Consider the following 58,173-nt stretch of genomic DNA (forward strand, 5'->3'; position numbering starts at 1 on the left):
CATCTGCTGAGTTCCTGTGAGCCCAACTGCTCTGCTACAAAAACTGAAGAGAAGACAACCTTCAATTTCAGTGAAATCAGGAACAGATCAGTCCTGGGGAAGGTTATGCTTCCAATATACTGAATTGCAGTCGTTTCTTGGGTGCTGCTTTTACTTGGTCCTGAACAAATTCCTTGCCAGGTTCTCTAGGATCTTCTGGTCTAGCAGTCCTTTCTTTCCTTAGAAAAAAGAGAATTCAGTAAGTTTAACTCAGAAGTGGTACGGTAAAGGGAGGACATGGTATTTTTTCAGATACAAACAGTATGATACTTAAGTAGTAAATATAATCCTGGTATACATCATACACATTGTAATATCTCGCTAAGATAGGAAAAAGGAATGTAATAGTTCAAGCAGTAGCTGGAATAATGATAGATGGGTTGTAATTCTTGAGCTGGTCCCCACCATTGTACAAGTTGAAGTCAGACTATTTCAACACTAGGTCTACTCTTTCCCCCTTCTTACCTAATACTTACTTACACTTTTAGGTTTACATTTCACAGATGTAACAACTTCCAGAAATAGAGACTTCTTGTGTGAAGGACTACTTAGTGGTCATTAAGTTACTTCTTGCCAAATTCTCAAATGTTTCTGTAAGGTAAAATATATTTGGCATGCATAATTGAAAGAGACAACATAAACCATACATTGCATTCTTTAAATAAACAATTAAAGTAGTATTGGTTTACACAAGACTACATAAAGAAGTATGCAACACTTTGCTGGCAGACCTGTCTGGCCGGGTCATTAAAACAATTCTACTTTCATGCTTCTACCCTTCACTGGGAATCAAGACTTTTTTTTTAATTTAAAATGACTACTGTTATTCTTGCAGATAAAAACCTGCCCCAGCATACTGATGTCTGACATGAATGTCACAGTAACAAGCTTCTTTTAAACGACTCTTGCAACATTCTGTACAGTCCCTAGTTTACATTTTAAAAGCGCCTTCAAGCTTTTCACCTCCTAATGAAGTTCAAATAGTAAAACACAGGAAAACAAAGATGACTGACAGTCAAGCATGATATCAGAGAGTAAGCACACAGTAAACAGATTTTTAGTGATTCTAGATTAGTTGATGCTTGTAATTCTTCAAAGAATCTTAGATCATAGTTTATTTACTGAGAAAATATTATTTCCTTGGATGGGTAAGAAAAAAATGTGTATCTGATAGTTTTGCCTTCTGCTGGGATAGTACACTTTACAAGAGTGACTCTTGTATTAGTATTGTTCTACCAAGATTTTCAGCATTAAAAAGAGCTGCATCGTTAACTCTGACTTGTACCATACGAACCAAGACGAATTCTGGCAGCGGGACCTACCACATGTAGTTCGAGAAGAGTGTGGCTGTACATTCAGCAGCCAGGACTACACCAGTCCTTCTCTAACCTAGCAGAAGTATAGACTCTCTTTGGGGGGAAAAGATGCCTGCTACTTCAGTAGTTTTCCTAAAGCACCTATATTTGTAAAATAAACTGGGAACTAAGGGTCCAGTGTAAAGACGACCACAGCATATAACCATAACTACTAGAGAAAGTCACTGTAAATTTCAGATGTGATTTCAGACCAATTTAGTTAGCAGTACACTAAGCTGCACGAAACATTCATTTCAGTGAGCATGACAGCAACGTTTACAAAAAAAAAATGAGTGTCTCATGGAGGTCTGTAGATTAGTCTAATCAAAATAAATGAACCAACCTAAACTTTGATTTTAAGTACAATTTTCTCATGAAGACAAGCCCACTTTCTTGGAGCACTGCCCACACTTCTCACATTTGGACATTTTGTTCAGAGCAGACATAACATTTTTGATAATACACAGTATGTAGGATAAAGCCGCAGCAGTTTGTCATGGGTGGGCTGATCTTCGCCCACTTGAGTTAGACAGGTTTTGGAGGACTTGTGAGAACAGCAGAGAGCTTCTCTCGTGATTAATAAGCACGCAGCATTATTCGATCTCCCAGGAAACGCTGTTTGATTTGGGCATGCTGTAATAAAATGGCAGTTGTATCAGCCCTGTCCTTTGTTCCACTGTCTCCTATCAGATGTTTAGGAACCACCACCATTTCTTCTGTCCTTATATGATTATCATTACATTCACTCTCACTGCACCACGCAGACCTTCAAGATAAGCAGCAGCCCTGATGCCTTTTTCTCCAGAAGAATAAGTGCTTGAGATTTATGATTCCTCAGTGGTAACAGTCTTCAGTTTCTCCTCTAATAGTCATCTTGCCTAGCGTCTGCAGTCAGCAATTAGGGATCTAGCTCAGAGAACAATAGGGAACACAGTGTTAAGCAGCCTACCAATATCAGCATTTGGTGGCTTGTCATACTCCACATCCACAACGAGCCTGTTTTACAGACTGTAGGAAAGAGAAGCAGCAGTCTCTTTCCCAGTATAACTTCAGTTAGCTCAGTTGGTCACAGGAATGAAGAATTTTGTCCTTCACTCCTGGAAGTCGAGGTGGCCATACTGTATAGAGCTAGTAGCAAATTTAAGAACTGCGTAAACACTTGTCTCAGTCAAGCAGTAAGAAGTGAATAAACTCTTCTAGGCATTAAAAACACAGAAACATTCTTCACTTGTGTTTACCTTTGATTACCAGACCTGTTCAAGGCAGTAATTTAACATGAAGACATTTTAAAACATACAGTTGGAAAATCTGATATTGGAATTCAGGGACAAAATGAGCACTACTTTACACGTTTAAACTGTATGCCTCTTGCTTACAGGGTCTCTTTGCGCATGGCTAAGGGTGCCCAAAAAGTGACACAGAGAGTTACAGTTTGCCAACCCCATATATTCCCTAGCTGCCCTTCATCTGCCACCCCATCCTCCTCCTGTATTAAGTGTTCTTTGATATTGTCAGTAATACAACTGGGTTTTTATCTCATAAGCCCACCAAAATACTTCTTTAATGCAGAAAAATCCTTTTTGCTTTTTTTTGCAAGCATCTCATTTTATTTTAGCTTCATCCATAAACTAAGAAAAAAATATTTTAAAATTGGAGCCCTCATTTTTAAATAAGTAATTGCCTTCAGTGTTTATAACATACTGATTACTGGTAGCAAACATGAGTGGGATTTCTTAATTTAATCACAGGATTAAATCATTAATCATACCTCTGGTTGACATACTATACAATGCAGAAATAACAATAACTATTCTCCCTCATGATCTATTATATCAACTAATTGCAAACAAAAAAGTTTTTCCAAACACTGTAATAATGCTCTATGTATGCGCTTTTCTTTTTTCTCTCTTTATGTTTATGAAATAGACATCAAAATCATTACACAAAGGTGTATATTAAATACAAAGCAAAAACACTGGAAAAATCAGATGAGGGTAAAGAATACAAAAATTAGTTTAAGAGAAAATATATTTATTTTTAAAACGTATCTTGCCGTTTACCCTCCTATAATTCAAGTTTGAATTGTGCTACATTGAAACTACAAGGTATTGGTCAAATAAGTCTCTGTAAGGAATACAGTTCTGGTCTTTCCTATGTATTGGCATTTATAAAGAACTGGAACTTCAATGCAAGATTTGTGGAACCTGCTTTCTTCTCCTTTCAGAAGTCATCTTTTGTAACAGATACCACAGATCTAAAAAAAGGCAGACATTTCTCTGTCCTTTCCTTACTTTTTCTGTGTTCCCATCTCTGTGATCCTTCATGGGTATTCTCAGTATTTCAGAAAAATAACCTGAATGACTATGAATATGGCAACCAAATAATGGCCAACCTAGCAGAGTATCTTACTGGACTTCACTGTGACTTCATTCATCACCTACTACAACTCTTGAGGGAGACTGCTCCCTCCCATGGGATCACAATAAACACCCCTCACTGTAGCTACTACTCAATCACGGTAAGGTGCATTCAACACTGGGCAAAAACCTGGACAGTTCACTTCTGGGGACAGGTCAATGCTAGCACCTGGAAAGCTGTTCCCAGGGCTTTTTTCTGCAGGATCATTCAATGGCCTCTGAAATGTTGCATTCATGAGGTGGATCTTGTACCCCTGCCACACATGTAGTCAACTCACTTCCCTATGACCACTGCTCCCTCCTCATCTTCCCTGGACTATGAATGTTTGAGTTTAACAGAGAGTTTTCCTTTCTATCATTCAGGAAGTCTAAAAGCACAGGAGAACATAGTGGTTTTCCCTTTCAATACAGCTAGTATGAACCTTAACAGGTATACAAAGCAGACTTGGCCTCGTTCCAGATATCTGTCTTTTCCTCCAAAACATAATAAGCTCTAGTGTGTTCCATTAAACACCGCAGAAGTAAATCTTTGCCCATTGGTAAAAAGCAAGATTATTATTTGACTGTTTCAAGACTTATCAGTTCTCATTCTCTGGTTCCCATGGAAACCATCCCCAGTGAAGTTTGAGAGGGGCTACGTGTGCAGCAGAAATGCCGCTAATAATGGAGAGAATGAAGTTTCTGCAGGGAAAAATCTTAAGTAATTTTCAAATTTTGTCCAGGCCTTGGATGGCAAATCATGCGCTAGTTTCATTTCTGCCAAATAAAAAAGTAGAAATTAATATTTTGCCACACTGATTTTTAGTTCATAACATTTTTAGGGAAAAAGGTACTGGAATAAGGAAGTGTACTTTCTCTGAACAGAGACCAATGTAATCAGCATAAAACAGAGTACACTATTAAGCCGAAATTAGTCCAGTAATAAGTGTTTTCTGAGAAATTTTGTATCTAAATGTATGGATAAAATTCTGTTAGCAGAGGTACATCTACAGTCTCCCTTGAAACAGTGAGACTGTTTCACTGAACCTGTACTATAAATTAATTTGACAGAGTAAGAAAGTAATACATTACAGTTGGAACTGACCCAGCATCCTCAACAGAAAAACACAGAGGTAAGGGCATACAGTAAAAAAGTGAGAGGAGAAAAACTGTTCACTTAAATACAAAATTTTGTAAAATGTATAAGCGCTATTAAATTCTGATCCTTAATGAATGAAAAGCAGTAGGTTCAATAATGACAGTACTTAATAAAAAAAATCCTATGCTTAAAATTAAATCTAATTATCTTCTGTAGAAAGAAGTTATACAGATTTAAAACAAGCTGGATGATTGAAAGTAGTAGTTATAATGATGAGCAATATTACAGAAACATGATTATCAGGTAAAGTATTACAGAAATTACAATTAGTAACTTTTTTTTTTTTTTTAAACACAGATTTGTAAATAGAATAAGCAAAGAGACAGGAAAACGAGCAAGGGCACTAACATGAGGCCCTACTCAGTTAAGGCTACACATTCAACAGAGAACTTGAACACCTACATAACTGTACAGTGATTCCAAAACCATAAACTAGGCAGCAGGAGCCCAGAGTACTTCACAGAATGAAGAGGTGAACATGTTCTATTAAAACACAACCAGAGAGGAAGACATTTTTACAAGTGTTCATTTTCACACAGTATCCTGCTGGTTAGAACACTCAGTGGAAAAAAACAGGAGACACTTGGGTTAAAGGTCTTTTCAGCTAGAGGAGGTTCCACTCCAGCCGCCTGCCTCTGTCTCCTGCTTCAAAAACTTGCTTAAATACCAGGCTGGAAGCAGGACTGATAAGGGGGAGTGGAACAGAAGACATGAAGGAAAGTATGTTTACCCTTGACAGTTAGGACTGTCACCTGAATGACAAAAATACAGATTGCACCCCTTGGACTAGTTTTGGCATTGCATTTAAAATGCACAAACAAGACTGGAAGCTGGGAGTGGAGTCCAGAAGTTACCCCTCCCTGACAGAAAAGCCAGGCCAGGAGTCATTCTTCTCCAGGCCCCAGGACTCCTGCATTCCTCCCAGCCTACTCACACAGCCTTGGCAGCACTGCTCCCTCCCCAGTTCCAGCCTCCCAGGCAGCGCGCGCTGTTGGGCACTCCCCCAGGACCTGGGAGATGCAACCTCAACATGCCCAAGTGAGCAGCAAGCCCTCATAAACTTCTCAGGTTAATGCTTAAACTACTGATTCAGGTGTAAAGGGCACGAAGGAAGAGGGAAACCACCATGGGTTTGCTGGTTTTTGGTGTGTTTTTTTATTTAAAAACAAAACAAAACAAAAGGCATAGAAGGATAAAAGCATGGACCAGAGCTCGGAAAACAAGCCTTGCATGCACTGGCAGGAGAGGCAGTGTGCCAAGGGAAGGAGGTGCCTATTGCCCACAGAAAGCTAAATGCCAAAGCTGCAGAAGGAAGCAGGGTTTCAGAGACATCCCCGTTCTCGCTAATTGGCTCAGAGTGGCTTCCTGCTGAGAATGCCAACTCTTTCAGATCACCCTTCCCCATATGCCACATCCATCACCCCAACTGTTTAACAGAGGTAATTAGGGTGCCAAGCACCTGAAAGTTATGTATGGGTCCCGTTCCATTTCTTCACTCTATTTCTCTAGCCTTCAGCCTCTGTGGACCACTGTTTTCCATCTGTTAAAAGCAAATAGAAAATAAGCTTTCTATTCCACAGGGATGGCAAGGATAAGTGTACTGAACACTGAGATGCTCAGACACTACAGTAATGAGGGTTGTAGCACAGGATAAACCTCATAGAGATAAGATCCCTGTCTGAAATCTTAGCTATGCAGGCAACCTAACTGAGAAAAGTAATATGAAGTGAAACAAAACGACTAGGGTATTGAGTTGGTTAAAAAAGATGACCAACTGATATTGTGGGAGGGAAATATCCCTGCAGGCTACACTAACATCACAGAGCTTTCTGCATAAAAGCAAAAAGCAGCAAAATCACCCTCAAAATTCCCTCCCAGTTCTGCTGCCTACATGAAGACAGTAGCCTAGGCCACTACTTATCCCTCCATAGCGGTGCAGCACAAGTAAGAAAGGGGAAATCATAAGGAACTGGCACAACCAAAATGAGATAGAAATTTTTATCCCTGGACTGGGGAGGGGAAGAAGCAGGTGAACAACTGCAGAAGTGAAAAGCCCTGGCATAAAAGAGAGCGGGGCTCAGACTTTGACCCTGCTGCTAGGGCTGCCTGGCAAAAGACATTTCTGCTTCACGAAAGCTGAGCTTTCAAAATCTGGCTTTAAGCCAAACCAAGATGGAATTTTCCAACCTAATGGTTTCCAAATATGACTTTTGGAAAATAAGCAAGATGCTTGATTTTCCATCAAGTCATGATCCTGTAATGCAAAAGCAGCATTTGTTATAACAACTCAGAATTTAGACTTTAGTATCAGAATTCTCTATTTTTGTCAATGCAACTTCTGTCAAATCTACTTGATTTGATAAAACATTCTAAAATAACTGCATTTTTTTATTAAATGGTCTGTGAAGTTTCTGTCCCTACCTACTCACAAGTAAAATTCATGCTGAAAACAAAACCACAAAAAAAGCAGGGACTGGACACAAAGATCAAATCAGAAAATAAGTACTAAACAAGAAAACAGATGGATTTTTGAAGACAGGAGAATGAATGTAGTATGAAGAGGCTGTGTACCTTATCATGTCTGAAGTGAAGGAGTATATCTATCCAGAGTTACACAGGGTTTCAAAATGGTAGTGATGTCCTTTTAAAGTACACTGATATGGACAAGACTAGTGGGCTGTGTGTATAAATCCTGAATAATTCATCAAGACAAGGGCAAGAACACTACAGTTCATCAAATTAAACAGTTCCTTTCTCATGCTTTTTCTGAACTGTCTCTGCTTTATCACTGTGACACAGGAGCATCATTTCAACACAGATTGATAGCAGAGCCTCACTCCTGTAGATAACAGAAGTCACAGACTGAAACCCAGAGATAGTAGATCTAAGGTCTCCTATCCTCCCCTTCCTTTAGGCACAGAAATACATTTTGGAAGTTGACCATTTTTTAACTGAGGCACATAAATTCTGCTTTATATGTAGGAAAATATGGAAAATAGGATAGATGGATAAAAATAAGCTCAGTTTGGGAGAACCCAGAATTTTCTAACATTTACCACTGTGCACTGTTAAAAGCTGCAGAGCTGTTCAGCAGAGGCCCTAGTTTGGTAGCCTAAGGTTGCCATCTTTTGGAATTACATGTGAAGTGTGTAGCTCCCACGCAGTGCCATTTCATGAGGTCAGGAAACAGCAGTTAGCTTAGTGAAAGAAATTTTGCATCAGACAAATCGCATATACTGCTAAAAAGTCTTTACCTCGAAGTGTTTTAATCACTAGTAGCATCCAATTTCAGAAGAAATTTCCATGCTTTTCTTGTCATCAATACTTACATCAGCTAGATAGGTTCAGGTCAGTGTGAAGGACCCAAAATTAGACTGTGCCTTACATGGAAATGCCACATCATCTACTTTTTGAAGGGAGCACATGGAAAGGCTTTTCATTCTAACTTCCACTCAGTTCCCCCACCTTTTCCCATGCTCCTTTAAAGCCTCCTCCTCATCATCCCGGAGGCAAGCTGTCCCAGTGCTTACCCAGGAGCTTTCCCATCTCCCTCCTCGTATGGGGTTCCTGCTACCACCCTTACTCCCTCCCTCGCATGTCCCACACCACACTGCAGCCTCCCCTCATTGTGCAACTTGCGTTGCTCTCACAGAAAGTGAGAGCCATCTTCGCTCTCCCTCATCCAGTGTGCAGCAGATGCGACAACACACAGCCTGTTTTCCTCTCCTAGTCAAGATGCCCCCTTTCCAGCTCAGGATCCACAAACTGTCAGCAGATTAACTAAACTATTTTCCAGATACATGAGACTCAGTTCTGCTTCTCAACTTCAACAGGAGTTGTTTCTGAGCTTAATAAAATTTTCATTTGAAGACACTATAAAAAAAGTCATATTCACGACCCTACTGAGGGAAATGATATCTGTGTAAAGCAGCTTTTCTTACTAACACCTCACAGTGGGTATGCCTGGTACTGGTGGTGACTGAGCAAATTGGATTACAAATGACATGGGGACAATACCATCCAAAGTTCACTATGTTCATACTCTAATTCAGTTCTCTGGCTTCTGTCAGGTCAAACTTTGTAAGATGTTGGCAAAGACAGCCAACATCCTTCTGAGCTGCATTAAGATCTTTGCCAGCAGGCTGAACAAGGTGATCCTTCCCCTCTACTCAGCACTGGTGAAACACATCTGGAGTGCTGAGTCGAGTTCTGGGCTCCCCAGTGCAAGATTAATGTGGACAAACTGGAGCAAATCCAGCAAAGGGCCACAAAGGTGACTGAGGAGCATCTTTCATAGGAAGAGAGGCTGGGAGAGGTGGGGCTGTTCAGCCTGAAGAATAGAAAGCTCAGGGGGATCTTGTCAGTGTGTATAAATATTGGATGGAAGGGTGTAAAGAAGATGGAGCCAGGCTCTTTTCAGTGGTACCCAGTAACAGGATAAAAGGCAATGGGCACATATTGAAATACAAGAAATTCCACTTAAAGGTAAAAAAACACTTTTTGACTGCGAGGGTATCCAAACACTCAAACAGATTGGCCACAGAGGCTGAAGTCTCCATCATTTCAGATACTCAAAACAGATCTGGACATGGTCTAAGCATCCTACTGTAGGTGACCCTCCTCTAAACCAGTGTCTAAGCTTCCCATCAGTTCACAGCAGCCACGTATTTGCTTTCCAAACATATGTCACCATGCCTCTTACCCCTCAGAGGCACTCCTCTGAAAACATCCTCAAAGTTACCATCCTATCTAACCTCCAGTTCACTCTGAAAAGCTCTTTTGCTATGATGTCTGCAAAATTTGATGACTATTACTGGGTTTTGATGGGTTATGACTACTAGTAAGCCAGGCACTCTCACTGCCTCTTTTAATCCTTCTGTGTTATTGCATTCTTTTGTCATCTTGTTTTATACTTAGGGTATAAACTCTTGCAGTTAGGACTGGCTTTTCATTCTGCGATTATACAGCCTCAAGCACCCTATGCATAACTAGAGATCCTAGATACTATGGCAAAAGCAAACAGTAGTAAAACCGATCTGTTGATTTAAGTTTAAGAAAGTACATTATTTATCACTTTCATTTTTAGACACTTGTTCAAGAAGATTTTCATCATGGAAGACATTAATTTCACTTAAGTTCAGCCATTTAACTGTCAGAGACCTCATGGAAAGACAGATAAGCATCATCAGCAAGGCATTCATCTCACTTATCTCAAGAGACCTATCTCAGCCTGGTATGATCTGCCTCTCTCCCTTCATTAATTAGAAAAGGAGCATAGAGACATAAAATTTAGCCAGATGAGATTATGCAAAAAGACAACCTTTTGACTAGACATGAATCTACATACTCATCAGTAAGGATCTAGCTTTGAATTTTTTATTTAGATGGCCTGGACAAAATCCCATCTTTTCTTTTTTCCCAAAGAATGGCAGGGAGAAGTAAAAGATCTCTTATATTACATCATTCATGCAATTTAGGTACAAGATTATGCTTTACTACTTGCAGTCTTTCTTCACAGAAACTGAGAGGAGATTCCAGTGTGCGTCTACTTCTTGTTCACTGATCCCACTTTTTGAGAAAACAACTATTTTTCTCATCACAGACTGTAAAGCTGCTATGAAAACACAAAAATTCACTCAAACTGAGCTGTCAAGTTTCAGTTAAACATGCTTAAGATGTGGCTTAGGCATTCCTAAAAGGTACTTAAATGCCCTGTAACTTAGACAATATTGGAGTAGCACCAGTAACCTAAAATTCTGTTGAGGACTCAAAGTACTGCTAGAGTAACTCCAATAGTTCTGGTAATTAAGTGTTCCTCTAAATGGCGTTCAGTATTCTGACATTTATGTTTGGGTGAGGAAACAGCCTGCTAGAAATAATAACGGATGTCTGTTGTGATAGGGAAAATACTGTTAATAGCAACTTCTACAGCCATGCAATTAATATCCTTCCTTTTCAGTATAACTTAAGTTACACAATAAGAGTGAGAGAAATTAGTTTTTTCCCCAACAAGCTAACCAAGGCTATGCAGTGTCTGATACAATTTACAGCTAATATCAAGTAAAAGAGGTTGAGAGAGAGAACTTTTTGTTTCTTTGTTGTCAAATTCAGTCATGCAGAGAAAGAACAAGTGTTTACTATTCTTTCATAAAAAAGAAGCATCTGTGATGACTGCCAAGAAGGACTCGCTTGCCCACTTAATGATGTGCAAAATCTTGGTCAAGGACTGGAAATATTTTAAGTCGCATCTGAATTTCAGTAGGAACACTGCAAAAGCCCCTTTGTGGATATATAGCGGTCGTCTCCAGGGCTACTCAGAGGAGACAGAATTCATTTTGGAGCTTGCTATGCTTTGGAAGTTTATAGTAATGTAACCGCACCATTGACAAAGATTAGACTTCATTATTTTTTGAACAAGTGGAGGAGGGGGAAAGGGGCAGGCAAGATTTAGGTTCAGTTTCAGCAGCTTTAACTCATATCTAAGCATGTTTTTGCTCACTAAATAGTCTTAGTGATCCATTTAAGTAGTTACAAAAAAGTATAAATCCTCATAAGTAAATATAAAGGGGAAAAAAAACAACAAACAGGCTTTCAAATATAAATATAAATTCAAGATTTAGTGGCATCTTAAAGTACAACTTTGCTGGCAGCACACTGCTCAAGATTATTCTAAAGAATCTCATTTTGGAATATAATTTATGAACTCATAAAGCTAAAACTTTGCTAAACTGTTCAAGTTACAGATATTAAATAGGAAGTGGTGATACAAAGTCTTTCATCTCTGGCAAAAATACTAAATATTCTCATGAATAATGACTAGTTGAACTCAAAGTAGGCAGCTGAAGTAACACTGAACATAACTTCCTTCGTTTTGTTTCTTCAGTAATTATAGAAGTCTGTGAATCAGTGAGATCTTTTAGAGACAGAATCCACTGTATTCTGTGAATGTTCCCATCCCAATATTTAAAGCTTTAAGACAAAGCCCAGCCATGCTGTGGCAGTCACACTACCAACACCTGAAGTCAGGTGTTACTATTACTGAATAGTGATTTGATCATGTGAGCTCTTGCTGCAAGCTAGGGCCTGCCTTGTCATAGTTATGCAAATTTGCCATACTTTCTGCTTGCACAAAAGCTATGCACTTCACCTATCCAAGGCAAACACTTCTGTTACATGATTATTAAAGGTTCTTTGTATCTAGCTCCAAAGTGTAAACATGAGAGAAAGGCACAGAAATGCCTATTAAGAGCCATAACTTGCAATGCCACACCTACTTAAATATCAGGATCTTCAGTCTGGCAATTCCAATGGGAATATTCAGCTCTGTTCAACTAAACTTACCACCTGGCTATGCTTACAATCTCACAGCAGTTGTCCCCATTCAAAAACACTTTTCTGTGCATTTATTGCTCCAACATCCTCCTGTTTGTCAGTACAACACATCTATATTTTGTAGTCATTCTCCTCTCTCACCACTCTGAGTATTTTGCCAAGCCTCGTTGATTGCCCGTTTACAATATGTCCTCGAAAAATAAGCAAGTCCCTTCTCTCACTCCCTGTGGTTGAAACCTTTGTCTGAGCTCTGATCACCTTTTCTTCTGAAGTTCCTGTGCTACTGCTACCTCCTCTGTTGCTTTTTCTAATTCCTACTTGGTACTCCCACAGTTGCCATAAACACTTTGCATAAAAGCATCCCCTCTTATGAATCACCTAACTAGCTTCTTCCATCCTAGCAAGCAAACATTTCCAGTTTTGTTCATCCTATTCTTTCTGATATTTCCAATTTTCCTTTTGATCCTATATTCAATTGTACTGGCATTTCCAGTTGGACTCCATTCTGGCATTGATAATGCAAAGTCACTTCCTACCCCCTGCAGCAAACTTCCACTGTCTCCTTCACAAAACATATCACTACCATACGTATTATTATTCTACATATATCTTTCTAGGAATATTTTTGTGCCCAAGAAAAGTTGGGTTTGAGTATTTCTGAACCAAACAGCAAGAACTTCTGAACACATTTTTATACACAGGCTGTGCGACAGGCTCACATTAGAACTTCACAGAGAATTAAATACTGTAATTTCTAGCTTAATGCAGCTGATTTGCTACATAAAGGTCCTCCTACACAGTAAGCTGTCTCATGCAGAGGTTTTGTCTTTGTTCTGACACTTTGCTGAGAACATATATGTCTTTAGTTCGTATAATATAGGACATTTATTTCTCGTAAAAGCAAAATAACTCCCTTTCTCTTCCTTACAAAAATACAAACTGTCTTCCCTCTCTGCCCCTCAAAAGAAAGCTAATCAACAAACCTCCAATTAAACTGAAGGACTCGAATCATTAGCTTGTCTGGTGGCAGTAATTTTACAACTCAGGGGATGGTACATACTTAAAATGGAATGCTACTTTTACAGGGAAAACATTCAAATTTGTTCTTCAGATAAACAATTTGAAGTTGTCTAGCCTTTATTAAATTGTGTAATCAGAATAAAATTAAAATTTCCTTTTCTGTATTCTAACTAAGCTTGTAGTTTCAAATTAAGCTACTAGTGCCTTACAAAAAAACCCCCAGTGTCTGTATACGACACTGCCCCAAAACTCCCATGACTGGGAGGGCTTGCAAGGATCCAACAACTTTAAAAAAACCAAGGAGGGCAGGAGCGTTCTCCTGCACTACGGCAAAAAAAAAAGAGTTCCATGTACAAAGTCACTTCTTTGTAACTGGATTAGAGTTTAAAATACCTCAGTTCTACTCTCTGTCTCGACCTTTACAATGTAGTAAACGTACAATTTATACAAGTCACAGCATTCAATACCTCTCTGCTCTATCTTTATATACTGTGTGTGGACTCTTCTCTGTAGTTTTTACATGGTTACTACAACAATAGGTAGCAAAATCCTGGGTTTTACAGAAATGACTGATCCATTTCAGAGTATCTACTCTCTTTACACTTATTTTTAGCATTCCATTTACTAATTTGTAAAACACAACTGAAAGAAACAGCTTTCCAATCACTGTTGTCCTTGAGTTCCAGAATATTCCACAGGTTGTGTTCAGCTCACTAGTTTAATGGCAAAGGTATGATCTGTCTGCTGGTCAAAACCTTTTAGCCTAAAGATAAACAGAACTGTCACCTTCAGTACTGTAAATAAACACTTTTGTCTTGGCATATACAAGGTGCCTCAGACTTTTCTTCACTTAGTTCACTCCTTTAGGCGTAAATAACCACAGTGACCGTGTATATTCACAAGAATACACAGAAATGGAATGTATCATAGAAAGAAACAAAAATACAAATGAGTCAGGCCTCAAAACTTGAGCACTAACCCCTCCCACCATCATTCTGGGCATAGAACTCCCCTCCTCCTGGCAGGAAAACTGTATACATTGTCTTTAAAGAGTGCCCGTACCCATAAAAGGTTGCACTATGCATAGTTACAAAGCAAATATGTTTATGGAAATACTGTTCTTGTACAGAAATTTAAAAGCTGAATTCTGTAACATTGTCAGTTTTCATCACACACTTTTTAGCTTCTTCCCTCTATGCATTCCCACCTGCCTTTGCCTACCTAGCATGTACTGCTTCCAGCCGGTATTCTCACACCTGTAATCCTTCCTCACATGCTAGATAGTCATAACATGTCTCACCTCAGGAGTCCTCCCCTTTTGTCTATGCAATATTCAAGGGTACAACCTAACATCAACAATAGACTCATGCAATACCATCATATATCACTTCTAAAAAAAATACACAGCTTTTCTTTGTATCAAGAAAAAAACAGTTCATGGTATGGTACTTCCTGTTAGACAGTAGAGGCTGGCAGATACTACCACTTGATACACAACAGTAGTCACTGAAGAAAAATAGGAGACGTCCTCTAATTTTTGGTGATGAATTATAAAATAGGACATTTACAGCAAACCAGAGTAAATTCCTACTGTGACTATGACTCCAGCAAGGTAGAGAAAAGCTGTTCATAGAGAACTATTGCCCTTTAAACATAAACACTAAGCGCCCCTTGAGAGTCCACATTGCAGATCTGGGCACGCTTCATGCATCACATTCTTCACTTGCAGGGATAGCAACTGTAACTTCCCTGACACAGCTCTTCTAGGCTGAACAGCATCCCATTTATCTGCAACACACACCCTGCAAAGAACCATGCAGGGCCAGCCTGCTAGAATTGCTTGCCAGAATCTTTTAGCAATTGCTGACTTGCTACAGGCATTCATTAAAAGGTCAGAGCTAGCACAGTACTGACAAAAAGCCTCTCCCCTTCTCAAGATGACAGCACAATGAAAAGCCCGAGAGACTCCAATCTCACTGTGAAATCTTGATGTGGCAAGATCGTTCTGTTACCTCAAAGAGAAGGAGGAAGGGAGAGGAGGACCAAGAGCAAGGGGGAAAAAACTCCCAAGGTTTTAAAAGTAGCCTAGAGGGAACGGTCATTCACAGAGAGGAAAGGCAGGCTGGGGTGTCAAACTCTGGTCTGGGAAACATTTTATCGAGGAATAAATGCAGCTCCTGCTTCTCTCCTCTACCTTTGGATTTTTGCACACCAGAGGCACGTATGCTATTGCCAGTTCAAAAGTCATCTGAGCTGGCCTCTGAAGTATGATGAGAGATGCCCCAAATCATGTCCTGACTATGACCAACTAACCGCGAAGGCTCAAACACTACCCAGTATGTGCATGTCTGTAACACCAACCTGTGGGGCTTATTGAAGATGGTCAGCATGGTCCAGCCTGAACTCTACACTGGGGTGCTTATTACGCAGACCCTGGTTGTATTGCCTGCCCTAGGCTGGCTACTCAGCCAGTAACACAGAAGCAGGATTTAAACTCAGAAACACTGTAAGAATTCATCACGTGGTAGAGTGTAGCTAGAATGGAGTGTTGATTTCCCTCTGTGGACAGCATTACCATACTACAAATCAGCAAAACACACAGACATTCCTTTAAAATGAAAGCAGTGTCATGGCAAGAAAGAGCATGAGAGATTGTACACAGACAAGCAGAGTGGTCTAAATATTGTTCTGCACTTTTTGCAAATCTGTTCACAAAAGAGCAAAACTGTTCCTGCAGGAGGATGTTGAAGAGACCAGGGTACATTTAATACATTTAAGGAAATACGGTACATACACTATCTTGAAGAGTTAAAGAAAGAAGAGACTGACAAGAAACCCGTAATTAAAAATTGGAATATTATCTTGAACCTTTCTGTACTAAAATTTTATGCATAAATTAAGGCTAAGTTTTAAATATTTGAAGAGAAGAAACTGAGGGATTTAGAGGTAAAAGTTCTAATCAAATGGGAGAGAGAGATACGTATGTGCTAAACAAAGATTTAAAACAAATCTTCAAAACAATTCATAGTTGCTGTGGGAAATGGAGGTCTTACTCTACAGTTAAAATATGCAAAACATTCAAAATGTCAACCATAACAACCTGTAATATTAAATCAAGAAGCTTTATATCTATGGTCTGTGTTTGGCATAGAACTTGTTTTGCAGGATAAAATGGCACAGATCAAGATTTTTATTGTGCAGAACAACACTTTTGAACAATGAAACTCAACCTCATTTAAAATCCAGATTTGCTAACAATGCAAAAACTATGGAAATGACAGATCACAACCGCAAATTGACTTAAAAATCTGTAATAATGCTGTGCTTAAGCTCTCTTGCAACTTACTTCAAATCATAAGACAGCTAGGGTCTATTGGACAATAATATGCAAATGCTTAAAAGAATTCTTATAAAAACCTGAGGAACCCATTATAGATCTTATTTGGAACTACTATGTGATAACACTTGTGAAACCAGGACTGCCAGGTACTAATGATGTTTAGATGTCAGATTTGACTAACCTGATGTTACTGTAAGAATTTACAATACTCAGCTTTTTGCATTAAAAAAAATCCAGAAAGATGATATATAATGAATTCGCATAATCCAAAACCTTTGCATGTGTATGAAGGCAAAACCAGTGGGCTGCCAGGAAGCTGTAGCTTATTTCCATGTGACAATTATAGAAGCAAACCTAGAAGAGTCAGAAAACACCTTCCTTCTCCTACTGCAGAAGCAGCTGAAAAGATGAATTTTGAGTTCTACAGATGTGAAGCAGAACATGCCAGCAGCATATATGGAAAGGATTAGATGCAGAAATCTGGCTATTAAGAAAAGCTTTGCCAAATTTTCAGGCCTGCACAAAACCCTTCTAAATATGAGGATCACAGGACTTCTGATTTCCGTATCATCCCTTCCTTCTCCTCCTCCCTATTATTATAGGCCTAGATTTCACAGCATTCCCAGTTCACAGAGGTCATGCCCACCTTCATTCACTAGATAAAAGCACTATTTGCAGTCTACTGCAATAACCATATCCTTCATCTACCTTGGATACTTCAGCATTCATATGATTTACTATCATCAGATGTGAAAACCTTACCCAGAGAAAGCAAGCAACCTCTCCAAGATTTGGTAAGTGAAAATCTTGAAACATGAATGCCCAGAAAAAGATTAATGCATTAACTCTTTGGGGCCTCAAATTATCTCATTTTCCAGGGTGCTAAATTATCGATTCCTACTGAAGTAAATGAGAAAAGTAAAGGACAACACCCTGTGTAGACTGTTCCTTCCCAGACTAATTTCCGGTTTCTCTGATCACCTGCCTTTAGCTCGCTGGTCCTCCACCTCTCCAGATGAAACCCCCATTTCAACAACTCTTTATGTTACATTTTTGCCCTCATGATCTGTGATATTTCATAAGCTGAGAGGTTTGGCAATTGCTAGTTATTTACTTTGCCAGTCAGACAACACCACAACACAGGGATACAGGATTACCTTCTCCTAAACAACATATGGCTTACTTGCCAAAAGACATAAGCACTCCATGTGCGAAGACACGGCAATTAAACAACAGATTCACCTGAGCACAATCTTGTCTATATGTGGCATTTCTCCTGAAAACTGACGCATCTGGCTCTGTTGGTACTTACTCTCCGGGGAACAAATTTTAATGTTTGCTGCTCTCAGCCAATATACACCTCACAAAAACACATCTATACAAGACACAAAACTAGCCTAAAATCCTGGATATGAACTCCACACTACTCAAAACTGGCTCAGATATGTTTAGATAAGGCACGCCTTTGGATCTCAGCTTAGACAGAACCACATTCAACAATCCTGAAACTACAGCTGCATTCCAGCCTTTCAGCCTCCATGTTCTCCTTGTTGCAAACCTGATTACTGTACTCTGTGGCACGCTCTTTTATTTTTTTAGCCTTTCTTAACTGCTACCCTTAAACAGCCACTTTTGACCTCGCTCCCTCCACAAAAGGTACTACCTCACAAAAACACACTGGAAAGCATATGATGCTTACTTAAAATAGACAAGTATTTCACCGTTCCCCCAAGCAAAGCTTGTTCTGGAACAGAAAGAAAACTTGTTCTTTGTTCCGTAAAAAACTTGGCCCTTCTTCCTAGCATCACTTTCAAATCTCATGCCTTCAGGCTGAAAACATTCCATTTTTCATCAAGCCATTTTCTTAAATCTGCACATAACACGTACATCTATCACAAGCTTTTGCTCTCCTCCTTTGAGGTGTTTCTGCAACTCCCACACTCTCGGCAAGAACTGACTCCAGGTACAAATCCAACACCCGCCTTTATTCATCGTTTAATATGTACAATTAACTTGTTTTTTTCGAAGTTGTTGCCTTAAGCTCTGGGTGTTGACTACCCCCATATGAGGAACTACACCTTGTTCAGTGTTGGCCCCTGTCTCCGCTTCTTTGGGCTGAGAATTCATAATGAAGCTGGATCTGCACGTTGCATAACCTGGCCAACACGATACCAACATCCAAGGTTTGGCACCTGAAAGAGTTCCTGCTAGGTGTGTTCCATCCCCCAATTTATCCATAGACTCCATGTGGACCTGGAAACTACTTCTCCAAAGCACCCCTGATTTACTGCATCAAACATAATAAAGGATTTAAGGATGAAATCCCTGAACAGAATATGCAACATTCAGTCTACATCATAAGTTACATTTGCTACAAATCCAGGTTCTAGGATAATGTCAGCCCTTTCCAGTAAATTTTGTAATAAATTATTTCGTCAAGGGAGAAGAGATTGACATTAATGCACAGAAAAAAAAAAATAAAAAAATCTTATTGCCAGAGATGAGGATTTACTCACTTTGCTTGCATTTGCCAATGTACTCATCTAGCCCATTGTTTTCCCTAACAATTCCTTTTGAGCTACTTCTGTGCATCCAGGGAATGTATCATCATGCAGCTTTACTCCAGGGCCTATCCTCTCCTAAAAAGAAAAAAAAAAAGTTTATTCAAAGTATAAATATTGACTTGTTTCCACAAGCAGGACCTCTGAAATACAGAGGACCTTACTTACATTATCCACAAAAGCTGCTTAGCTTTGGGCAGCCACGTTAGCAGAATTTATAAGTTCTCATTTTTCAGCCACTAACTCTGATAATCGTGTTTCACATATGCTTTTGAACAGACACCCACTCTTACCTTCCCAGATGGAGGAGGTTTGCCTTGACGTGGATTACAAAAAAGGCTGAAATGAAGGAATTTTTGTAGATAACTTAAGGACTGATGAACAATGAAGACACAAGAAGTAGTTCAGAACTTTAAACTAATTTAGTCACCAGACTAACTTCTCCACACAGAATTTACACGAAATTAAGCCAAATTAAAACCTAGAGATTTAGGAATGGCAGAGCTCACAGAAAGATGAGGAAAATATTAATTTAGTGATACTTATACTGGACTAAGTAGCCTACTAATCTGAATACTACAGACAGACATTTTAAGAGATTCAGGTAATGGTTCTGGTACTACACACACCACACCGCCCCCCTATTTATACTGTAAATCAGTATATGAACAGTATTTATTCCCTGTGTCATTCTACAAGATGCAGCCTTTCCCAATAAAGAGCAAGGAGAGAAAAATCAAACTTACCACTTTCTATTTTTGCATCTTTCTAGAATAGCAGTTAGAAACACAGATAAAAATATTAATTCTTTGAACCAACATGTTCCCTAAAAGCTCTGACCACAGGAAAAATTGTGTGACAGAAATCACAGTCAATACTTTTTTCTTTTAAACTAAGGTATAAGCCAGCAGTAAGCACCCAGCAGCAAGTACATTCGAAATGGAAGTCTCTCATGAAAGAAAAGCACACCTCAATACTATTTCACTCCCTGCTGCCCAACAGTACCCTAAGGAGGGAGAGAGGGGCAAACATGGGCCATTTGTACATACAAGGAATGAAAGCTCTCCTATAATCTTGACAAGAACCAATATTTCAGGTGCAGAAGAGCATGTCTGAAAAGGCACAAGAACTACTCAGACATGTGAAACTATAACCTCTATAATGCAAAAGTCACTGACACACAGGGCTACTGGCGATATAAGAGCTGGTTCAGCAAACTGAAGTCGCCTGTGGGCTGTTTTAACTTACAATGCACTTTTTATTTCTTCCAAGTTCTCTTTTTTATTTGTTCTTGTTTATCACTTCCATATTTGGACATATATAACGTTCTCTCTCTGAACACATGGCATTTTCCAAAATAGATGCCAAATTCTAGAGAAAACTACTACATTACATAATTCAATCTTCTGAGCTCCTCTTAACCATTTAAAATTCCAGGAAAAGATAAAATACATGGGCTAAATCAGCTGAAAACACAGCTCGTAACAATCTTTTTCTGTTCAACTCTGGAAGTTAATTTTGCATAACGCGGTTTGTTTTAATAAGCATGTGTTGGGTGCATTTCACATAATATTAAAATACTTAAACCCCTAATTTTTGAAGAATTTTTTGTTGTATATAGTGTCCTGTAGCACTGCTGCATATAAAACACAGTTAAACAATGCATAAAAACAAGTAGTATACTTCAGTCACAAATTACCACATTAATGTGCCAAAAGACTTCCAGTAAACATTAGAAAGACAGAAGTACAAAAGAAATAAGAATCCTTGGAATGTAATGAAAAGTGGTGTTCTAAACTCCTCAGGACTTGCAAACTGGAACAAGAATTGTAGTTGTTCTTTTTATGTCTTACATAATAACTTGGTATACTTGCTAACCTTACTAAAAGGTATATACAGATATACAAATATTTTCCCCACGAGACTGCCTTACCCAAAAAAAAAAAACAGAGAATGCTTTTTTTTTAGGTGGGTTGATCTTCAGAAGTACTGAACACTTGCAAGCATTCAGTATCTATAAAGATCAAGCTGGAAGCACCTGGGCTCTAAAAGACAAAGAGGAAAATGGATTCAGTTCTATTCTTTCTGCATGAAGTTGACTGTCAAACGTGACTGAAGAACAAAACAAACCTTCGAACCAAGTCTGCAGGATGCATGAGGAAACAGTAATTATCACTACTGCACCCCTGAAAAATGAGGTATTTATACTCTGGAATTAAAAAGGTTTAGCTAAAAACTATTGTAGTAAGTGTTAGAACCCAACTCTTCTACTCACCAAAGCAAATGCACTATATATGGAATATCGAGCAATTTTTGTAAAAATGTCTCATTACTGCATCCCTTTCCATTAATTTCTGTTACAGACAGTCTGTTAAATTACAGTACAAGGAGAAAAAAATGCTTACAGAGGGAGTATTTCTAAGCAATATCAAGTCATTGGTCACTGATATAAACAAGTTGTTTCGTCCACTTCATTTTATGAATGTAAGGGAGGCATTCTTAAGAAGTGCACAGCATTACCCAAAGTTTCTCCGGCAAGTCAAAGTAAGTCTTGCAGGGTGGGTTAGTACTGTACGCTTTGGAATCCCAGCTTCAAGATATGACTAACAAAAAAGACATAGATACTCACCCACACGCAAGGGCTGCTATAAAGGAAGCAGTGGGACAAGGCAGGCCCTTGCAACCCTTCTTTGCCCATCAATGACATGTAACCATTTCTTCTCAGGCAGTGTCTCTCACAAGCCTTCTTTCTATATAGAGGTGGCAGAGCACTGAACACTACTGCACTGCTGCTACTACACTAAAAAAAATGATGTTGACAGTTTTATAGTGTCTATAGGAATAACATCTCAGCATGACAAAACTTGGAAAGAAAATGGTAATTAATAAGTTGTTGACTACAGATATTTACAAAAATCAGACACTTTGCTAGCATTAAAATTATTGTTGGAAAGCTACCAGTATTCTCACTCGTTAGTCCAAACATTACCATCACAGGATGACCTAGCTATCTAAGTTATGGCACAACTGCACCTGTACGGCTTTGTTCGTTTCCATAAGGGAATGAATACAAAAATCACATACAAAGTGAGAGTGCAAGTAGGCCTACTCAGAATTATAAAGTGCCATGAAACTTCTAGAAGAGTACTTCTAGACAGAGGTAAAGGAAGGTGTGTGATTTCTGCTCCTAAATATCTATGTAATCAGATTTAAAATGTGAATATATACTGGAAAAAAAGTGTCAGTGGAAAGAGAACCAAAATCCTTAAAATCCTTTATCTGGGTAATATATATATAAAAAATAAGCTGGCTAACTAGAATACCAGACTATTTTTCACCTTAGTGTCAGGCAGAACTTGTATACTGAAGAGTCTCTTACTATGTAAAGAACCCCCACATGAGATGCATTAATGGAAATTTAGAGCTGTAACAAGACTACAGCCAGACAGGGTAAAGTCTAGAACAGTTATCTGTCTTCCCCTGCTTATAAAGAGTTCAATAGGATCAATACAATTTGAGTAAGACAGATTATATTTCTTCCTTCTAAACCTCAAAAGTATACAATTGTTTTTTGGGTTTTTTTTGTTTTTTGTTTTTTGGTTTTTTTTGCAAATGCATTTGGCTCACAAGAGTGGAAATACTTAGAAATTTCATGAGAAATCAAAATTCTGTATGCAGAACAAAGAAAGGAAGGTCATACCCATGGATAATGGAAGACTTACTGCAATTTGTAAATATCAAACATGACAATCCACCAGAACGAGAAAATAAAAGTAGAAACAGATCTATATGCTGAGCTGAGGCTTTAGCTGTGGAAGGCAAAAAAACCCCACCAATCTTCAACTACATTCTATGCAATTCCAAGCAAGTATTTCACAGAAACTCTCCATTCAAGCCTTACCCCTATTTACATGTACTTCTACAGTAGCCTATGCAGCAAAACGTTTACAAAGTACTTGTCAACAAATCTACCCTCCCATACATAGCTGCCCTAAGATATTGCAAGTTTAAATAATGAGTTAATCAAACCTACTAAATAATACATAAAAGCAGGCATGGCTCTAGATGTAGTTCTATAGGTAGTTCTAGTACAGGGACTACTTTTATATATACCATATAGAAAGCTGAGAGAGTGTAGTTCCCTAGAAGAAAATGCTGTATTTACATAACGCTGTGCCTTAAGTGGTTATATATGACATATACATACACCTACCCACAAAATACATCACCATTGCCAAGAACTATAATTGACAATATTCTTCCTTCCTACACAAGGGGATTTACTTCCACAGCGGAGCAAATACTATCACAGTTTTTGGGCTCTGCCACAGCCGTTAATAGCAGTCAAAAATCAGTAATTAGTCCAGAAAGCATAATGCAGCCAGGGTGAAGTGAGACAGCACGGAATGATCAGAACTGACATAGGAAATTGGGTACAGCCTTTAATGGAGGCCATAAAGCTGCAAGACAGCAATGCAAAGAGGAGTGGCAAGTCTCCACACACACGGGAGCCTGAAGCTTGGAGCCCTGACCATCCCCTCCCAGTACCCTACTCACAACTCACTAGCTGCAGGGGCAGCTGCTGAACGTTGGGAGGAAAAAAACCCCCAAAACCAAAGCACTTTCAATTTACATGTAGAATAGACTTTAAGAAGTCTATTTCTTCAAAAAAGCGACGTTGCAAGGACTTTAGCCATGATGTTCTCCAAACGCACACCACACCCACAGGCACCAGACAGGTTTGCAAGGTGTCCTGTCCTGTCGCTTGTGTCCTGGCTTCAGGCCTGGTCTTGCGGGGCTGCAAAAGGCAGGTAGCAAGGTGCCACAACCGCTACCTTCCCTTGCCCGCCGGGCGCCTCAACAGCGCCTCGCTTCACCAAGATTTCACCGCTCGCCTGAGGCGAGGGCGGCCACCCCTCAAGTGAGACAGCGCCGAACCCCAGCAGACAGGGCAGCCACCCGGCTCTGCCCAGGGAGCCACAAGCCAGCCTGCTCCTGCCTTCAGGGGAAACGTGTCTGGCAGACTCCGCTCCCCAGGAGCCCCACGCCGCGCGGCTCCACTTCGCCGCGCCCACACGACTCCCCCCAACATGGCCGCCGCGGCCAGGCTGCACCGGGCGGCTCCTCCCGGTATGCTCCGCGCGGCCGCCGCGCTGCCTGGAGACCGCCGGCGGGGTGGGGTGGGGCGGGGCGGAGAGGATGCTGTGGCCGCTGCGGGGTGAGGCGGCGGCAGGGCACGGCGTGGAGGATGCGGCGGCGGCTGTGGCAGCAGCAGGCGGAGGAGGGGGGAGCGATGCGGTGCTGCGCGGCGGGGCCCTGGTCGCACAGCGGGGGCGCCCTCACCACCCTCCTGCTGACAGGTCGGTCACGGCGGCGTTTCGCCGCGGTAAAGCGGGCACGGGCCGCGCCGGCAGCCGCCGGCCTGCGCCGCGGTGTCCCCCGCTCCCGCGGGCTCCGCGTGCCCTCCTGGCGGCACCGCTTCTTCCCTGCGTTGCCCTCAGGCTGCGGCTCACCGGGTCGCCCTCACGCCCGCTCCGCGCCCCCCGTCGGTGCTGGGTCCGAGCCGTCCCGGGTATCCGCGCCCTCGCTGTCCCTGCAGCTTCCCGGCGCGGCGGAGGACACCCCGAAGGCGGCACAGGGGTGGCGGCCTGTTCGCCTCTCTTCCTGCCGAGAGGACCGCTACAGCCCGCCACTCCCAGCGCCGAGTCCGGCTGTGCCGAGGGGGGGGGGGCCGGGCTGGGGGCCGGGGCCTCGCGGTTTGGGAGCGGGTGTGCCGGCAGGGCGCGGGAGAGAGGCCTGGTTGAGAGTCGCTGAATGGCGGGGGCGGCGGCGCTCCCGGGGACAGGGCCGGGCTGGGCACGGCGCCCGCTGCTTTCCTCCCCTCGCTCGACCTGACAGGGCTGGTGCCTGTTCCCGAGGGCTGGGCTGTTTTAAGCACGGGGGTCTCTTTCGATTCTCCTTCCCCCGCCGCGAAGATTATTTCCTGTCTTGAGCTCTTAATCCAACTGTGTCCCAATTAAGACTGCAGAAGAAGTCTTAATCCTGCTCCCTAATGCATAGAAATAATAGCTATCGTGCAGTAGACAGGTTTCACACCCCTAAGGCTCTTAACAGTGAAGTACTTCAAACTGATAACATGTACCAGCAGCCCAGCCACAGGAGGGCCTTTATGAGAGTATTCTTACCTCAAGAGCAAGTTAACAGGAACAAATCTGTTTATTTAGGTTATTTTGTGGTTTGAGAGGTCAGTGGTATGTCATCTGAAAGCTAAGTCTGCTTAATATCTTCTTGAGTAACATCTAGGTGCACTCCTAATATTTTAAGTGTCATACGATACTGACAGCGGAAGTGACATGAGGTGTTGGAAATACTAAAGATGCAAATAGTGCCTAAGCATTAAGTTATTCAATGTGAGGATAAAACTTTGTGTTTTTTTAGATGCAAGATACTGCTTTCTCCTGATGAGGAAGTTCTTCCTGCCTCTTCTTTCTCCCTCTCCCAAGACCAGCTGTGGGATAGCAACCAAGAAAGAACTAGGACAGTCTTGGGATAAGCTTTCAGTATCAACTAAGATAATATGTTTAAAAAATTTCAACTGAAATGAGCTTCTAGAAGCTGAGTTGTGGGCTACATGCTAAGGGAAGAGGTCTTAAGGATTTTTAGTGTTAACTTTTCCAAATTAAATCCAGACCTTTTTAAGTTTGGTTCAGTTTGATTTCATTAGTTAAAACAGTAGAGTACACTGTTGGGACTTTGGTTTGGGACTCATGTAAAAAAGGAAGCATGGACTTCAGTTAAGTTTTTTTAAGTGATATCTATATAACATTTGGGGGGCAGTGGAGACGGAGGTGCTTCACTCTCTGTGGTGACCAGCAATGGGACACAAGGAAATGGAATGAAGCTGCGTCAGGGAAGTTCAGAATGGACGTTACAAAAACTTTCTTCACTGAGAGGGTGGTCAGTCACTGGAACAGGCCTCCAGTCATGGCTCCAAGTCTGTCAAAGTTCAAGGAGCATCTGGATGATGGTCTTCCTCATATGGTTTAGTTTTAGGTAGTCCTGTGAGGAGCAGAGAGTTGGACTCGATGATCCTTATGGGTCCCTTCCAACTTGAGGTATTCCGTGATTCTGTGCTTTATGCTTCATCAAGGTGGAGTTTTGTAGTATGTCCCTGGTCTGAGTTCAGGTACAGTACAAGACAGCTCATAGAAGCTGAATGATGCAAACTGTCCCAGGAGCTCACTGGAGCTCCTCCCTCCCCTCTTTAAGCAAAAAAACAACCACAAAACCACCCCAAAACAAAAACCATTGTTTTTATGGTAGCATCTTCTTGCTTTCCCAGAGCTTGACATCTCAGCTGTGACCATGTGAAAGAACTTCCAACCTGGATTGCAGGCTCTGAGACGAGCCACAGCCTTGCATAAATACTTTCTCTTTTTGAGTCCTGTTCTTAAGTAAACTACAGTACAAAAGCAAAAGGCATCTTATAGACAAAATGGAGCATGAGAAGTACCACAAGATCTCTGAGTAGTTTTGAGTTCTCTCCTACTACTAATCTCCTAAGAGATTTCTCCCATTTCTGTTGTAGCATTTGATCTACAGAGGAAAATTGATTTGTGCGTTTTCCGCTTCTTAAAGATGTATAAAACATATACTTAAAGGCTTTTTGTAGGAGGCTGTTTGCTGTTAGAAGTACTAGGTTGTTGTGTCTCTCACACCCCACACCTTCCCATGGTAAAACAGTAAGTCAAAATCCAGGGATTTCAGGAGACTTAAGAGTTTGTAAGAGTGACTTCAGAAGTCCAACATTTGCTCCTAGAGGGCTAATATAGTACTCAAACTGACTCAGACACTAGCTGATGATAATTTTCTCCAGTGCCAGAAAAAATGGGATTTGACATTGTTGTGAGAAGTGGTATTTAAGGTTAAGCTTTTCTAAGACAAACTAGGTAATTTTCTTTGACTTTAGCTTTACAGTAACAGACACAGTAGAAGTTTACTAGATTAAACTAGTAGAGATGTCTGCCATATTAGATTTTGGCAGGGGAATGAATTGCTCCCATATTCTGCTTCTAGAGAGAGAGTGGTCATCAAAAAGTTGTTTGATTGTGGCCATTTTGTGGTTGTTACCTTGTATTTCTGCACTTAAAAGAATTAGTTGTCAGTGCCCGTATTGTCCATGGAACCCGTTTTATCCCATAGGGAGTCATAGAGCAACCAAGTCCTATTCCCTCCTTCCCTATAAAGGGGTCAAAATAGGGAAGGAGCTCCCTTTAGTTCTCACTTCGGAAGCTGTGATTGCATGGTCACATTAATTTGTCATGAAGCTGCATTGGTGCCACAAAACATTCTCTTGCACTTCCACAGCTGGGCATTTTTTACTGCTTCCCTTTTGCACGCTGAATACCTTGTACAGTGATACTGTGAATTGGGTCATCTGGCTGAAAACTACTCCACTCACAAACAAAAATTTTTCACTGAAATCAGTTTACTGACCAGGGCTGGCATGGAATGATTTACACTGGTGTGTGCTAGGTGTCCAAGAATGTGCTGGGAATCCCCCCTTTCCGCAGGGCTGCAAGCATACGCTAGTTTAAAACAACTGTGAAATCATAGGCTAGGGTGGGTATTCAGGAGACTGAACTAGATCCCTGCACTCGTTCTGCTGTTTACAGCTGAAGTGTCATTGGCAACACTCTGCTTCTCAGCCGCACCCTGCGGAGGGAGGCAGAATTTTGCATGGATGATCTGTGTTTTCAAACTAGTACTATAGTGTGCCTGCCATTTTTTAATTTTGTGTGTGCAACCATTAGGGTAAAAAACCCAGCTTCTTTTCATAAAGGGCTCTGAATCTCTGCCTGTGAAGATGGTGCCTGTCAAGTCATTGTACTAATCTGACCCAGATCAATAAATAGAATCTATTGTCAGTAAGTACTTGCTTGAATAAGTAATTATAGAAGGGAAAAGATAGCCATTCAGTTAGTATGCTTTTCATTACAGAAGCATGTTATTTATAGATAGTATAGTTTACATGGAGACATCTTAGAGATTCTGAAGCCAGACAATAAGAAGACAGATTCATAGGAGGAATTCATCTTCTAGATGTAACTTTTAGTATGTAAAGAGAGGCTTATTTTTGGTCCTTAACATTTTTTTTAGATTTGGTTAGAAGTTCATTAAAGTACTTCAGGAGTTACAGTCACCAAACTAAACCCCTTTCTTTAGAAGAAAGATTGTTTGCAGTCAAACTAAGAAGAAAGAATTTCAAACCTAGATAAGAGTATCTATTTTGGTACAGCTTTTGGGCTCTTCTTGAATAGGTATTGATATATTTACAGCAGACACTATTAGTGTGGATTGCCTTCTTTTGGCCGAGGTCTAGAGGAAAGGAGGGAGTTGCCAGTTTTGATTACTTCCATAGGAATTTGAAAGAAACAGAAGGGCCAAGAAACCAGAGAACACATACTAGTTTCCCCTCTTTTCAGTTGAACTGCTTTTCAAGTAAGTAGTAGCAAGAAGTAGTAGAAGCAAGAAGTGCTCTAACCTGAGAGGACTTTTTACGTGACTATCTTGCTGAAGTGTTTTCAGTGCAAAACAGGATGTTACAGATGGAGAGTTGAAGGTACGGATTTCAGTATTCACTGATAAGTATTGTGGTGTTGGAATTAGCATGAACATGTTACAGAGGTCAAAAGTATACATTGTTTTGTTAACAGCATTGTTAACTCATTATGTAATACTAAAAAAAATTTGTTTGCATAAACATAGACTGTGTCTAAATGTTATTACCATTGCAACACAAACCATCAAAATGCCCTTTAAATGTAGATTATTTTTAGTGGCAGTGCAAGCCATGAAGATGAGAAGTTTTAAAGAACAATCTAGTGATCAGACAGAAATCTCAGCGTCTTTAAATCTATGACTTTTCTGAATTCCTTTAGTCTTTTAAATCAATTGCCACCTCAGAAATTTGGAATATAATTGCAGGGATACTCTGATAATTCATATCAAGAGATGATAGATGTATAGGTGGCATCCTGGAATAGTAGGCTTACAGGGTGACCTGGCCATACCCTTTGGTTACACCGTGGGCTTGGGGTTGGACTGCAGGAGCTAGCAATGTTTTCCTCACCTTCATAGAAAAGCTAATCTAATTTAGTTTTCTTCTCAGGCCTGCAGTAAGAGAGAGAATGCAGGTGGGTAAATGTTACTATTAATAAAGTGTGAGTTTTTTGTTCTCCTAGCACTTAATTTGCATCATTCCCAAGAATGCAAGTGCCGAAGTTTCACAGTGAGACTGACAAAATGCCTTATTCAGTTACTTTTCTCGAATGATCTTGGAGAAATACTCGTATGTTACAGTAATCAATGGGTGGCACAGAAATGAGTAGAAAACCATTACCTACTGAAGAAAGATGAATAAGTATAGAACTTAGAAACGTTTCTGGGTTTGGTTTGAACTTTTACACAATTATAAAAAGCAGAGTTGTAGAGGGATCTGAGCAATCCACAGTGGAGAACTAACACAAATTATTCTTATTTCTTATGTAGTAGCTGTGGTTGAAGAGGATCTTAACTGTTAGAAAATATCTAGTCTCAATGTGAATTTCCCAAGAGAATCCACTTGAATTCATAGTAAATTTCTACAGTGATGGTTGCTTATGTACTGCATATTAGGTAAGAGGAAGAGGTGCGGAGGTTCGGCGAGTAGGTGGTGGTGTGTCTTCTGCCTCCACTCATGGACGATGTGACCAATAGGGCACATAACTCTGTGCAGATGTCACTGGGTCCTCAGTAACTGCCTGGGTGTGATTTGAGCTGTGGGCTAAGTGCCTTGATGTAGATGGTTGCTTGATGGGTGTTCTGTTGTAACTCGGTGGTGTCAGTTTCTAACTGTTCTGCTCCACAGTTCTCAGCAGCCTCTTGGAAAACTGTACCATGTATGGACCTGTGCTTCCAGCTCAGGGTCAGGCAGAGCTCTGAGCCAGATGGGATATGCAGTAGGGGAGTACGAGGGTAGTTTTTTGTAGCAGGGTTGTGCAGTAAGAGAGTAAGGGCTAGTGGAAGCATGGCCCCAGGATCTGGTCTGTGGCACAATGGTAACGAGCACATGCTTAGGTCAGGGTCCCAGGAGGAGGTGTGGCAGAGAGGGCAAATGCTGGGTTTTGAGAGGTGGAGCTGTGTGCTGCATTAGTGGTGGGAGAGATGGGCTTGAGGTCCAAGTTCAAAGGAATGAAGAGGATAGGTAAGGGTGCAGAATGGTGTGTGGGTGTTAGAGTGCAATAAAGGAATGGGGAAGGGGAAGTTGGTCCATGATACTTAGGTTCCTTTTGGACTGTGAAGTAGACAGAAACTGTTATGAGTATCTTCTCTGTTAAATATTATGCTGTTAAATATTAATTCTTAAATCCTCTATATAAAACCTATGCAAACACAATTAAAGGAAAATAGTGTAAATTAACAAATATAATTTATATTCATAAAATAATACAAATATAATTAAGGAAAAATAGTAATGAAAAATATTAATTTAAGGAAAATAAAATTAAAATATTAAAGAAAAATAAAAGAAAAAAGAAAACACTGTAGATGAATTTCACCTGGGCATGTTCAAATCCCAGGCACAGAGCTGTGAGTTGCTGCTGCTGTTGGTGGGTGCTCCAGCAACTGTGGCAATGTGTAACAAACTGAAAAGCCTGACACTATTAACATTTTTTTCAGCGTGAGTACAAGGCTTATCAAATTAATTCTAAACTGTCTCTTTGATAAAATGCATAGTTTGAATTCCTGTAGTATAAGACCTCTTTTGTCATCCTTTAATCATATTCACAGATCTTCCCTGAGCTTTCTTCATGTTGTCACTATGCTTCTGAAGGCTCTGTGTAAGTACTAGACACATAATTTGAAGTGATTGTATCTGTGCCAAATACAAAAATAAAATCTCCCTCTGCCTCCTTGACATTGCTGTTTACGTATCAGCTGTTCTAGCCAGTCTTCTGCTGAAAGCTTCTCTTCAACCTGTTATTACCTGATGTATCTCCCTAGTTTTTTATCAAAGCTTAGCATCCCTGAAGTGTTTGTAGTGTGCACATGGCACGCTGCCTTTGTTCCTGGGTGTGCATTTACATTTTATTCTATTGAAGTGCACATCACTGATTACCTTTTTACCAAACAATGCAGACTGTTCTGTGTTAGTAGCATGTCATCTCCATTATTTATCAATCTCCTAGCCTTTGTTTTCATCTGCAAATTTTATCAGTATATGTGATACATCCAGGTTATTATATATATATGTAATGTCAAATTACTGGCATAAGGCCAGTGCCAGAACCTTATGAGGCCCACTAGAAATCTCATATAACAAATTAACTATCCAATGGCCCTGCTGTCTTGCTTGACACTTCCATTCTTGTGGTGAAAGCTGTTGAATGGCAGTGTGCTCCTGAATTGTTTAATTTCACACCTGTGATACGAAATCAAACAGATAATGGTGTATATTTATATTAAAACATCACACTGTAAACTCTAGGATCTGAAAACAGGCACACTGGTTGCTTTTCCAGTTTCCCTTTGAAGTGCAGTGTAGGGTGGAGAGGTGGAGAGGACCTCTTTAATCCCCACAGCTAAACCTAGCACAACTTGTGAATCCAAATCAGATACTTACTGATCATTTATATTTAAAAATACATCTTGGAACCTGTCTGTCTTTTTTTATTCCTTTTCAATATGCTAGAATGATTTTGTATGTAGTTTCTCAAAGTGCTAGGTGATATAATGTATCACAGAATCACACGGAATCACAGAATCATTAAGGTTGGAAAAGACCTTTAAGGTCATCAAGTCCAACCGTGAACCTAACACCACCATGCCCACTAAACCATGTCCTGAAGTGCCATGTCTGCATGTTCACTGCACTTCCAGTGATGGTGACTCCACCACCTCCCTGGGCAGCCTGTTCCAATGCTTGACCACTCTCTCAGTAAAGAAATTTTTCCTAATATCCAATCTAAACCTCCCTTGGCGCAACTTGAGGCCATTTCCTCTTGTTCTATTGCTAGTTGGGAGAAGAGAGTGACACTCACCTCACCACAGCCCCCTTTCGGGTAGTTGTAGAGAGCGATAAGGTCTCCCCTCAGCCTCCTCTTCTCCAGGCTAAACAATCCCAGTTCCCTCAGCTGCTCCTCATAAGACTTGTGCTCCAGACCCCTCACCAGCTTCGTTGCCCTTCTCTGGACACTCTCCAGCAACTCAATGTCCCTTTTGTAGTGAGGGGCCCAAAACTGAACACAGTATTTGAAGTGCGGCCTCACCAGTGCCGAGTACAGGGGCACGATCACTTCCCTACTCCTGCTGGCCACACTATTTCTGATACAGGCCAGGACGCTGTTGGCCTTCTTGGCCACCTGGGCACACTGCTGGCTCATGTTCAGCCAGCTGTCAACCAGCACCCCCAAGTCCTTTTCAGGGCATATCTAAGGGTGACGTGTTATTATGGCTATCTTTATCAGAAAAAACTTGTGGGCTTATCAAAAGTGTCAGAAAAGGTGCATTAAATCCTTGTTGAGTGTGATAAGTATAATACTGTTCTCCGTTTAATAATTCAGTAATCAGATCTTTTATTAATTGTTTCGCTTGGCGCTGGTTTGTGGCTGACAAGCCTCTGATTGCCCAGCTCATCCTGTTGAAATATTGGAACAACCTATTTTACTTTTTTGAATTTCTTGAGTGTTCCAAGAATTACAGAAAACTGACACTCAAGGTCATATGCAGTACTGAGTTGGGTAATTCCTAGGATTCCGTTAGATTAAAACTTGCAATGTATGCAGATCAATTCAGCAGGGAGAAAGCTGTCCATCTTGCAAGACAGATGTAAAACAGTCGATGTGAAGAATACCTTTTTGTTTGGTCAGATCCTTTGTGTATATTGAAAATCTAAAGAAACTTAACAGAAATTCATAACTTAGAAACATTATTGTGTTGTTGTGGTAATTTGAATGCATAATTCTTATATTACACTTTCTCCTCAATTCAATTTTAGGCATTTTGTGTAAATTATCATTAATAAACAGCTCGCTCACATGCATAGATCATTTGTCTGTCTTGACTACTGCTTAAGCCAGATCTGTTGGGCCTCCTAAATTCTGTTTGGAGAGTACAGTATCAGTCATGTAATAGTTGACTGGTGTAACTATGTCAGCAGAAGTTTCCACAGATGTTTAAGCTTCTAGTGTAAATGATATTTGCATACTTTGAGTGTTTGCCAATAAGTGTTCGTTTGTTCCTGCAAGCTGGTGTATCTGTATGGAAGTACTGCTCCTTGACGTTTCTGATTACTGCCATTTTTACAAGGAAGTTGAGATGTTAATCCGATAACATCTTTTAACTGGGTTTTGACATGAGTTCTCACTCACAAACTATTTCAAAAGAAAGACTGTTTATTGTGGCCACTTTTCCTTTCCTAGCATCTGACTGCAATTCCTTCCTTCTGCACTTTCAGTTGGCATGTAACTACACAAACAACTGATATATCTATTATTCATCACAGAAGAAAGGGAACAAAAGAACAAAAAGTGGGAGGTGCGGAGGGAGCTTTCTCAGGCAGTTCTGCTACTGGTGAAATGGAGTCTTTCTGTCAGCTCCACAGCTGCTTTCTGTCTCCTGTAATCATTTGCTCTTTACCACATTTAAACATTCTTGCACCTTCAGCTGCATTGATGCAGCTGTTTTCAGGCTGTGTTCTAGCTGCATGGGATGAAGACAACCATTTTTAACAGGTTCTTTTTTCAAAATTCATTATTGGTTATGCTTTCAAGATCAGCCCCATGTGTCTTTATATAAGCAAAGCTATGCTCTTGGTTATATTGTTTTCCCTACTTTGGCCAAAATATACCATGCCAGTGAAAGTAACTTTAGATATGTCTTTTGCCAATGCAAATATATTTATCAGAGAATGCTCTTTATTATCTGTATTATCAGTATAATTATGTTAACAGGAGTGTCTGCAAAGGTTTAAGCATTTTGTGTTAATTTAGCTTATTTGGAAAAATGAGTGTCAAAAAGGTGACTGTCAAAGATTATTATATGTTTATCTATTCAAATCAAACACCAACATTTTTTAACCTGAGGTTCCCAAACTCTGACTAAAATCAAAACCTGGTTTAGAAGGCACCTGATCCCATCTGTTATTTGGTTTCTGGGAGTCTGTTGATCTGACTAATTTTTTTTGCATTTGTTTTATTCTGAAAAGCTTTTTTGTTAAGCTCTGCTGATGGCAATAATGGAACAGTTAACTGGACGACTAAGCAAGCCCACAGTTATATTATCAGCAGAATAAAGGCTGTTGAGAAGAATGGTGAGTTTAGGCTGTAAATTTAAATCCCATGTTGGTTCAGTCAAATCTGCTTTTAATATTACTCTTGCTTTTTCAGTCATGTCCTTGTTTTAGGAATAAGATGCTATTTCAAGGTAAGTAATTTGAAGAATTTTACATTTCTTCCATCTTCTAAGCGTTCACAGACATGCGTGCATTTGTGAGTCTTCCCCAACTTTTCCTGTTCCTATAGCTTTGCTTGAAATAATGGCTGCGTGTATACCTAATACTGCACATTTTCTTGTCATGGCTGGTTGCTTGGAGATACGTCTTCAGTTTGCTTAATACAATAACTTGTCTGTAACAACTTAAAAAAAAATCTTATCATGTACGTATGTAAAAAGACAATTTTACTGTCATTTATGCAAGTACACATAGAATATTTTGTCTAGTGTACCCTAGTTGAGAAAAGGCTTTGCACTGACTGCCCATCAGGCAGGCAATCTGGATTGGCCACCAAATCAAATTATTTCTGGGATTGTGTTTCATCTGCTAAAAATCAATGGGGAGAGAAGCCATTGAAATTACCAGAAAAAATTTCCAGGTGGATTTTTTTCTGAAGATCATCAACATACAGGCTTCAACCAACATGGTAAATCTTCTGAAATATCTGGACACAGGGGTCATCGGTATCTGATAACAGGCTCTGGGCTTGAGGCTGACATAATACTAGCTGAGTTCCTGGCTGTGCCTATGTTCAAAACCTACAAGAAGAAAAAAGTTTTTGTACATTTCAAAAGGAGTGATGCGTGTTTTCCAGCCTTCAGTTCCAAATTAATCTACTACTTTCCCAATCTCTAGAACTTATAACCTTCCTGCACAGATATATCTTGGGATCTACAGGTCTTCCAAGGGATCTGGAAACAAATAAGAAGAAAACTATGCTGCTGAAGTAGCTGGTACAGTCTTTTTTTTTCGAGCAGGGATCTGTTGCGTTCTTATGTAATGAAGATTTTTAATTTCCCATGGTTAGTTTTACAGAAGCCTTTCACAATACTCAAGATTTTTGTCTACCACAGGGAGTTTGCCCAGGCAATTCACATCTGGCAGTCTGCTGTATTAGATTAGTATCTAGAAGTTGGTAAGTATATTTGGTTTCATCCCTAGGTCACCTAATATGATTACACATTCATCTCCACTCTCAGGCAGTCTTATGAAAATAATTGTGGCTTTTGAAAACTTTTGAAGAAAATAGCATTTCAGTTGTTTCATTATTGAAAAGCAGTGATTGCCGTAGTGGCCTGAAGACTCATCATTTTCCTTCTGATTTTGAAGGAACCTCATAGGGAAAAAGAAGAGGGCTTACCTGACAAGGGGGGCGCGAACTTTCGAATTCTTAATCTCCATATTTGTGTCATTACAATGTGTTTGTCATTATAAGCTAAAATAGATTTGGGTTTTTTTTCCTTCTGAGAAGCATTTTTAGACTTCCTCTAAGATTGCTGCTTTATATCTGCATGAAATCCTTCCTACTATGCTTACTTCAGCAGCAGAGAACATCTCGTTACTAGGAATGGGCAGGCATTTAGTGGTGGCAATAGATTGGCAATAGATTTCCTCTAACAGACAAAAGTAGTATGTTGTATAGGGGTTTTTTCAGTAACGGCTGATTCTGTTATCCTTCCTTTCTAAAACTATTGCATATGGAGAAAATATACATTACTTTTTCACTGGTCTTCCTGTTTGAAATGGATTTTCCTTGTAGAGTGAAATCATCAGAACTGGAAAAATGGATTTTTCTAGATGTTTGACACATTTTCAGCCAGCCACCATATTTTTCTCAGCTTTGCTGCTCTATTAATGTTATAAATTACTTTTTCAACTTTTCTTGAAAATGTTTTAAAGGAAATTAGTTAGTTTCCTTGCTCTATTTACAGCTCATTCACAGAAGTTTTTTGGTTTATCAATTTAGTAATTTTAATTATACAAATCAAATAGCTTTAAGTTTCTGTACTTAAATCAAGTCTACATAATTAAAATTACAGTAATTGGTTTATTAACCACATAAAATTGTAATAAACTATTTAAGTTTCAGGATCCATTTTAATTTTGTCTTCAAGGTAAAATTATTAGAAAGGTATTCTGTTCAGTACTGTGTTAAAAACTGTTTCCAAAAGTGGGAAAAAGCAATTTGGAATTTGATCAATAATATATCCAGAGCTTGAGACTCTTGAGATATTCTGCAATATCAGGCTTGAAGAGTGGGAAGTATGTAGCTAAATGTAGAGGTCTATGTTACAGGTATCTGTCTGCCTCTCTTCTCAGCTGCCTCTGCAGTCAGTGGAGATCTAGTCAGTGTAGTCAGGAATCTAGGACATGATTCATCTAATTTTACAGGAGAAATCAAATTAATCAACCCGTGGAAGCGTCTGTTTCTTCTCCACTGACTATAAAAGGAGCCTGACTAACTCAGTGGTGGATGTTGTTTCTGTAGGCATCTAAAATTAGGTGAGAGAGATTCCACACGGAGTACGTGGTGCGAGGGATGGAATGTCTGTGATTAATGCCTAATTAGCAGCGGCTTTTTAAGTGGATCTCAAGTAAGAATGTTGGTATAATGATAAGGCTGAAGAAATTATACCAGAATTAGAAAATTACATGAGCTTGATCCACATTTCAAATATATTTTGCTTATTGATCCAAGTGTTGAAATTAGCTCTTTTATCTTCTAGGAGGACGAGTTTGTCCCTATGGGTTTGTTACAGTGACTCTGAAGTCTCCTTCGGTGTCACTTTTCCCTATGACAGTACCCCCATGCTGTATGGCCTATAACCTCTGGACATGTGACTTCTCCTAAAGTTTCTTTCAGTTGAGCAAGCAAGGCAGGTAGCTGTGTGTCTCTATATCTGTGACTTACCTTTATTTACCACTTGTGTAATCCTCATCTAATTGGCAAAATTTACCAGCAATGATTGATTCTTTCAGGGCATTGACTTAAAATTCAGTAGGAATATGGAATAGTAATATGTAATAGTAATATGGAATAGAATCAGTCCTGTTAAGACACCATGAGAAACACCTATTACATCAGTATTTTCCATTTATACTTAAATTTTGAAACTTGTCGATAAAATTGTTTCTTACCCATTTAATGTATCGTAATGATCTTTTTATTCTTCTAATTCTTTAAAATATGTATATAGTACTGCATCAAATGTGTTATATCTAAATAAGATTTGCCTTTATCAACTAGATTTGTAACTAAATAAAAATAGAATGTTGCTTTTACATATGCTGATTATTCTCAGTTAAGTTTCCTTTAGGTTTTTAATTCTGAGTCCTGTAAAATATGGGTTTGTTTTTTTGTTTGGAATCAGTGAGACCTGACTGGCCTATAACTACCCATGTCCTTCTGTTTTATCCTTAAATACAAGCGCATCTTTAGTAATGAGCTCTCTAATCAAAATTTTAGATGTATGTTATCTGAACCTGCTGGTCTAAGAAAACCTAGCTTTAAGAACTCATAGAAATCCTCAGCTGAAGTGAATTGCTTTGTCCTTTTCTGCACAAGAACTGAAAAATCTGCCATTTCCATTCAGTGAGGAATCAGTACCATTGATTGGTAAGGTTCCTCTGTAATCCTCATGTTCCTTATTTTTATGTAAAATATCAAGAAAACATTGTATCATTAATGTATTTTTATTCATGTAATATTACAAATAAACCAACTATAAAATTACAGTAGCCTTCCTTGGGTTTTTTTTATTGCAATGAAAGTAAAGAGCATGTACAACTTCTGAAATCCTAACATAGCCGGTTTTGTTTATTGCAATGTTGGAAGGGATCCTGCTGAGCAAAGAGAGTTTGCTCTGTGTTCTTGTTCTTAAGCCTATGCAACCTTTTAAAAAACTTATTAACAGGTATCTAATATTTGTTGCTTTCCTTCTCCCAGATGCCCACATTGCTGTTGAAATGCATGCTGTGTTATCCAGAGCATGTCTCACTTTTGCTTTTTTCTGTCTTTTATCTTTCCTTCTGCTTTTCAGTGTACACGATTCTGTCTAAGGTGCACTCTGATCGGAATGTATACCCTTCTGCTGGAGTTCTTTTTGTTCATGTTTTGGAGAGAGAGTACTTTAAGGGGGAATTTCCTCCTTACCCAAAGCCTGGTATGGGATGCTAAGATCTTCAACTTTATATAAAAATGGGGGGGGGGGGGGGAGTTTAAAAAAAGCCAAGTCTATTTAGCATACCTTACAGTTCAGCATATAACATACAAAGGACAGGTTTTAGTTTCTATTGAGATATCTTCAAATGAAATAAAGTATGTGGTCTTGCAAGTTTAAAATGTTCTGGTTTGTGATTGTCATTTGTGAAAAGATGCAAGTAACTGTGTATTGTGGAAAATGTGTTTAATATTTTGGGAAGGTGTAATAACACATTGTATATCAGATTAGAAGTATACCTTTTCTTCACTGCTGCATTAAATACGAAATTGTGGAAATTTAATAGTTACGTCAAAAATGCCATTATCTGATCACTGTTTCAGACGTAGTATCTATCAGGCTATATGAAGCAGCACTTTCAAAGCATATATTAAATGAGACAAAATAGAAGATTAAATCAAATATGAGGCTATGTAATGATGTTTTATTTCATTTAAAACAAATAATCCTTTGGATTCAGCCTTCTTCCTATATTTAGGAACAGTTTAATGTTAGTAAGCAGTTCTTTTTACAGAAAGAGCCGCGATTTCCCAAGTACGGTGTTCTGATATTCACTGAAGTAAAGCTAAAAGATGGGTCATTGGCAGGTTAGAATATGTGTAAGCAATCTGGGCAGTGTGGAGAGAGAGAGAGAGAGATCATTCCGCCCCACAAGCTTATCAACAATGAAAAGGAATAATAAGTATATAACTATCCTATTTTCCTATAGAAATAGGAAAAACCTATCATACACGCACAGTGCACAGATAATCAAACCTGTTTCATTAATAAGCTTTTGAATTGATTTGAGAGCGCTATTTTCAAAACTCGCTTTAAAGAAAAAATGAGCTTCTGTTAGCATTGATTAAGTTTTGTCATGAATAAGCCCAAATGTTTTAAAAATTTCCACTCCTTGAAAAATGGATGTTTTTCCTGACATGTATACCTGAGTCTTCATTTCATGTAACAATGACTGGCAGAGTGAAGTTTGCTTCTGTCCCAGTTTTCTCCCAATTTTGGCACATAGATGGAAGGAACCTGGAAATTTTACTAAAGATGGGTTGTCCTTCAAATCCTTACAGCCCCAGCCTGTCTTGACATTCATGTGATACAAAGGCAGTGTGAATCTGATTTCAGATACTGCTGAAATTGCTGTACCCATAGATGACTTTGATTGTATCAGAAATTCATTGTAAGGCCAGTTGTTACCGTGATCCTTTTATTTTTGTCTGCTGTGCTGGATCATTAGCATGGCCTACCTTAATGAAGGGCAAACCAGAATGTATCACAGGTGGCTTTCAGATTTTTCCTCAGATCATGTGTGATCCTGGGAATCTCACTATGAGTGCACTAGGTTAGATTACTGGGATGTCCCGAGAGAATTGCGAGGAAAGTTGCGTTACACCCTGGGGCTGGTTTGGTGTGGTTCTGGTCCCTTTTACCCACAGCCAGATGTGTAAATGCGTACATGAAAGCTAGATACACTTTGGCAACAGGTCTTGGTCTCTTTGTTCCTCTCTGGAGGAGATGACAGCCATTCTTTCTTCACTGGGCGCAGTTTCTGCCTTCTGTGCCAGCCTGCCTGTCATCTTCTCTTGTCACTTGTCCTACAATGGCTGCTGCTGCCGTTTCAGAGCCGCGCTGGAGGAGTGCAGTGCAGAGGTGTCTCAGAATAGACTTGCCCGAGTTCTGTGCCTCAGCTGTAAGGTGCTCGCGCCTCAGCGGTGCGGCTATGGTCGTGCTTAGTCATACCTGACTTCAGTTTATTTTAGCTTTTGTAAGTGAAGTCAAATCCAGGTATCTGTAAGAGTATCAATAAGAACCACAAGAACTGTCATACTGGTTTGACTTTAGGGGCTTTTAGAGATTGCATCTGGACGATTGTATTTAGTAGCCATCAGTGGATCCATTTTGCAAGAAAGTCTTGTCCTTTTTTGAATTAACTTACTCTATAAAGAAAATCTACTGCCAGGCTGTTGATGCTGAAGGCCTGTATATCCTGGTGCTAACAGAAGCTTTCAGACATTGATGATTGCACAGCCACTCTTTACAGTAAGCCCTCCCAGGTACATTGGGTCTCCAGAGCCATTATTAAAAACATAAATAAAAGAGACTTTTTGAGAAATTAAAGGACTGAGACCTTTGTGCTTTTGTAAGTAGGAGGTTAGATGCTTCAATTCTAGGTGGAACAGAGCTCTAAAATCAGACCCATTAGTTAATGAGTGCAAGCACTCAGAATTAGCCAGGGCTCAAAGAAGTACAAGCACATTCATCTCTGCAGTTAGTTACACTTTTCAGATATGAAATTCTTAATACTTAAAAGTGCTGAGTAGCAGTTTCCATATTTCTGGTACGGTGAAGGTTAGGAATTTTTTTTCTTTTTGGAAATATTTAGAAGACATAACTGAAAGACAGAATAAGATTTTCTAATGGAAACCTCAAAATCAAAGCATATAGCATTTTCTTGTAAGTATTCTAATACTAATTATTCTAATAATATTTCTTACCTAGGTGAAGTAAGTAATGATCCTATAACATTTAATACCAACTTAATGGGTTACCCTGACAGACCTGGATGGCTACGCTATATACAAAGGACACCATACAGTGACGGAGTGCTGTATGGCTCACCAACTGTAGAAAATGTGGGCAAACCAACCATCATTGAGGTATTTCTTTCAAATGTTCAAAAAGATTTATTTTGGTTTTGTGTGTAGGATTCAGAATGCTAACAAGTATTGCCTCTTATTAAATAAAAAGAAAGATTATAAGACAGGGACAAGGGCTTGTGACAGTAACATTTTCTCTTTGGTACCTTTGTATCCTCTTTTGAGAGAAAGCCAGGTTGTGTGACATTTTGTATTTTACTTTTAAGGTATAACTAGTAAATAGGAATAACCAGTAAAGCTTAGTATTCCTAGATGCAATACCTTTAGATTCTTGCCCTTCATCTTTCTAAGAGGCATTTCATTTCAGTAAATTGTGAATATATTAAAGTTGTGTTCAAAATATGGGGCAAAAAAAGCCTTTCTAAACAACTGTACTTGAATAATATCTGGATTCTGAACCTTGTAACAGTCTACCTATACCATTCTAAATATAGGCCAGACTTTTCCCCACTGGAAAATACAGTGTTCAGTCAGTAGACAGGTTTTGCGTTTGGTTGGTTGGTTGGTTTGTTGTGTTTTTAAATCAAATTATTTTTCATCAAATATTATCTGGTTCATTATTCATGTTTATTGATAGATTTAATTAGCACTTACATGTATTTAATTATATTCTTATAAGTGTAACAATGACAAAACCCACTACTTCATTTTTGACGATTAGCTATCCAGATGTTTAAAAGCTCCAATTATTCATTGAGCAGCAATTGAAAGGGAAGAGGGACTATATTTTCTGCCATGCATATCATGGCGGAAGACAGCAGATTCAATCAGACACTGTGTGGTTTACAGTGTTAAGGAAAATGGGCTCGTTAACCTGCTCCAGCCATTTTGCTGCTTCAGCAGTACATTTGTCTTAAACCCTTGATGAGGTTTGTTTTTTTTTTTTTCTGAATTGCATTTGATATAGTTGTTCTACCTCAGGAACGACATCTCTAAATGGTAAGTTGTACTGTAGATAATTTCACACATGCTTAATTCTATAGACATGATTCAGTTTTGATTTCAGAAGGACTAATAACATCTGCAAAATTAAGCATGTGCAGAAGTACTTGCAGACTCTGCTTAGCTTTCTGTAGAGGAAACTGTTATTTAAAATTGCCCTTTTTCAAAATTTAAATCGTAGGGTCTGTATCAAGACCTCCATTCTAAGCATGACCCCAAGCCTATATTTGAACTAAGTCTTGCCTGGCATACAAATTAATTCATTGCCATTCCACTCTCAGGTGTGCCGTAGGACGGGAGGGGTGCAGATTGCATTTGATCCCCTTCCTGGTGCCACCTGAGAGGACTGGTTGCATATTCTTGGCCTGAACATAACTTCCATTATGTCCTATTGCCTGAGGTGATGTCATGGGTAGGTCAATTAGTTGGAGGAGACCTCATGATTAGAAAGGCCTAACGTTATGCATAGTGTTGCAATAGAGCAGGTAACATTCTTGAGCTCAAGCTCCTTTGAAAGGTGAGCAAAGACAGTTTGTGTTTGTTCGGTCTCCACCACTGGCACTACTGCTCGGTGCAGGTGCTCCGTCCACATTGGCAGCTCGCACAGCCGGAGTGCAGACTCAGAATGGGTACTGTCGTGGTCCTCTATAGAGCTTGTATAACCAGAGAGTTAGGTTTTCTAAGTATTAATGTTTAAACTACTGTTGAAACAACTCTGTGGAAAAAATTTCAAATCCTTGATTCTGTTAATCTCGGGAATTTATTTTCTATTAATTTTATAATGAAATTGTTACATTACATAAGATGTAATTTGGTTCCTTCTACACTTAAATGAACCTGCAGAAGATATTCCTGAGCATTTTTCCTTCTCATTTAAATCCCTTAAGGGAAGTGCAACATCCTTTACTTTTATTTGTTTAATAATCAATGTCACTATGCGTGGTAGCTCTGCTTGCTGAGAAGCAACATAGTTGTCACTGTTGCCACTCCTCTGCCTCTCCTTTGTCCCTGAAATGAATTAATTAAAGTCTAAAATTAGGAAGAAAGTTAGTCTCTTTTAGTTTGTTTCAGGGAAGATTTATCATCTTTCAGGAAAAAGAAGTCAAGAAAATAATACATAATTATACTGATATCCAGCCTCATTCTGTAGTTCTTATGAATGAGCACTTAATCATAATACAACTTCAGAGTACAATCACCACTGAGGAGTACCCACTTGTGAGCATTTCAGGCATCCCATACCTTTAAACTAAAAGATTGGTATCATTACATAATTTGTTCATGAAGGCATAAGTTTCCAAAAGTAAGTCATGAATGTTGCATCTACCTACTAGTTTTCAATTCCCCTACAGCTACAGATTCCAGGATTTTTTTAAAAACTGCTTGTGTTGGAGCAATGCTTGTGAACCAGTTCACGGAGTATGACTTCAGTGGGGCTAGAGCTAAAACTAAACCCCAGTCCCAAAGATTAGGATTGCTGGGATCCTGACACTCTTTCCTTTAAGTATTTCTAACTAGTTTAGTTCCACAGGAGCTATCAATGACTATACACCTTATAGTGTTGGTGGAGGGGGGTTGGAGGGTAGACGGGGAAATGGAGAAACCAGTCTTTGCTTATGGCTGTTCTTAAAGATAGCAGAAAAGAAAGAATACACAGGTATGGCAGAACACTTTTATTTGGACCAAAGTACGTTGTATTCACATATATCCCTTGGATAATTGTATTTGGCTATAGACTGGTAGAGAAAAATCCAGTATCCTGACTTGAAGGTAGTACTGCATCAAATAAATTGAACTGACCTTTCAAATTTCATATTAATGCATGAAAGGTTGTACATTTCAAAATAAGGAAGCAAAGCATTTAAAAGGTGATAAGTATTTCTAAATTAACAATTTAATTTTTATTGATGTTTTATTTACCTGATTTTCATATTTGCATTGTGTTTTGCAATCATATCCTTTTTTTTACTCTAGATCACTGCATATAACAGGCGTACCTTTGAGACAGCAAGACATAATTTGATCATCAATATAATGTCAGCAGAAGGTATGTACAGAGAATAGCTTGTGTTTTGAACTGAATAAGCAAAAAACTTTAAAAAGATTAAAAAATTAATGTTAAATAGTTGTCTGGTGTTCAAGCCAAATGTGGGAGCACAAAGGGGAAAGAAGAAAGTTTTCCCTCTTTTGATTCAGTTTGTTGTTTTTATCTAAATTATTTCTGTCGGGTAAGCATTGTTCCTCATTGATTAAAAAAAAAAAAGCATGCCTCCTTTTTTAATGATGAATTTCAGGTTTTTTCCCTGTCTTTTCAAATGGACCTTACATGAAGGATTTTACTCTTTTTGCATGTTGTTTAATTTGCTTAGGTCTGCATGTTCTTTGTGCAAAGTAGTATCGTACAGGCAGATTCAGAAAACAACAGATTATAGCATATATGGACATTTCAATTAAAAAATTGAATTGAATAGTTTTAGTGTCCTTAAGATCAGTTCTTTTCATCATATTTATATGTTTATAGTCTGAAGTATTGCAGGTTGGAATCCATTGTCACTGCAGATCAGTTTTGATCCCAAAATTAGCATGAATGTAACTTTATCTGTTTAATGAAGATCTACCAGCTAAGACTCATTTCCTTTAGTGCCCTCCTTTATCTCCCACTTGCTTTTAAATAGCCAATGGTTTTCAGCTTAAGTAACAGCTAAAGGAACAGTGGGATGGAGCACCTCTCCTGTGAGGACAGGCTGAGAGAGTTGGGGTGGTTCAGCCTGGAGAAGAGAAGGCTCTGGGGAGACCTTACTGCAGCCTTCCAGTACTTCAAGGGGGCTTACAGGAAAGATGGGGACAGACTTTTTATCAGGGCCTGTTGTGACAGGACAAGGGGTAATGGTTTTAAACTAAGAGAGGGTAGATTTAGAGTAGATGTAAGGAAGACTATTTTTCACCACCGAGGGTGGTGAAACACTGGCACAGGTTGCCCAGAGAGGTGGTAGCTGCCCCATCCCTGGAAACATTCCAGGTCAGGTTGGACGGGGCTCTGAGCAACCTGCTCTGGTGGAAGATGTCCCTGCTCACTGCAGGGGGGTTGGACTAGATGGCCTTTAAAGGTCCTTTCCAACCCAAAGTATTCTATGAGTCTGTGGTAATAACTATTTAATTAAACATAATCACATTAGGTTCAAAATGAGCTAGTTCAATTACAAAATTTTTGGAAAGGTGTATTGTTCTTAAAGTGGTATTACGTTATCATTACTTCAAATTCTTTGTTATGGAGCCTCTGTTTAAGGCAAAACTCTTCCTTTTTCATCACAACTAGATTTTCCTTTACCATATCAAGCGGAGTTCTTCATAAGGAATATGAACGTAGAAGAAATGTTAGCAAGTGAAGTTCTTGGTGACTTTCTTGGAGCAGTGAAAAATGTGTGGCAACCAGAACGGTTGAATGCTATAAACATTACTTCAGCTCTTGATAGGGGAGGGAGAGTTCCACTTCCTATTAACGACATGAAAGAGGGGTAAGCACATGTCTCAGTCTAATGTTTTTGCTTTGCACTTTTTTCTTACTGAAAACTGTAATATTTTTTTCAGGTTTTCTGGAAACTTTGCAGTTGCTGTTTTATATTTTGGAAATCCAGATTGGTATTAGATATGAAAAGTTTACTGATGTTCCAAGCCCCTGTTATACAATGGGTTTATCAGGTTAGATACCATTTCAACAAGCAACAGTTCCTATACACTGATTTTACAAGCCAAGGAATACTAATATATTCCATTAATTACAAAACAATTGGTAGTAAATATGCTTATTTTGTAATTCCAGTCTTCCTTCTGAGCAGTCATTTGGCATACTTTTTGAGTATTCAATAGTTCCCAATTCACAAAACTCAAAATTTTGAAATGGTGTGATAAGAGCATAGGTTACAAGAGCATTTGGCATGTAACAGTGTCATTTGTGGCTGTACTCTTAGTGAAATTTAGTTATGTCCTTCAGGAGCACTGTGGACTTGCATCTGAAAGTGATAAGCTGAGGTATCTGGGGAATTTAGGTTGCCGAGTGTAAACTGCAGGCATGAACTACTTCCAGCTGGGATTCGTAACCATAAATTCTGTTTGGAAATACGATGCTTCACTTAGAAACTAATAAGAATTCAGTCTTTTCAAAATATGGTTGTGGTTGTGCTTTTGCATGGCAAAAATAAAGAATCTTAGTTAGTTTTAGATATTTTGGGTCAAATAATACCTAAGAAGGGGCTAAGGCTTCAAAATCTGAGATGTGTACACAAAAGAATTGTTTCAGAGCCCTTTTGAGCATCTGGAGTTTCTGAGCACCTCTAAGGAAGGAAAGCGACTTCTGTACTAGTCAGAGTAATGGCAGCGCCACTTAATACAAGTGACTACACTTTAAATTAAACGTTTACTTAGATAATGCCTTATATACCAAGTAGTAACCAGAGCCTAATTTCTGCTTCAGGATCCATTGATACGTTATTACCTGGTGCAGCAGACTGGTGCCAAAGCCCCCAGCTTCTCCTAAAAGACTCTATACTGCAACTATGCACTGCCAACAAAATTTGCAGAATACTGAAAGCTGAATGTAAACTTAATACTTCATTTAGCATTACAGTACATAGAATAAGAGCTACTGTGCTAATCGTATAATTAATTTTCATATTTAAGTATGTAGAATGCTGCTGGAAAATAGAGTCTTTTAGGAGAAGCTGGGGGCTTCTATTAGGTTTAGAAATAACTAGTCCTCATTAATTTTATTTGAAAACATGGGAAGAAACTTTAAAAATACTATGCTGAGCAAGTATGAAGATTTTGTTAAGATAAGATTGCACTCTTTTTAAATGCAATTTGCAAAAGTAGTGCTCATTTACTTCCGTGAGGAACCTGCGCTTGGAGCTCTATGACTTCGTGGAAATTCACAACTCTAATGGTAAGCAAACATCTACATTATGCAGCAAAACAGCATAAGTTGTAAACAAGTAGCTTGAAAATCCTTTTGATTTCAGTCTGTTATTCATATGCTTAGATAAAGTATACTATCAAGAAAAATAATTAAAGTAATTTTAGACTTCAGAGCACAGCTGAATGTTACAACAAACAATAATAATGTTTGGAAGAGTGCGTCATTGTCCTTCGGGGATTTGTGAGAGGTATCCTGACAGTCTTGTTGCTCATCTCTTTCTGCAGTGTCTACGTTATGGTTGGGGCAGATGTCCCATTTTCTTCGTGCTTACGAGAAGTGGAAAACCCACAAAATCAGCTGAGATGTAGTCAAGAAATGGAGCCTGTAATAACTTGTGATAAAAAATTTCGTACTCAATTTCATATTGACTGGTGTAAAATATCTCTGGTGAGTTACTTTATTAGTACATAAAAATGTTGTTTGTAGAAGTACAATATTCTATGCCAGACATGATTTAGGTAAGAGTTTTGCCAGCCTGGCCAGACAACTCTGCCAAATTCCACTTTATCATGACTGATTGATACTGTTTTCCATCTAGCAGACACTCTTGAGATTGGGAATGTGTTCTGCTACGTAGGCTAAATTCTGTTAGAATTGAGCACCAGTGAAACCACCATGTTCATTTTCACTAGTGGTGATTTATAGAAATTGTCACTGAACTCTAGGGCTTACAGAACTAAAAATAAGGAGAGAATTATTTACGTAGGTGTAGTTCATTAATTCAGTGTGGCAATACTGCTAGTTACACTAGCTTTCCTAAAAAGTGTGCATGTGTATATATATGTTTTCTCAAATATTCAGTCTACAGCACAGACCAGTTAAATAGTATTTCTATGCTCTTAAAAAAAATCTTTCTGAAAATTCTCTAAAATGTATGTCATGTTAAAATGAAACGCAGAAGAAAATAGTGTTGACTAATGAAATCACAATAAATGGGAACATTCTTCTTAGTCGAATACAAAAAAAATTATAAATGAACACTAGACTGTTTGCCATGGAAGGAGTATAATTCCCAAGGAGGCTTTCTAAGGTTATTTTTGTTTAGTTCTGGTAAGGAAAATCAAGAAATTATACAGTATTAGAAGAGAACATTGCAGAGAAGTTTGAACAAAGATGCTGACAGTACATAAAATAAACCTAGATGATTGTTGAGCTACTTCAGACATTACCCGAGAGGAAACTGAAAGGGAGATTTGAAAGGCTTTTGTACAACGTAAAAATTGTTTTGAGAGAAGGTATTCATACACAAAATGGATTAGATAACTTCTAACCCTTTCTTTCTATATGCTATAAATTAGGAAAGCTGTTAGAAAGCTGGAAAATACTTGTTTTCAAAAGAACATCCAGATTATTTACTGTTTTTTGGCTTTCTGGTGAGAAATTGCAAAAGGTACATGTGTACACAGCAATACTTAAGAGCACCTGAAAAACAGTAGTAGGCAGTCAGCTTTCATCAGGAACAAATTATGTCAAGTCTTTGATTTCCTTCTACAAGAAAGAAGTAGAACAGAGGTGCAGCAGCAGATGTCATTTCTTTTTGGTATGGTTTTTGATACTGTCTCATAAGCAAGCTCAGGAACATGGCCTAGATGAAGCTGGGACCTAGTGGAGAGATGGTTGCATAGCCATAATCATAGCAGAATTATTAATAGTTCCTTGCCATTCTTCATTAATAAGCTGGATGATGGAATGTGCTTATGAAATTAAATTTGCAGGCCTCATGAAACTGAAAGGATAATGCAGGTGCAGGTGCATTCTCAGAAAGGTCTTGAGAAATGGGAGGAACAGCCTTAGAAAACAGGGTGAATTTCAAAAGGAGCAGCAGAGGAATAGTGCACTAGTGCAAGAACAATCAGCAGTACCCATGCAGAATGAAGAGCGGCTGGTTAGCAGTACTTCTCCAGAAAGAACGTCCAATAGTTAACAGCGGCTCATGAACTAATCATGAAGCCGGATTGTCGTGCTGTTTTGAGAAAAGCGGAGATTGTGTAACTGGAACAGCCTCTCAAAGAGAAGCACAATTTTCTGCAGCAGCCTATAACCCAACCTTCTCGCACTCGGCGCTTGTTTTGGCAGCATGCCACGGTAACGGAATCTAAACAAGTCTTGGGGGTGTTTACTGTTGCCAGCAGCATTGCTGCTGCGTGCTGTAACCTGGTGGATCAAAGGGAGAAGGGACCAAGCTTCCTGCTATCTAATCGCAGTCTGCTTTTCACAAGGCAAGCCAAGGGGCAGGATGTCCCCCGAGATCCACGGACTGGGAGGGAGTTGAGCTCCGTTTCCCATAACCATGACATAGACCAGTGAGTGAAAACACAACCATCATATATGCTTCCTCCCACTTTCTTTGAGGTGATGTTGCCAGTTAGCACCTAAATCAAATTGCAGATTTAAGTTTGTGGGTCCTGAATTCTGAAAAGAGGGGTAACTTAATAGATGCTTCCTTTTAACGCTGCTTGCTGATAGCTTGTTCTCACACCGTGTGTGGGCTTCTGTCAGTCTCATCAGCAGCTGCATACATCTTTTTTGCATGTCTGCTTAGGGCTTGAGATTCACCTAGGCAGCCGGGTAGAATTTGTAACATAAGATGTACTGTAGAATTTAGTGAGTGGAGAATACATAGGTTAGTTTTTGTCAGACTGTCTTGCACTTAAAATATATATATACACACATATATGTATACATTTGAAGCTCAACAAAACATTATTTCTAGTATTCTGTGAAAACCTGTTCATCCATTGCATAAGTTTTAATACACCATTTTATGATTTAAAGTATAAATTCAAAAGAAATGACCATCAGTTGCAACATTTGTCAATGAACACTGTCAGGGAAAAGGTCAAGAATGTAGGCAAATATAATGTATTTTCATTAATGATCTGGAGAGAGTTTTAAGACTTAACACTGTTAAATTTTAACTGTAATGTCTAACTGAAGAAAGTAAGAAAATTAAGGCAGGAAATGGAAAAGTCCTGTGGGAAAGACAGTCAATTAAATGCAGTATGAAAGTCAGTAGCAAAAAAGGTTGTATTTCTAGGAACGTTAGATACAGACATTAAAAAAAAATAAAAATTACTTGTGACCAGGAATGCAGCCTTCAGGAGGTTAGCTGACTTAGGAGAATTAGAAAAAACCTTGGAACTCTGCCTCTGATCAACTAAATGCACATCTCATGGTGGGGTGTTTCCTGCTTCGGGTGGGTGGGGAAGGCAACAGAGCTGCTCAGTCCTCAGCAGCTCACTTTGCACCGCTTGCTTTTTTGAGCACTGGATGTGAAGCTCTATAGGAAGAAGGAGGAAGAAAATCCATAGGTACCCCTTTTCCTCTCTACCACCTTCATACAAGAGAGGGCAGTATTGTGATTTAGGAAGACTACTAAGAAATGGATTCATTCATCAAAAAGAAATCAGTATGAAATAATTAGTTTGCAATAAAAATGTTTACTGAATTTTTACTCAAATTCTGTTTTTGTGTGAGATCCCTAAAATTAATCCGGGAAAAACATAGTATTTCTGGTACGCATAAAATAAAGTAATAATACTATAGTACTGGTTATCACATTGATCAGAAGCTTTCAATGAAATACAAGGTTTTATTGGTTTAGAAAAAGTGATTGGATAAAATTATATTGAATTTGTCACATGTGTAATATGGATTCTTTTATGTGTTATGGCTGGTTAAATACTACCTGTTTTTTACATTCTGTTACTTTGTTATATAATTGTCTCTTTGTTGGTTTTTTTTTTTTTTCCTTCTTTTTTTCCTTCTGGGTATCAGGTTGACAATACCAAACAAGTTTCCACCTTTCAGGAAGTGATTCGTGGAGAGGGGATATTACCTGATGGTGGAGAATACAAGCCACCTTCTGACACACTGAAAAGCAGAGACTATTACTCGGATTTCCTAATTACCCTGGCAGTGCCCTCGGCAATAGCACTGGTGCTTTTTCTAATACTTGCCTATATCATGTGCTGCCGACGGGAAGGAGTGTGAGTACTTTAACACAGTAATAAGTAACCGTAGCTTTTTCTAAGATTATAATGCCTAGAGAACTATTTGTTAGAAGAATTCCATTCAGTTCATTAAAAACATTTAAAACAGGCCAAAAGATATCTGCTTGAAATATTGAAATACTTCTCATCAAAGCACATAGATAATTTCCAAGCCAATGGATATAGGGCCTTTAATTGCTCTAGTTGAAAGGGTTAAAAATCTCAACATACGCACAAAACTCCACAAAATCTCCACATGCACACAACTTTCCAAAAGGCCCCAAACAAATAAAATACTAATAAAGAATCATTGATTCAGGAAATACTAAGTAATTTCTAAAATGCTAACTTTTATAAAATAAATCTGTTTGAGGATATGAACTGAATTTAGACATATTATAAAAGAAAAATACATAAAAGGAAAGCAGCAAGTAACGTAATTTCTGCCATTTCTGACACAAACTACAATTTCATTTTGTCACAGAATTTATTTTAGCCAGAAGCTTGTTCTTTAACTTGCATTTTCATTTCTGTGTGTGTGTCTGTGTGTGTGTGTCTGTCATCGGTATCACATCTCTATACGTGCGTTCATCAAGGCCTCATCATAAACCCAGTTGCAAATGCTGCCAAGTTGCGTTTAGCAATAACCTTGTCAGCATTTCTACATCATGTACTATTTTCATCATCAGATAGACTTAATGTTTCAACTATCAATGCTATTATTTAATTCATAAATTTTGTTTTGTTTTTAGGGAAAAGAGAAACATGCAAACACCAGAGTAAGTGTCTTCTTTCCTGTTATTTTTCTTTTACCATTTAATTTTCATTCTCAGTAGCTTGTCATGCTTCATACATGTGTGTCATAATCTTCTTTCATTCCCTCTAATCTATGGTTTAATTCATAAATGTGAAAGCTGCTTTTAAATCAGAGTCTTGGTAAGGATAGAAGACCAGAATAAAAAGGGTTTGAAATAATGACTGTCAAGTCAAAATAAAATAGTGCTGTTAGAATAAATATGTCAATATATAATTTATACTCCTGGTTATTGGACTTCCCAGCCTGTATCTTAGAGGCAGTGGACAGGAGAACAAATATCCTGGAAAGTATCCAGTGCAAATACTATTGAGCGTTTTAAAATTACTCTGTGAGTCTTTATGAATCTACCACAAGAATCAGGAGTTAACCACAACTTTTAATGGCAGCAAATAAATGGAACGTTAGCCATAAATTGCATAGTCTTGGATCCTATGAAAAATACTTATCCAAACGGCAAAATCTAATGGAATAGTTACTGCCTTAAAAATAAATAAATAATTCAATATTTATTAAATTAACCATGTAAAGGTTTACTGTATTTGCTGCACTATAGTGTCTGTAGCATGCATCAAAGTCCTTGTATTTTTTAAAAAAACAATAATTGTAAAAAAATCCTATCCTGTTTGATAGGATAAAAAAACCTGTTTGATTAAAAAAACCTGTTTGATGGAGCACTTAAAATATGTATTCACTCTTTTATTTCCTTTTGACATAGCATCCAGTTGGTTCACCACAGTGCTATACAGAAATCAACCAAAGAGCTTCGTGACATGTCTAAAAATAGGGAGATAGCATGGCCTCTATCAACGCTTCCCGTGTTTCACCCGGTTACTGGTGAGATCGTACCACCCCTTCACACAGACAGCTACGACAATACCAGTATGCCACTGATGCAAACGCAGCAGTAAGTATTTAGATTTTATTTCATTTTTTAATACCCATTATGTTGCGTGATTTGATTACGGATTCCAGTGCTTGTCATCTGAAATGTGTTTATTACTGAGTTATCAGTAATGACCGCAGTGCAAGATTGCTCTGATGTTTGTGTCTCAAGCAGAAAGAAAGGCCTTCTGTTATAAAATTAAATGGCTGAGTTTCAGTCTGCAGACTTGGCAAGAAGCTTAGCGTGGAACAATTACATTTCTGCATATTCTGGAGAAAAACTACTTTTGACAGAGGAATCGGTTAAAACTGTTCTGTTTTAGTCACCCTATCTCTTAACCCATGTCTTTGGAGCTCTGGTATAAAACTAGCACCACGCTGGTGGTAGTTTCATACCAGAAAATCCAGACTTTGTAAGTATTTAGTCATATACCTGTCACACATGGTTTGTTTGAAACATGAACATTGAACGGAAGAGCATATTCCATTGCACGGACAATAAATACAGACTTGCCAATGGAGACGATCAGAGGTCTCAGCCGCTTCCATTGTTGCCAGCCTTCCTCCAAGACAGAAACCAGAAAAATATTAATTTCTCTTCCTTAAGGTTCACTTATCAGTAACTTAATGAAACTATCGAGACAGACCCATGTAGTGCTTTGCACATGTTCTGTCTGGTTCAGACAAGTCAGTTTGTGCTGTAGAAAAAAGACATTTCTAGAAAGGCTTGGTTGAGGTGTCGGGGGCTGAGCAGATCTGAGGCAGCGGTCTGCGAAGTGGCTGGCGTTGTTTTTCAGAGCCGTGCTATGACACTAGCTCCAGTCGGTAGCTCCCCACAGATACCAGTCCAGTGCCAGCACCAACCTGGCCCTAATTTACACATGCTTACCCAAATTCCCTTCGTACTGTAGATACGTGCTAGAAGAGTGTTTTCTTCTCCCTGTCCCAAAGCTAAATTCTCCAGAAAGTATGGCTGTATAAATTACAACTGCTGCATAGTGCTCTAACCTGTATTTTACCCATTCAGAATAGCAATTTTTTATGACCAGGGTGCCAAAGCCTGTACCAAAGGCTTTCTTAAATTGTACATTATTAATTTTGAGTTTTTATCTGCTTCAACTGCATTCCAACCCCTAATTCCTTTCTGTAAAAACAACATTAATATCTGGTAGCTGTTAAAATAGACACTTCAGCAGGACACAAACCCCTAACTTTGCTTTGATAAGTGAACTGGTCCAATGTGTAAAACTAGCTGACCATTCGTTCATTCCACAGGCAATACTTAAGTTGCAAAGACCGTCACCTTTTCTCTATTCATCATTTGTGGAGACCAAACTTTGGATAACATCAGAAGCCTTCAGTGACTCTTGTTACCTCTGGTGTTTCACCAAGTCTGAGCCTTTGAACCTACTTGACAAGTGCAATAATAGGAATTACCCCTTAACACTAATTTTCTTTCTTGACTTGGTTAACCTTTTGACAGCTGTATTTGCATAGTGAAAATGGATTATTGCTTTGTAGACAAAATTTAAATACTGAACTTTTATGCATTACATACTTGAGCGTTTGTATGGAAGCATTAAAGATAGTAAATTTTTTTTTTTGTAGGAACCTGCCACATCAAACTCAGATTCCACAGCAGCAGAGTGCAGGTCAGTACTGAGAAAATACTGTAACTATTAGGTGACCAGTGCAGAGGAATCACTAGTTAAAACGCGTACAGTCTATGGACAGTGGAAACCATTTTCAAATATAGTGAAGTGTTACAGCATTGTCATTCCAGAATTTTTTTGGTGCATCAGTGAAAGTTTTGCAATGGGATTGATTGAACAAGTAGGAGAAACGCTACATTAGGACTTAGCATGAGACACTGGCACAGCTAAGTTGGAAACCTCCTCATCTCAATAATTTTCTATTATAACATGAAGTTACAGCCAGATTCCCAAATGTGGTTACGCTGTTCAGATTCTCAAAAACTTGATGGGAAATCGAAATTTCTAATTCCTGCCGATACTAGCTAAGCTCTGAAGGAGCTCTTTATCGCTGTTACTAAACAGAAAGAGTTCATACTGGGGAACCTGTGGTGAGGCAAACACCATGCTGCTGGTTTCCTGTGTCTTAGTCATCATTTTTACATCATTTTCACAAATCATGAGGTTGTGAACGATCCCATCAGAGCACTGACTAAGGCCGACTGTTCTCTCTAGTTAGCGCATCAGGTCTCAGAAAAAGCTACAGCCGTAGCCACATAGGAAAGGGGATAAGGATCATACAAGGAAAGTGTAGAGGCCAGAGTATGATTTTTGAATATTCAAAGTGTATTTAGGCAAAACTCCAGTTATGTATTGAACATAATACGGGAACTACAGCCCCAAAAGGAAGATTTGTTTTAACTTGGGAGTTCCATAAGCAACGATTTCTTTTCATTCAAAATCCTTCTTCTTCATTACTGCTTTCGGGGATTAAAGGAGAATTTCGTATGACAACATTTCAAAGATTTGAGGCAAGTATATCATAAATGCTTCTGCCCATGTCGGGGGTTTTTTGTTATCTGGAAATTAAAACCACATTTATTAAAAAACCAAACCAAAACCCTCCTGACTGCAGCTCTGCTAGCTTTGCTGTTTGTGTGCTTTATTATACATACACTGGAAACGGCGAGTGACCCTGGCAGTATCCATCGGGAGCCTCCAGCACTGGTTTGGGTTGGCATTTACCATAGCCCTTGACACCACTGCATTTAGAAGGCAGAATATAGATGTCACACAGTTCAGCTCTTCTGTTATGACTGTTTTGTTACAAGAATTCCAGTCTGTCTTGCAGTAAAAAAAGATGCAAAATCACCTGGTAGTACTGTATGTTGACAACAGGGAGAAATTTTTAAAAAGGTACGAAATATAAACTAGCACGGGTTTGTCGCTTGCAAGTCGCACTGAAAAACTACCATAAAAATGGATCTTTAAAATCCTCCTGTGTCTGTATTTTCTGTAGTACATTATTTTGGTAGAATACACCCATTCTTTCATATTTATCACAGACGCTGCCTCTGACAAGCTCTCAGAAATCAGGGAGGCGAAATGTATTTGGGACAGACAGTGTTTCCTCCTCAGTTTACAGTGACACCTTCCTTTGTAACTCAGATGTGCTGATGACACTGCAAGCATTTCCATGACATATCGATGGCATGTGCCTCTTGCAGTTTATCTTCTAAAGGATGTCTATGACTCCTGTTGTCAGAAGCTTACATTTCTGGAAAGATATGATTTAAAACAAAATTCAGGCCCTCCTAAGACTTTTTAGTAGCATCAGTACAAACTTAGTTATCAATTTTATTGATCTGTTCCAATAAGAAATTTACAGAACTAAAGCACTGAAGGCCAAAACAACTATAGAACTAGACATTCATTGTTTGATTTTCTTCCTTTCCTACAGAAAATTCCCAATAATATACTCAGGATTATTAAGAAGAAGAAATTTCTTTTTTAAAGCTTCAGTAGACCATACTTAGTAACTTGAAAAGCAGACCATGTCTAATAACCACTCTCCTCTTCAGGAACTATCTGAACCCTCAATAAGAAACAGGGTTTTTTAACCTCATATGAAAAAATGCAGACTTAACAGCTGACATAATTCTTGACTATTTCACAAAGTTAAATTTTCACATAGTTGGGAAAGAATTTTATGAAAGGTGACAACTCACATCTAACGTTTATATTACACTGCTGATCTTTGCTACTGGTCTCCAGTATGAAAAGGTATATTAAGTTTTGTAATTGTCTCTCTGTTGATTGGCAAAATTCATAAGGACTATTTTAAGGTGCTTAGATGAAAAAGTTTATAGGATATTCCTGTAATGCAAAAGACTAAGTAGTGCATGTATGCTGTATACTGCATTTTCCATTTTGAGCTTCACAGTCTCCTTATGAAGACTGTTAGATCCCAAACAGAAAGATAAATTTGCAGTTAAAGTCATTTCCCAGATCTCTCCCTTCCCAGAAGAAAGCAAGCAAAGCTTTTTCATGTATATGTCGCCTTTTGGTCCAGGTTGTTCTTGTAGTATTTCTCCAACAACCTCCAGGTTGTTGAGAAACGACTGTTAAATACTGTTTATGTGCTGCGCTGCCAACTTGTTGAAGCATCATCTGCCACTGATGGATTATATAAATTCTCATCTATTTGCAGGTAAATGGTATTCCTGAGGAAAGAAAACTAACAGAAGCAATGAATTTGTAATCAGAGGAGGCAGCAAAATGTCTTATTTCCTTATTTGTTCTGATTGATGCATGAGTTTTTCTGGTGTATATTGTGCATGCCCACAGTATTAAGATGATTTCCGTGCCAGAGAATACAACCACTTTCATATAACTAATGTACTATATCCTTTTGTACTTTGGACATTTTTGACAATTTGTAAACACTGATAACTTTTATATTTGTTACAATCAGAAAATAATCTTTCAAATATATGTATTAATAAATATCAAACTTATATAATTACAATATCTGTCTTGTGACCTCTCCTGAAAGTTTTAAGAGGGAAACCAAAACTTCAAAATAAGCACCAGGTTCAAAGGATTTCAGACTGTTCAATGGGATGATATAGTTGCCTTATGTTTGCACACGAAAGCAGTAGTGTATAAGCGTGAAAACTTGTGCTCAGAAATAGTATTCCAGATTTATTAGGCATTAATTGTTTAGAGATTATCAAAATGTAATGAGCAAAGTTATTTTGGGGGAAGAAAACAAAAAACAAAACAGAAACACACAAATAACCCCCAAAACTGTTCCTGTTGAAAATTGGAACTAGGAAACGGCACAGTGAGAATTACAGTAAATTAAAAATTTGAGTGCGATCAGCATTTGGTTTCTACTAGTTTCTGTTAGCTTGTACTACTGTTTTCACAGGTACGAGCTGTCAGTGCTTTGAACCAGAAATGAATGGAATGGATTTTAAATAATGGTTTTTAACGCAACATAAGACCAAACTTTGTAAATAGTATTGGTTTTGGACTGTAACAGTTTCTGACAACTTGAGGATGACATGACAATCAATTAACTACCAGTTGAGCTGCTCCGGTCTTACTTGTATTAATACGTGCCAATGTATTTAAGGAAATTTCTTTAAATGTTACGCACACATGTAAAGACTCAGCTTGTACCAGTGGGTGCTCCACCTCTTCTA

At 38.9% G+C, this 58,173-nt stretch overlaps 1 protein-coding gene across 2 annotated transcripts; it reads left to right on the plus strand.

The window, feature by feature from the left end:
- Positions 1-24,067: 24,067 nt before the first annotated feature.
- SGCE (sarcoglycan epsilon) lies at positions 24,068-57,224 on the plus strand (the record flags this gene model as incomplete). 2 transcript variants are annotated; one of them, XM_081996809.1, is made up of 13 exons in its annotated part: positions 24,068-24,562; positions 34,450-34,554; positions 38,559-38,681; positions 41,229-41,386; positions 44,303-44,375; positions 45,645-45,843; positions 47,525-47,687; positions 51,078-51,289; positions 52,045-52,071; positions 52,825-53,013; positions 54,600-54,643; positions 55,460-55,494; positions 57,174-57,224. In XM_081996809.1, exons 1-13 carry the CDS (start codon positions 24,451-24,453, stop codon positions 57,222-57,224), a joined length of 1,491 nt encoding a protein of 496 aa, XP_081852935.1. In that variant the 5' UTR covers positions 24,068-24,450. The 2 variants fall into 2 exon arrangements, with proteins under 2 accessions (XP_081852935.1, XP_081852936.1); XM_081996810.1 differs by lacking the exons at positions 24,068-24,562; positions 34,450-34,554; positions 38,559-38,681; positions 52,045-52,071 and having other exon boundaries at positions 41,255-41,386.
- Positions 57,225-58,173: the final 949 nt, after the last annotated feature.

Source organism: Phaethon aethereus (genome assembly GCF_964289735.1).
Source record: "Phaethon aethereus genome assembly, chromosome: 2".
NCBI lineage: Eukaryota > Metazoa > Chordata > Aves > Phaethontiformes > Phaethontidae > Phaethon > Phaethon aethereus.